The sequence below is a fragment of the Oncorhynchus tshawytscha genome, linkage group LG06 (genome assembly GCF_018296145.1).
Source record: "Oncorhynchus tshawytscha isolate Ot180627B linkage group LG06, Otsh_v2.0, whole genome shotgun sequence".
Lineage (NCBI taxonomy): Eukaryota > Metazoa > Chordata > Actinopteri > Salmoniformes > Salmonidae > Oncorhynchus > Oncorhynchus tshawytscha.
This window is the reverse complement of record NC_056434.1, coordinates 47,622,788-47,693,581: the sequence shown is the minus strand read 5'-3', so window position 1 is coordinate 47,693,581 and position 70,794 is coordinate 47,622,788. Positions and strand designations below refer to the sequence as shown.

Sequence of the window (70,794 nt, the reverse complement as noted above, 5' to 3'; positions counted from 1 at the left end):
AACATTGTGCACTCTGTCCGTAACGGATTCTAGTTTTGGGAACAGAAAACTGTTTTGAGATTGGGCTTTTCTTCTGTGAGAAAATGAGCAGAATGTCCGCTCAATTCCATCTCGTTCAATATTCTCCCACTATCAGCCACTGGGCTTCCTCTCCTCCCCGTATTTGATGATGCTTATACATCCGGTGAAACATTTGGCACCTGCTTTTATCCGTGTCTGTAGTGTGCACAGGAGTTTGTTCTAGCCAAGCAACATCTCAACATCTTCTTAGTCTTGCAATACTTGCAACCAAACAGTGTACAGTATAGCGCCACCTACTGGTTCGGATGCTCTTGTGGATGGGCAGGCTGTAGGCAGGGCTCCCATCCTCACCAACACCACCAACAGCCCCACTGACAGTACGCAGGCTGAAGTTGTACAAGCGTCCGGGGTACAGGCCCTTAAGGATGCGGCTGCCGGAGGTCCGGGTGTGGTAGGGGTTGAACACAGACAGGTGGTCCCGCGGTTCCCACTGCAGGTCAAAGTCGTCATAGTCGCTGCCTGCAGGACCACTCCAGGTCAGTTCCAGGGAAGTGTTGGTGACCCCGCCGAATGACACAGAGGTTGGGGGTCTGGGGGCTGAAGAGAAGAGAAGATAACAACGCAAAGATAAGCAATTTGATGACCATCCAAGCAAATACTGTACAATAAAAACAGATTTTAGTGAGGAATATATGGTTAATTGTGTTGTTAAACATCAAGACATATCAGGACAGCCCTCAAGAAAGCTGCTCTTTCTACTGTACATCCATATGTTCTCTTTACTGACGCAACTAATTCCCCCTCAACACCATGTCAACACTCATTGACAATCATCTAGTAAGAGAGGACTCACCGGTCCTGCCCTGAGTGGTGGCCCTGTTTGTGAGCTCTCCACTGCGGGTGAGGATGACAGCATGGTAGAGGCGCCCGGGGATCAGCATGGGGACGGCATACTCCGTGGCGTCGGGCCCTAGAGCCTCCTCTGCCTGCTGGGAGCCATCTGGGTTGTAGACAGACAGCAGGTAGCCGCTCAGCTCCCCCTCTGCACGCTCCCACGACACCCGGAGCTCCTCCGCCTGGGGATGACTTCGGGCCTGCAGAGACATCACTGCAGCTGGGACTGAGGAGGACGAGGAGGAGTGGAAAAAAATCAGATGTCAAGTCATGATGTAATGTCAGTGAGCGTGACGGATACAGTTAGCACTTAGTTGTTTGTTTACCACATAGTTTATGTGAAAGAAACACCTTACGTATGTGCCATCACTTATCTCAAGTAAGAATTTGTCTTTATCATACCCTAGACCGACAGTACCCCTCCTCAGCACTAGAGAGCACAGATGTTAGATTTTAATTTGATCACCCTGTCATTGCTGAGATTTTTCCTGTGCTGCAGGATTTACAAAAAATCACTGAAAACCCACACTAACACACAGTTATATTAACAGGATTCCACTTTTCATGCAGCCTAATTTTGGCCAGCTAATAGACTAACCACCGATCAAGCAACATAAAATTGTTGGAAAAGTGTGAATGGACTAAACGTTCAAATACGGTTGCTGCAGGATTATTTTGCTGCGACAATACTGGTTAAATTAAGATCCTACATCTGTAGCTCTCTCACCAGTCCTGGCCCAGATAGCTGAGTCATTGGTCTGCTCTCCGCTGCGTGTTAACACCACCATCCTGTAGGGGGCACCAGGCCTCAGGCCCTGGAAGGAGACCTGCAGCGTGTTAGGCTGGCCGCTGCGCCGGTCGTACAGGGTGTCGTCTCCATTGTACAGGTAGAGGTCGTAACCTTCCAACTCTCCCTCTGGGGGAGACCAGTGGAAGGACAGGCTGCTGCTGCTGTTGGCCTGGATGGAGAGGTTGCTAACCGCCGCCGGACCTGGGGATGAATTATTCAATCAAATTTAAATCACATTTATCAAAACCCTCTCTCATCATCAGTTGTTACAATGTGCTTTACCAGAACCTGACCTAGACCCCGAAGAGCAAGTGAGAAGGAAGCACAGTGAGAAGGAACAACTTCCTAGAAAATAACATATGGCTCTCCAGGATTAGGGTTGAGCACTTCTGTACTGCACATAATACCACTGGACATTGTTTTCAAGGGACTTGGTGAATAAATCCATGCTGTCTTACGCGTGCGTGCTTCAGCGGTGACCCCCTCACTGTGGACCCCTCCGCTGGTGGTGTGGACCAGGACGTGGTACCTCTTCCCCGGGGTGAGGCCGTCGAAGTGGTGCTGGAGCGGAGTGGACCCAGAGGAGGCCTGGGAGCTGTACAATTTAATTCAATTCAATTCTATTCCATTCCACTCAATTCAATACAATTGGAGTGGTTCATAGAATAAATACAAGAATGCCAATAGAATACACAAATAATAATACCTGTTGGTGACCAGGTGTCCCCTGTCGTCCAGCAGCTGCAGGCTGTAGCCGTCCGCCACTCCCCGGGCCTCCTGCCAGCTCACCTGAATACTGCAGGTGGTGTGTCTGTTGTCAGCCTGCAGGCCTGTCACTGCAGAGGGGACTGAGGAGAGAGGGGACAGTTTCGATTTGATTGTTTCTGACCTTTATTTAACCAGGTAGTCCCATTGAGGTCAGATGACTTATTTCCTAAGGGATACAAATTGCACATAGGCATCACTGTTGACCAATCAACAGCCAATTAGGGGGTAAAAAAAAAAGAAGCAGAACCAATCAGTTCAGTCAAATGGACTGATTTCAAATTGTAGATAGCCAAGAACCAGTGAGAGAGATCACTATTCCTTCCCAGTCCACCACCAAAACACCCAAATATACAGTGTGAAATGCTAATGCACTGCTTATTGAATGCAGTGTACGAGTAAAGAATGTGTTATGAGTCCTTATGTAGCCTCCTCACCGGTGCGTCCGCTGGCCGTGTTGTTGTTCAACAGTATACCACTGATAGACCTTACAGTCACACTGTACAGCTGCCCAGGCTGCAGGGAGTTGAATCCCAGCTGATTTGGGTGTTTGGGTACGGGTCGCGTCTCCAGCATGCGTCCCTCTGGCCCGTCCAGTGACAACGACACAGAGTAGCTGTCCACGTCACCCTGCCCCGGGGTCCAGCTGATCTTCAGGCTGTTGCTCTGCCCATTGTTGCTCACGTGGATGTTCTTGACCTTGCTGGGAACTGCAAGCAGAGGGAGAAAAGTAAAGAAGGAGACAGAAGAACCAGGAGAGGGAGAAAGGGGGTGGAAATGGAACAGAAATTAATACTGTTGTCAGTTTATCTTTTGCTTGTGTTCGATTTGTTTTTCGATTCTGTGACATTTTGCTGTGTCCCGTTTTGCTAACTCAACTCAACCAATGCAGTAGTCCCAAACGTGCTAACAAATCAAACACAAGCATTTTGAAAGAAAACAAAGGTTTCACCTGTCCTGCCCTCTATGAACTGGGCCCTCTGGTTGGGTCCGCTGAAGGTGGAAACGTGGATCTTATAGAGGCGTCCCGGGGTGAGGGAGGACAGGACACACGCCCCCGCGCTGCTGCCCAGGGTGATGGGCGGGAACACCTTCATAATAATAATACATAATACATTCATTGTTAATACATTTTGCAATATTAAATGACTGTACTTTTTTTTAGAAACACCCAAAGTCACTTTACATAATTAAAATCACTAAGATAAATAGAAATAAAGCAGGGAGAAAATATAAGAACAGAATGAAGGTCCTAAAAGTCCTCTAAACATGAAGACAGACTAACTAGGTACTTCTGTAGACCGGACCAGGAGGACTAACCTTCATGTCGTTGAAGAGGAGCTGCACCTCGTAGTGATCCACATCCCCCAGAGCAGCCAGCCAGGCGACACGAAGGTCCTCCGTGCCCCGCCCAGCCAGAGCTAGTGATCTCACCGCCGCAGGGACTGTCACAGACAGATTCGAGATCGAAATAGATCAACTGTGATGTTCTCAGAGGCCATGCATTTTGCAGCATACAAACTTAACGTACAACACATACAAAGGGACAGAGGGTGGCGAGAGGCAGGTTTCAAATAAGCATGCTCAAGGAAACTGTTTCACCAAAATTAGACAGTTATGAGTGTAACTAGCTTAATTATTATTACAAACATCACTATGCTATGCACATATTATATATTCAAAATAAAAAGAGAGATATAACATATTATACTATTCGTATCACTCACAGGTCCTTCCGTCCGTGGACACGCTGGTCTCATACTTCCCGCTCCAGGTGCTGACGATGACAGTGTAGAGTCTCCCGGGCACCAGGCCGTTGAACACACACTCGTTCTGGCTCTTCATAACCGTCTTGTTCTGGTGGAAGATGTTGTTGTGCTTGATGACCACCTGGTAGTAGTCAAAGTCCCCTGCCGCATGGCGCCAGTACACCTTCAGGTAGTCATCCCTGGCCGAGTGGATCGCTGTGGGGTTCTGGACACTAGAGGGCTCTGGGAAAGAGGAAAAGAATAGAATAGAATTGAAGAACACTTGAATTGAATAGAACAGCAAAGCAAGCAGACGAGACGTATTTCAGACAGACAAATAGGTAGACCTACGTGTGCGTTCCTGCACGATGGTGTGGTTTTCGTAGACTCCACTGCGGGAGACGATGGAGATGTTATAGAGCCGTCCAGACACCAGGGACTTGAACACACACTCAGGGCTGGACTTGGACACGACCAGGGTGTGGACGGTCCTCTCGCGGTCCTTCAGGGTGACCAGGTAACTATCCACGTCGCCTTGGGCTGGTCGCCACGACACACTGAGGAAGTCCATACGACCGTTGTTACTGACTGTCACCTCGCCTACGGCAGCAGGGACTGGAAGGGGGGATGGGGAGAGAGAGAGACTGATTCAGTCATTCTGTGAATCACTGTCTGTTCATATTTGCAGCTGTGAAGGCTGTATGAATAAAAATATATAGTTAAACAAATAAAAATAAAAACTTGTTTTGTAACGTTTTGTATTGTAAGGACTTAAAAACAACTATTTTTTATTGAATTCTTGTTTTGTTTTTTTCTCAATAATAATGTGGGATATGTAAGAACATCTCTTACAAGCAACATCAAAACAGTAACTTGGTTGTGTGTTCAATTTTTTATTTAACCTTTATTTAACTAGGCAAGTCAGTTGAGAACAATTTCTTATTTACAATGAAGGCCTACCAAAAGACAAAAGGCCTCCTGCGGGGACGGGGTCTGGGATTAAAAATGTTAAAATGTAAAATATATAAATATGGGACAAACACACATCACAAAAAGAGAGACAACACTACATAAAGAGAGACACCAGACAATAACATAGCAAGGCAGCAACACATGACAACACAGCATGGTAGCAACACAACATGACAACAACATGGTAGCAACACAACATGGTGTCACACCCTGATCTGTTTCACCTGTCTTTGTGATTGGCTTCACCCCCCGCCAGGTGTCGCCCATCTTCCCCATTATCCCCCGTGTATTTATACCTGTGATCTCTGTTTGTCTGTTGCCAGCTTGTCAAGTCAAACAGCGTGTTTGTGTCTCAGCTCTTGCTTTTCCCAGTCTCTCTTTTTCTCACCCTCCTGGTTTTGAACCTTACCTGTCCTGTCTCTGAACCCACCTGCCTGACCACTCTGCCTGCCTGCCGACCTGTACCTTTGCCCCACCTCTGGATTGTTGACCTCTGCCTACCCTGAGCCTGCCTGCCGTCCGGTACCGTTGCCCCACCTCTGGTTTACTGACCCCTGCCTGCCTTGACCTGTCTATTGCCTGCCCCTGTTGGACTATTAAACCATTGTTATTTCGACGTTGTCTGCATCTGGGTTTTACCTTCATACCTGATACATGGTAGCAGCACAAAACATGGTACAAACATTATTGGGCACAGACAACAGCACAAAGGGCAAGAAGGTAGAGCCAACAATACATCACGCAAAGCAGCCACAACTGTCAGTAAGAGCGTCCATGATTGATCTTTGAATGAAGAGATTGAGATAAAACTGTCAATGCATAGTTGACCCCAACAAGCTTGAGCCATTTATGAGCCAATCATACGAAAGTTATTCAATAAATAAATGGCGAAGAAAGAGAGAGTGTCTTGAATGGAATGTGACTGCACTAATAGGCTACAGATAATTTTTTTAAATGATTTTAATATTGAACCATTATTTTATCAGGGAGTCATACTGAGACCCAGGTCTCTTTTACAGATAATCCCTGAATTACAGAAAGTATTCAGGCCCCTTGACTTTTTACACATTTTGTCACGTTACAAACCTTATTCTAAAATAGATTAAATATTTGTTTTGCCTCATCAATCTACACACAATACCCCATAATGACAAAGTGAAAACAAGTAAAAAAATAATTAAATTAAAAAAGTATTCAGACACTTTGCTATGAGAATCGAAATTGAGCTCAGGTGCATCCTTTTTCCATTGATCATCCTTGAGATGTTTCTACAACTTGATTAGAGTAAACCTGTACTAAATCCACTTGATTGGACACCTGTCTTTAAAAGGTCCCACAGTAGGCAGTGCATGTCAGAGCAAAATCCAGGCCATGAGGTCGAGACAGGATTGTGTCGAGGCACAGACCTGGGGAAGGGTATCAAAACATTTCTGCAGCTTTGAAGGTCCCCAAGAACACAGTGGCCTTTCCGAATGCACTGTACATTACAGAAAATACACACATCAATATAAATACAAAATACAAGTGGAAAGAAAAAGTATTATTACATTATTGTGAGGTGTAGGCCTATATCATTGTTCAGGCCTAGCCTACATCTATGTGGACCGACAGTACAGGAGGGCATAATCTGGCCATTATAATATTATTGTATGTGAAACTCACATACTATTGGTCTAAATTGGGTGCCATTTTATTGATTATGGCATGATGCTGCCTATTAATTGCTGTGATGCCATAATGAGGTATGTACATAGAATTATAATGAACATTCTAATTCTAAGGGGGATGCGTTTTCATTAAACTATCGCTTTCAAAACCCCGTATTCAGCATCATAATAAAATGATGTCATAATTGCATTCCAATTCTCGTCGTATGTTCTAACCTTTGTGTTGGAGTGCAAACCGATAAGGCTACTCATTAAGAAAGGACTTGAAGCTAACGGATGATCCAAAATTAACTGTGAAATGTGTGAATTATTGGCCATTTCATCTCTCGAATAAGTATGTACCGTCTCTCGTATAAGATATATACCAATTTAATATGTCTAATAATTGTCAAGTCTAAGCTAAGAAAATATCCTGAATGATTTAGGCTATATTGCATTGATTGCTTTGTTTCATTCCATCAAGTTGTCCACATACAAGACAGTCATCATGGACTGTTTCTGTTTGCCTGGTCCAAAGAGAGTACAACTCCTTACTGTAAGTAGGAGCTTCCTTTTTCATGTAACTTATTTGATGTTCAATTAATTGCTATTTCTCAATTTTATAAGTTAAAATTACATAGCAATGAAAAAGTTTGATGTTAAAATATTTGGTACTAAAACATGCTTTTTGTCTTTTATTTTTGAACACGGTCATCTCCTTTCATACATTCATCTTGTTCAGAGGCAGCCCACCAAGTCTCAGAAAGTGGGTCTCCTCAGAGAGAAGGTGACTCTGATTGGGGAGGCCATCAAAGTCATGAAGAGTGACCGGGAAGCCATGATGGCTCAGCTGAAAAAGAGCCAGAAGAAACAACAGAAGCATGAGGAGATGCTGCAGTACAGCAAATGGAAGCAGGCTAAGGACAACCAGGAACTCTGTGTGGTCGTCAGAAGGCTGGAGGAGAAGGTAGACGTGGAGACCAAGGCACTCTGGGCAGAGATGAGGAGACTGGGAGAGTTGCTTGAGGAGGTGAGAGGACATGACTTCAGACATAAGAGCACTCCGTTTGAGCAACTAGTGGCCTGGTATGAGGGTCTAAATTAAGTTTGACATTGAGAAAGTTCAATGGAGCCGGAAGAAAAGCCCTGCAGATATTTGTCTTAATTCCACGATATTATAGCTGCAGTATATATCCTGTCTTGTTTAATTGGTTGAATGTATGTAATGTAGCTTGAACAAGTATACGGTTAATTCTATGCCATTTAACAAAGATGCACATGCTATAACTACCTAATATTGCTCTGTTTCTTATGCGACAGAACATGAATGGTGTGGGTGACTCCTCAACCTACATGAAACCTTCTTGGGAATTCCCCATTCCAGTGCCCCCCGCTGGCCAGCCTACGTCAGGACGGCATCAGTACTACCAGAGTGTGTCTCTGACAGGCAGCTCAGGTGTCCTCCCAGCTGGACAGAGACTCCGTGGACGCTCTCCTGTCCTACCCCCACTGGTTGATCCTCCCATGCCTATAACACATTGGTTTCCTGATCTCTCTCCTCCCAAACGCCCTCTGCCGTTGCCACCTGCTATTCTCGAGGGGCTATACACAGACGCATCCTCAGACCCAGCTTTGAGACAGGAGAAGGAGATTGAGGAGATGATGAAGACAATGGAAGAGGAGAGGGAGAAGGATCGGGCGGAGATACTTGTGGTGGTGGAAAAAGAGATGGAGAGAAAATGGAAGAAGTTGCAGAGGAAGTCTCCAGCAAATATAATACAGAAGACGGAGCAGGACATGATAGAGATGATGAAGGCAATAGAAAATGAGAGGGAGTTGGATCGGATTGAGATACTTGAAGCTGTGGAAAAAGAGATGGAGAGAAAATGGATGAAGATGCAGAATGTAGGTCAGAAAGAGAAAGCAGGTAACGGTGAGGAGCAATTGACGAAGAAGGAACAGTGTATTGGGGATCAGGAAAAGAGGGTAGAACAGGAGGAGAACAAGCTGATAGGACAGATGAAAGAGAGCCAGGAATGTCTAGATGAAATTAAAAAAGAAAAGGCTGAGAGGGACTTAAGATTGGCAGAGACATTTGATGAAGAGCTAAAGAAAGGAAAAGAGAGGATTAAGACCCTGGAGAAGTTGAGGAAGGAAAAAGACAAGGAGGATAAACTCTGGTTGGAGGAAGAAAAAAAGAAAGAGAAAGAGAGGATTAAGAACCTGGAGAAGGAGATGAAAGAAAAAGAAAAGGAGGAAAAGGTCAGGTTGGAGGAAGAAAAAAAGAAAGAGAAAGAGAGGATTAAGAACCTGGAGAAGGAGATGAAAGAAAAAGAAAAGGAGGAAAAGGTCAGGTTGGAGGAAGAAAAAAAGAAAGAGAAAGAGAGGATTAAGAACCTGGAAAAGGAGATGAAAGAAAAAGAAAAGGAGGAGAAATTTAAATGGGAAGAAGAGAAACAGAAAGAAAAAGAGAGGCTGAAGATCCTTGCGAATGAGATGAAGGCACAAGAACTGGAAGAGAATCTTAGGTTTGAGGAAGAAAAGAAGAGAATAAAGAACCAGAAGAAGGAGAAAAAGGAAAACGAAACAGAGGAGAAACTGAGATTGGAAGCAGAGAAAAAGAAAGAAAAAGAGATGGCAAGAATTTGGGAGAAGGAGAGGAAGGAAAAAGAAAAGGTGGAGAAACCTAGACTTGAGGAAGAGAAAAAGAAAGAACAGGAGAGGATAAATAACCTGGAGATGGAGAAGAAGGAAGAAGAAAAGGGGGAAAAGAGGTTGGCTGAAGCTGAGAAAAAAAGAGAACAAGATGAGAAGAAGCGCCTGAAAAAAGAGGAGAAGGATAACGAAAAAGTGGAGAAAAAGTTAGCTGAAGCTGAGAAAAAAAGAGAACAAGATGAGAAGAAGCGCCTGAAAAAAGAGGAGAAGGATAACGAAAAAGTGGAGAAAAAGTTAGCTGAATCTGAGAAAAAAAGAGAACAAGATGAGAAGAAGCGCCTGAAAAAAGAGGAGAAAAGGATAAGCTGAGAAAAAAGAGAACAAGATGAGAAGAAGCGCCTGAAAAAAGAGGAGAAGGATAACGAAAAAGCGGAGAAAAAGTTAGCTGAAGCTGAGAAAAAAAGAGAACAAGATGAGAAGAAGCGCCTGAAAAAAGAGGAGAAGGATAACGAAAAAGCTGAGAAAAGGTTAGCTGAAGCTGAGAAAAAAAGAGAACAAGATGAGAAGAATCGCCTGAAAAAAGAGGAGAAGGATAACGAAAAAGCGGAGAAAAGGTTAGCTGAAGCTGAGAAAAAAAGAGAACAAGATGAGAAGAAGCGCCTGAAAAAAGAGGAGAAGGATAACGAAAAAGCGGAGAAAAAGTTAGCTGAAGCTGAGAAAAAGAAAGAAAAAGTTGAGAAAAAGGTACAAAAGCAGGAGGAGAAAAATAGAGAGCTTAAACTAAAACTGAAAGAAAAAGAAGAGAATATAAAAAATAAGCAGGAGAGAAAAGAAAAAGAGAAGCAAGAAAAAATGAGAAAGGAGCAAGAGAAGAAAGAAAGAGAGAAGCGAGTGCAAATGAAATGGACAGAGAAGAGAATAGGAGAGAGTGAGGCAATGAGGAGGGTGAGACAACAGACAGAGGATTCAGACTCCGAGGAGTGGGCAGATACAGAGAGTACTGATGAGTCTGTCACTGATTGGTGAGTGTTGAATCAGGCTTCATGGAGTCATTTCACCATGAACCTGATCTGTTGAATATCTCTTAGGTTTGATAGATATGATATAGCCTCACTAACCAGGCTCATAGCATTAGATTGGCTTAGATTGTGTCCTAGAACTGATCCCGTGTGACTCAGTAGGTAGCGCATGGCGCTTGCAACACCAGGGTTGTGGGTTTGATTCCCACGGGGGCCCAGTATGAACATTTATGCACTCACTACTGTACGTAGCTCTGTATTAGAGCATCTGCTAAATTACTCAAATGTAACTCAAGTGAACTGCTGTGTTTGTGTTACAGGGATTGTGGCAGCAAACGGTACATATAGGGACAAACATAATACTGTCAAGCAAAGATGTACATCAGACCACAGGAGAAGAGAGAGAGACACATAGTCTACTAGACACATAGTTTACTAGCCCTAAAAAGGACAGACATGCCAAAGAACACACCAGGCTAAACATAAGGGGCCCATAGCATAAGATGGGCATGTATTATTTTTAGGACATGAAGATGCTGAAGGAATGTCAGAAGATACACATAGTCTATGAGTCCTAATAAGGACAGACATACCAAAGAACACACCAAGCTAAACATAAGGGGCCCATAGCATAAGATGGGCATGTATTATTTTTGGGACATGAAGACGTCCTGCCACTATTATAACTTAACTGAAAGCAGATATGGGCGTTATTGGGCGTGAACAAGCAGGATGCACAGATTGGGATATAATGCTGGCAGATGGACTGAGGGAAGTAACTTCATTTGCATGTGGGATGGACTCATATGTTGTATGTGCATAAATACAGAGCCAGAGCTTAGGGAGGGGAGTTGTTCCGCGGACCAGCTCGGCTTCTGATATTTTGCATTAAAAGCCTTTATTGAATTCACAAGTTCTTGTAAGTGTTAAATTTTGTTACAATTCTCCATGACAGGATTTGAACTGAATTACCCAGAAGAAGGAGAAAACATAACACATTAGAGATGACACGCAAGAGTATCAGGAAAGGAGAGAAGAAATTAAAGGAATATGGTAAAGCTGAAATAAGTTTCAAGATCTACAAGTAAGATCCACTAAAAGAGATCTATGAGGGATACAAGATCTAGAAGACAGATATCCTAGCAGCCTACCAAGGGAAGCCATTTAAAAAAATGCAACAATGAAAAAAATAAAAAAAAGTCTAATCTCTCTGTGTTTTCATAATTGTACTTCAAATCGCAAGAGGCTGAATGTATCTCACCTCTGTATGTGTAGGCCATTTATCTGATGCTGTCTGGTCATAAAGAGTATGACATTGTTGCCGCTCTTAGGATTGAAGGCAAGGGAAACCAGCGAGCATTTAGCCTCCCTTGATAAAAAAGAAAGTATAAAATAATAGCCAATTATAGCTCAACTGAGTGAGCTCAACTGTGAATGGTCCTGGAGCACCAAAACAAAAGTGTCAAGGGAAAGCAGTGTGGATTTGGCACATCGCATCAAGAGATGGCAGAAACAACCTGAATTGTTGCATCTCGTGTTGTTTGTGTCATCCGGTGGCTAGCTAGCTAGCTAGATACAATTTCCCCTTTCTTAAATTAGCCTTGGATGGAGACAGGGATTTGTACTTGTGGTCAACATGAAAGAGGTGGATCGCATTGGTGTTTCTCTACAAGTATGGTGAGTCAAAAAAAAATTCTACTTGCACACACACACAAATCAGAACCGTGAACAGCCACATCATTTTTAGCTTACTTTGATTGGACTAAATAGTTGTTGGTATTGTTGTCACTGTATTAGACTAAGCATATGTGATTTAATGATGTTGGAATAGTGGAGGGAGTTTTTGTTGTCTTCGCGACTTGTGGTAAATAAATCCATAGTTGTTTAGTAGCCCGAAAATGTCAGGAAACATTAACTTGCTTGTCCATGCTGTAGGTCATGTAACTGTTTGTTACATGTAATATTCTTAATGAACTTCACCGGACAGGTTGCGCTCAGGTTTTGTGATGGAACAAAGTTGTGGCTGAATTTATATAGGCCTCATATTCCATTGTATATTATTTTTATTTAGAGCTGGAATCCTTAATGGTGAAACACACGTCTGTTTGCGATAGTACAAATAAAGAGCAGCTCCACGAGCTCTTTTCGCGATTGGTGAAAACATCATCTTTGAAGGAAGTTTTAAGGTTTAGCATCGGGTTTAGGTTTCGTGAACAACTTTTCTGAAAGTTGAGTCACTGTGTAAGTTAACGTCAGACATTTGGCTCCATTAACAGACAGTTAATCAGATAAGAGAGATCGGTTCCCAATTCAGCCTAACATTATGTTTACATATGTGCTAGTAATACACGCATATACAGTGCAGTGTCGTAAGTTACAGTATACACATGTTTAGCTAATGTGGGGTAACTAGTAGGCTACAGCTGTCAGTGTTCAGCAAGTTAACATTCATCAATTTGAAATCCATTAACTCAGTTAGATTTTCGTACTTGAACTCAAAACAAACAATTGTTATTATCTGTTAACGTTACTCAAAACATTACCACAATTTGCAGATAGCCTGTTTGCAATCGTAAAGGTGTAAGGAATTATAGCTAGCTAAGTTACTTACTGCAGTGTAGGGCTAGCCATGATCTAACTAGTAACTTAGACTGGTAGTTGATTTAAGGTACAGTTATGATAATGGGGATTTGTAATTAAGATTGAGATTGGACTAAAATGTGGGTAATTGGATGCTTGTATGTAACCATAGACGGTCTTATTTTTGCATAGGGTCAGTTAAACATGAAAAGAAAGGGAGAGACATCAGACTTCTGTTCCAAAAGGACACAATGGGAGGCCAGGCCAATACTTTAAAATACACATTTTAGTTAGCTTAATTACTACACATTTTAGTTAGCTTAATTATACATTTCCATAGAGATATGACACATTATTTTACCTGTATTTCAGACATTTCAAGATCCAGAGAAGATGGTCCTGTACAGCTGTGTTTGAAAACATTTCCCAGAACTCAGCATGGTTCTAGGAAAAGGGCTTTCAACAGTTCCTGGTATAAGGACAATTCATGGCTTGAAAATTCTGTAAGTCAAGATTCAACTTATTGTTTCGCCTGTAGGCATTTTTCTTAATCTGCCTTCACATCACAGTCAGGGTTTTGTAACTGGAAAATGGCGCCATTTAAAGATTCTGGTTTGAACCTCCATTCAAAGGCAGAGCATCATATCAATGCTATTCATGCTTGGAATCAGCATCAAAGGGCTATTGACAGCAACACATCAATGTTAGATGTCATAAATGAGAGTGGAGAAAAACTGTACTTACATTAAAAACAATTGCACATGTGCTCCTATTAACTGCCACTCAAAATATAGCGCAGAGAGGTCATCGGGAATCGGATGACTCTCACAAGGGAAATATTTTGACAATCATAGAAAAAATAGCAAAGCTTGACCCTCTCATAGAGAAAAGGATGAATGCATGTGGCAATGGTAAGTACACAAGCCACCAAATCCAAAATGAAGTTCTTGAGAGCTTAGCTGAGATGGTACAAAGTGAAATAATGAGAGACGTAAAAGAAAGTTAAGTTTTTAGTGTAATTGCAGATGAAACCAAAGATTTAAAGAAAAAATAACAAATGTCTTTAGTTGTGAGGTACTATTACAATGGGGCCATCCACAAAAGCTTTTTACACTTTCAGTCAGCTGAAAGCTTAGATGCAGCAGGTCTCACAAAAATGATCATTGATTGCCTTGAAAAAAACAGTCTGGACTACAGAAATAATCGTGTGGGGCAAGGCTATGACAGTGCATCCGTCATGAGCGGAAAGCATTCTGGTGTGTCTGCACAGATTAAAAACAGTGTAAGATTTGCATTTTATGTGCACTGTAATGCACATTGTTTGAATTTGGTTCTTGTCGATGCTGTAAAATCAGTGCCTGAGGCAGTTAATTTTTTTGCTCTCCTGCAGAAGCTTTATAACTTTGTATCTGGCTCGTATGTTCATCTCAAGTAGCTGGCAGTTCAGAAAGAGCTGTATCCACAGCAACAGCCCAGGGAACTACAGAGACTGTTCTGCCTGCGGCTAAGGAACCCTGACCTGTTCACCGGACGTGCTGCCTTGTCCCGGACCTGCTGTTTTCGGCACTCTCTCTCTACCGCACCCATTGTCTCAAACTCTGAATGATCGGCTATGAAAAGCAAGTAACATTTACTCCTGAGGTGCTGACCTGTTGCACCCTCTACAACCCCTGTGATTATTATTATTTGACCCTGCTGGTCATCTATGAACATTTGAACATCTTGGCCATGTACTGTTATAATCTCCACCCGGCTCGGCCAGAAGAGGACTGGCCATCTCTCAGAGCCTGGTTCCTCTCTAGGTTTCTTCCTAGTTTTCTGCCTTTCTAGGGAGTTTTTCCTAGCCACCGTGCTTCTACACCCTCATTGCTTGCCGTTTGAGGTTTTAGGCTGAGTTTCTGTATTGCACTTTGTGACATCGGCCGACGTAAAAAGGGCTTTATAAATACATTTGATTGATTGATTGAGGAGACACTGCAAAAACTCTGTTTTTTCCCCTCGGACGCGCAATAGAAGAGCACAATATGTACTGCATATTTTACCATGCTGGCCAGTGGGGCTGTTTCCCCCGCCATCTGTTAATGAAAACGTTCTCAGATTTAAGATAGCTGGGATTCAACCATACAAAATACTGTAGACCCCAATCCTTTTCCCTCCATGAAGGGAAGTCTTTGAAAGGAAAACCTTGACATGTTTGTTGCATAGTCGGATATCCTGGAAATTCCAGGAAAATTCCTGTCGCATCAGATAAGAGCTCAGAAAGTTCTGAATAATATCCTGGCAATCCCCGAATAGTAGACATTATCTGACATTATTTTGCATAAACTAGTACGGGTGTTTGTCACACAAAGACAGTTAAAACTGTGAGCGCTTTTATCGTAATTCATATCCATGTGTGCTAGCTGAACATTGTCTTCTAATTGATCTATTTTAACATTATACATTTAATGTAGGCTACATCATTCAGTGATCATAGTGTTGTCTACCTGTGCTTCCCTCTGCCACGCTCTGTCTGGAGGCTTGTCCGGCCCTGACAGTGGTGACCACCACCCTGTAGAGGGCTCCAGGCTTCAGCGCCAGGAAGCTGTAGGCCGTGGTGTGGGCCGGGGTGCTCTCGTTCTTGATCACACTGCTGTCGTGGATAAGCAGCACACGGTACGAGTCCAGCTCTCCGGCCGCCCGCTCCCACTGGGTTTGGAGGCTGTCTGTGCTGCCACCGTTGATCACACGCAGACTGGTCACCTGCGCCGGGGCTGAGAGGAGACGGAGAGAGAGGAACTTCAAAGGTGTGAGACATTAACAGAGACCATAGAGAGAAATGTAGACCATAGTTGAGACCATAGGGCAGAGATCATCAACTACACTGAACAAAAATATAAACAGTTACAGGTCATATAAGGAAATCAGTCAATTGAAGTACATTCACTAGGCCCTAATCAGTTGGTCACGGATACCTTAAAACAAAACATAGGTAGGGGCGTGGATCAGAAAACCAGTCAGTATCTGGTGTGATCATTTACCTCATGTAGCATGAAACATCTCCTTTGCATAGAGTTGATCAGGCTGTTGATTGTGGCCTTTGGAATGTTGTCCCATTCCTCTTCAATGGCTATGCAAAGTTTCTGGATATTTGAAGGAGCTGGAACATGCTGTTGTACACGTCGATCCAGAGCATCCCAAACATGAGGTGATGGCGGCGGATGAATGACACAACAATGGCCCTGAGGATCTCGTCCGGCTATCTCTGTGCATTCAAATTGCCATCGATAAAATGTAATTGTGTTAGTTTTCCGTAGCTTATGCCTGCCCATACCATAACCCCACCATGGGGCACTTTGTTCTCAACGTTGACATCAGCAAACCGCTCGCCTACACAATGCCATACACGCTGTCTGCCATCTGCCCGGTACAGTTGAAACTGGGATTCATAAGAGCAGACTTCTCCAGCGTGCCAATGGTCATCAAAGGTGAGCATTTGCCCACTGAAGTAGTTTACGACACCAAACAGGAGTCAGGTCAAGAAACTGGTGAGGACAACAAGCACGTAGGTGAGCTTCCCTGAGAAGGTATCTGGCAATTTGCGGAGAAATTCATTGGTTGTGCAAACCCAGAGTTTCATCAGCTGTCCGGGTGGCTGGTCTCAGACGATCCCACAGGTGAAGGAGCCAGATGTCTTGGCCTGACATGGCTACATGTGGTCTGCAGTTGTAAGGCTTGTTGGACGTACTGCCTAATTCTCTAAAACAATGTTGGAGGCGGCTTATGGTCAAAAAACCTACATGCAATTATCTGGCAACAGCTCTTTGCACGCTCCCTCAAAACATGAGACATCTGTGGCATCGTGTGACAAAACTGCAGATTTTAGAGTGGCCTTTTATTGTCCCCAGCACTGTGTAATGATCATGCAGTTTAATCCGCTTCTTGAAATGCCACACCTGTCAGGTGGATGGATTATCTTGACAAAGGAGAAATGCTCACTAAAGGAGATGGAACATTGCGTTTATATTTTTGATCAGTGATGATTCAGCAGCGGGACAATTTTTTTTCTTGAGCGGTGCTCAGGGTGCCAGAACATTTACCTTTATTTAACTAGGCAAGTCAGTTAAAAACAAATTCTTATTTTCAATGACGGCCTAGGAAAGGTGGGTTAACTGCCTGTTCAGGGGCAGAACGACAGATTTGTACCTTGTCAGCTCAGCAATTTGAACTTGCAACCTTTCGGTTACTAGTCCAATGCTCTACCCACTAGGCTACCCTGCCGCCCCAAACATAACATAACATAATAACTTAACATAATTACAAAGAATTTGTAGACTGCAAATTGACCGCAAGAAGCCCAAACAGATATAATATTTGACCAAAACAGAATAATTTCAAACCTTGCTGACATTTGTATACAATCACATTAACAGTATCTCTCTCTTATGCGTGGGAATACTTTGGAAAAGATTTTCAAAATTAAAATCACTTGGAGCTGATTTGCTGGTGTTTTTAGTATTTTATGTCCAAAAAATAACAACTTTTTTTTTTTTTTTAATCATAGTGAGATCATAAAGAAGCAGTTCTGCCAATGTCTCTTGACCCCTCCTGTCTCAGCCTCCAGTATTTATGCTGCAGTAGTTTACGTGTCGGGGGGCTAGGGTCAGTTTGTTATATCTGGAGTACTTCTCCTGTCCTATCCGGTGTCCTGTGTGAATTTAAGTATGCTCTCTCTAATTCTCTCTTTCTCTCTTTCTTTCTTTCTCTCTCTCGGAGGACCTGAGCCCTAGGACCATGCCTCGGGACTACCTGACATGATGACTCCTTGCTGTCCCCAGTCCACCTGGCCGTGCTGCTGCTCCAGTTTCAACTGTTCTGCCTGTAATTATTATTATTTGACCATGCTGGTCATTTATGAACATTTGAACATCTTGGCCACGTTCTGTTATAATCTCCACCCGGCACAGCCAGAAGAGGACTGGCCACCCCACATAGCCTGGTTCCTCTCTAGGTTTCTTCCTAGGTTTTGGCCTTTCTAGGGAGTTTTTCCAGCCACCGTGCTTCTACACCTGCATTGCTTGCTGTTTTGGGGTTTTAGGCTGGGTTTCTGGACAGCACTTTGAGATATCAGCTGATGTAAGAAGGGCTATAAAAATACATTTGATTTGATTTGGAGAGAAGCTCATTATTATATGACAACAACAACAATTCTGTTATATGACTACAAAACCTGTGAGGAACAATGTTCTAGTGTCGTGTCTAGAACAAACACATTGGGAAAAGAAAGGTGAAATCCATCTCCCTTTGGAACCGTGACTCACTGGTTCGTCCAATCACTGAAGCCGAGCTGTTTAGGCCCCCACTGTTGGTCGTGACGGCAATGGCGTACTGGCGTCCGGGCATGAGGACGTTGAATGTGCACTCCCTGGCGTCACGGGACAGTGTCCTCTGTGACACAACAGTATCCCCCTGTCTCAAGACCACGGTGTACCCGTCCCACACCCCCGCGGGGCGAGACCACAGCACGCTCAGAGACGTCTCATCACCGTGACGGACCATCAGCTGCTGGACAGGCTGAGGGGCTGAGAGAAAGGGGGAGAAGGGGTAATTGAGTAAAGAGAGAGGAGGGGGACGGGGGGGGGCAGAGGAATATTATGTGAATGAATAAAGAGAGAGAGGGCAAAGGAGGAGGGGTAATCAAAACAAAAATGAAAACTTCAGAAGCCATGGCAATTTAAATAGACATCTTAAATGCTCTTGACAACATATAACCCATAACAACATTGGGTAAACACCCAGCAGGGGACCCAGCAAGATTGGCGCTGCTTTGGAAAGCAGACGTTTTAAGGGCTCCTGACCAATTGTGCTTTTTTTGTGTATTTTTTGGTGCTAATCTTAACTTTCCGCCATCGTTTCCTATGTCCAAAAAGAGCTTCTGGACAAAAGTATGTGGACACCTGCTCGTCGAACAACTCATTCCAACATCATGAGCATTAATGTGGAGTTGGTCATCCCTTAGCTGCTATAACAGCCTCCACTCTTCTGGAAAGGCCATCCACTAGATGTCCTGGGAAGTCTTTCGCCTTCTACTTCAATGAGTCGAAGGCGAAAGACATTGATTATCCCGGACCAGGCCCAAATCCCCGACACTCCCCGAAACATGAGAAAACGACGCTATAGAGGCCGGCGCGCAGGTGCCTTGAGGAGACTACGGCAGCGAGTGAATAAATAAATTGCCTTTACCATCTGTTCTATTGGTGAATGTGCAATCACTGGAGAATAAACTGGATGAGCTCCGTTCAAGACTATCCTATCAATGGGACATTAAGAACTGTTATCTATGCTTCTCGTGGTGATGGCTGAACAAGGACATGGATAACATACATCAAGCTGTTTTTATATGCATCGGCAGGACAGAACGGCAGAGTCCGGTAAGATCCGGGGGGGGGGGTGTGTGTGTCTCTTTGTCAATCTCTAATGTTAAAGAAGTCTTGAGGTTCTGCTCGCCTGAGTTAGAATACCTCATGATAAGCTGTAGACTATACTAGTTACCAAGAGAGTTTTCATCTGTATTTTTCATAGCTGTCTATTTATCACCACAAACCGATGCTGGCAGTAAGGCCGCATTCAACGAGCTGTATAAGGCCATAGACAAACAAGAAAATGTTAATCCAGAGGCGGCGCTTAGGGTGGCTGGTGATTTTAATGCAGGAAAACTGACATCTGTTTTACCTCATTACTACCAGCATGTCAATGTGCAACTAGAGGGGGAAAAAACTGTAGATCCTTTACTCCACACACAGGAATGCATACAAAACATTCCCTCTCAAAGGGAAACCCGGCCAAGAGCTTCCCAGTGACGCGAGCCAACCAGACGAGCTAAATGCCTTACATGCTCGCTTCGAGGGAAGCAACACTGAACCATGCGTGAGAGCACCACTGCTCTTTCCCACCTGGACAAAAGGAACACGTACGTGAGAATACTGTTCATTGACTACAGCTCAGAGTTCAACACCATAGTGCCCTCCAAGCTCATCACTAAGCCAAGGACCCTGGGACTGAACACCTCCCTCTGCAACTGGATCCTGGACTTCCTGATAGGCCGCCCCCAGGTGGTGAGGGTAGGCAACAACACATCCGCCACGAGGGTCGACAGATTCAAGTTCCTCAGTGTTCACATCACTAAGGACCTATTATGGTCCAAACACACCAACACAGTCGGGAAGAGGGCACAATAATGTGTCTTCCCCCTCAGGAGGCTGAAAAGATTTGAGATGGGCCCTCAGATCCTCACAAAGTTCTACAGCTCCAACACTGAGAGAATCTTGACTGGCTGCATCACTGCTTGGTATGGCAACTGCTCAACATCCAACCACAAGACGCTACAAAGGGTAGTGAGTACCACCCAGTACCCCTGCACATTGACTTGTTACTGGCACCTCGTTATTACTTTTATTGTGTTACTATAAACATTTTATGTAGCTAATATATATATATATATATATTTTTTTTTTTTTAACGGGCTGGTCAGTAAGCATTTCACTGTGAAGTCTACATGTGTTGTTTTTTGGCACATGTGAGCAATAAAATTTGATTTGATTTGAAATACAGTGTAGTAAAAATGTTTAATGTAACGTACCTAGCCTCCCCTGACATTGAGCGGTGTTGCCAAACAGACCGCTCCCCACCATGACCTGAGCTGTGTAGAGCCTGCCAGGCACCAGCCCCAAGGAAGCTACAGAGAAGGAGTACTGTCTAACCAGCCTGCTCACTGTCTCATTGACTAGAGCCACCGTGCCGTTCAGTAGCAGGACACGATAGTTCTCCCAGTCCCCTCTTGGGGGCAACCATGTACTCTTCAGAGTGCTGCCATCAATGACGCCCACCATGGACAGCTGAGACACCTTGGCTGGCACTGCGGGATGGTGAGAGAGAGAAAGTGAGAGATTCACATTGTCCTTTCCAGCACGGTTCCAGCAACTATGGTGGATCCGTGACCAGGCAGTACAGCTCGGCTCAACTTGGCTTAACTCTGCTCAATCATGTGAAAAGGCTAGTTGATTGACACTCCAGAATGACTTACCTGTTCTGCCTGTGGCCACTGCCTCAGCTGTCTGCTCTCCGACCTTTGACCTCACAGTCACCTGATAGGGCCGTCCAGGGGTCAGGCCGCTGAAGACCACTTCAGTGGCGTTGGGGGAAAGCTTCCTATCCTGGTTGGCTGAGCCTAGGGTTGCCAGGGAGACCAGGTATGCATCCACGCCGCCCCTAGCATTGACCCAGGAGGCCCTCAGGGTGTCCAGACTGCCGTGGTTCTCCAAGAAGAGCTCTGTTACCGCCACAGGAACTGTGAGAAGGAGAAAATATCAGTATTGATTTAAACATGTGGGGAGAAGGATTTAGATCAAGGAAAACAACACAATAACTAAAGATAAGAAAGGATCATCATGTCACGCCCTGACCATAGAGAGCCTTTTATTCTCTATGTTGGTTTGGTCGGGGTGTGACTAGGGTGGGTACTCTAGTTTTTGTATTTCTATGTTGGCCTGGTATGGTTCCCAATCATCTATCGTTGTCTCTGATTTAGGCAGCCTTTTCCCACTGGATTTTTGTGGGATCTTGTTTGTGCATAGTGGCCTGTGAGCACTCCATGACTTCACGTTTCGTTTAGCTCTTTATTGTTTTTGTGAGTTTCATTTCAACTAAACATGTGGAACTCTACGTACGCCGCGCCTTGGTCCATTTATTCCAACGATCGTGACACATCAGTGTCCTTGAGACAGAGAGGAAGCAAATGAGGTAAAAGAGGAGACTCCATTACTGAACAAACCAGAAATGGACCATAAAAAATAAGACATCGGGCTGAAGGGAGTTGTAGTTTCATTAAAAAAAAATATCCAACCTACAGTGCCTTGCGAAAGTATTCGGCCCCCTTGAACTTTGCGACCTTTTGCCACATTTCAGGCATCAAACATAAAGATATAAAACTGTATTTTTTTGTGAAGAATCAACAACAAGTGGGACACAATCATGAAGTGGAACGACATTTATTGGATATTTCAAACTTTTTTAACAAATCAAAAACTGAAAAATTGGGCGTGCAAAATTATTCAGCCCCTTTACTTTCAGTGCAGCAAACTCTCTCCAGAAGTTCAGTGAGGATCTCTGAATGATCCAATGTTGACCTAAATGACTAATGATGATAAATACAATCCACCTGTGTGTAATCAAGTCTCCGTATAAATGCACCTGCACTGTGATAGTCTCAGAGGTCCGTTAAAAGCGCAGAGAGCATCATGAAGAACAAGGAACACACCAGGCAGGTCCGAGATACTGTTGTGAAGCCGGATTTGGATACAAAAAGATTTCCCAAGCTTTAAACATCCCAAGGAGCACTGTGCAAGCGATAATATTGAAATGGAAGGAGTATCAGACCACTGCAAATCTACCAAGACCTGGCCGTCCCTCTAAACTTTCAGCTCATACAAGGAGAAGACTGATCAGAGATGCAGCCAAGAGGCCCATGATCACTCTGAATGAACTGCAGAGATCTACAGCTGAGGTGGGAGACTCTGTCCATAGGACAACAATCAGTCGTATATTGCACAAATCTGGCCTTTATGGAAGAGTGGCAAGAAGAAAGCCATTTCTTAAAGATATCCATAAAAAGTGTCGTTTAAAGTTTGCCACAAGCCACCTGGGAGACACACCAAACATGTGGAAGAAGGTGCTCTGGTCAGATGAAACCAAAATTGAACTGTTTGGCAACAATGCAAAACGTTATGTTTGGCGTAAAAGCAACACAGCTCATCACCCTGAACACACCATCCCCACTGTCAAACATGGTGGTGGCAGCATCATGGTTTGGGCCTGCTTTTCTTCAGCAGGGACAGGGAAGATGGTTAAAATTGATGGGAAGATGGATGGAGCCAAATACAGGACCATTTTGGAAGAAAACCAGATCGAGTCTGCAAAAGACCTGAGACTGGGACGGAGATTTGTCTTCCAACAAGACAATGATCCAAAACATAAAGCAAAATCTACAATGGAATGGTTCAAAAATAAACATATCCAGGTGTTAGAATGGCCAAGTCAAAGTCCAGACCTGAATCCAATCGAGAATCTGTGGAAAGAACTGAAAACTGCTGTTCACAAATGCTCTCCATCCAACCTCACTGAGCTCGAGCTGTTTTGCAAGGAGGAATGGGAAAAAATGTCACTCTCTCAATGTGCAAAACTGATAGAGACATACCCCAAGCGACTTACAGCTGTAATCGCAGCAAAAGGTGACGCTACAAAGTATTAACTTAAGGGGGCTGAATAATTTTGCACGCCCAATTTTTCAGTTTTTGATTTGTTAAAAAAGTTTGAAATATCCAATAAATGTCGTTCCACTTCATGATTGTGTCCCACTTGTTGTTGATTCTTCACAAAAAAATACAGTTTTATATCTTTATGTTTGAAGCCTGAAATGTGGCAAAAGGTCGCAAAGTTCAAGGGGGCCGAATACTTTCGCAAGGCACTGTAGTTCAGCACAGAAATGAGTTAATTACCTCCAATGACCATCATCCATTGTGCCTATTCTTTCCGGCCCGGACAGAGATGGATACACTTTTACGCTTGCTACTATAGATTAGACACACACCGACCGCATAGAATGCATGAGAGAAGAATGTACACACAATGATAGGAGAGCGGGATAGAGACCGTTAGTGAAAGTATGCCTTATCTATAACCTTTTTAAGAACTAATCAAATTAATTTGTCAGACAGCACTGCAGCATACTTAGGCAAGGCTAGCCGCCTAGCTAGACGCCTAGCTAAATAGGGTGACTAAAGAGAGCACAGTATGGGGAGCACAGAGATAACATTGTCTGGCTGGCTTTCTGCTACTGTCTGAGCAGAGATGAGATGATTAATTTAATCAAATAAAAACTAAGCAATACACAGAACTGAAATATTTTATTATTTCATAGTAATTTCCTATTTTTCTATTGATGTCTAGGGGGGTTGGGAGGGGAAGGGAGCGCTCTGGGAGGCCTTGATGGGCCAGCCAGCTGCAGAAAGAGGAAGGGAAGGGTGGGATCGAGAAGCCTAAAATATCCTGGAAACAACGACAGAGAGAAAGCATGGTCGTGATGGTGGTAGGGTGCAGTGTTGGATAGTAAAACAAAGCTCTACAAACTAAGTTAGATAAATATGTGAGAGACATTTCACCATATCTTGCACCTGTATTGAAGCTACCGAGACATTGAAGCCCTAGATCGCTCTGTTGGCAAACAATGGGACTAAGTGATTTGATGGCAGACGACTTGAAAAATAAGAGACAATGCAAAAATAACCTTTAACAAACAAATTTTTTATCAGACACATTGAATAGGGCTAGGGTTAAAGACTTGAACTTGAGTTTTGCATGTCAGTCTTACTATTTTAACATGTAAACTTAGATTCATCACTGCTACACCAATGAGGACTGTCACCACCCAAACAGAGTTACCATGCCATGGTTCGTAGGTGTTTTACTCGCCATACCTGTGACTGCTTGTTTGGAGATGGCGTTCTGGAGGCCTTCAGCCTCAGTCACCACGGTGACAGTGTACAGGGTCCCAGGCAACAGGTCGTCAAGGGTGTGGGAGGTGACACTACTCTTAAGGGTGACGTTCCTGACTAGGGCGCCCTGCTGCTCCCTCAGTAGCACCCTGAAACTCTCTCTCCTGCCTGGACCGGGCTGCCAGGAAACACTCAGGCTGCTGGAGGAGGGTGAGAGCTGGAGGCCGCTGACAGCTGAGGGAGCTGGGTAACCAAGACAGAGTAGTCAGTGTCAGTGAGTAATGATGTCTAACAAGACAAGGTAGATCAGGGATTTCTATGCTATCTACAGTATCATAAATAGATGGTGTGCAGCACAGTAGTTGTGGAAGACCAGGCAAATCATGTGTGATCAGAGGACCAGTCAAACCATACTAGAGCTTCAAGATGACCCCTCACCTGTGGCTGCAGTGGCCAGCACTGGCAGGGCTGTTTTATTCCCAGCCGTTGCCACCAGGCTTAGGGCATAGAGGGTTCCAGGGGTAAGGGCGGTGAAGCGAGACTGAGTGGCGGCAGTTCCCATGATGCGGGTACTGCGGCTCGTCCCTGTTTTGGTGTCCTGTAGTGTGACTTCATACCAGTCGACCTGCCCACGAGATCGAGGCCAGGATATGTGCAGGCTATGGGAGCCACCCTGACCCTGAATAGGACTCTTATACTGGGTTGCTTGGATCTGGTCTGGTAGTACATCCAACCTGGATGGACCCACTGGGTCTAAGAGAGAGAGAGAGTGAAATAAAAGAGAGAAAAGAGAGGACAGAGGAAGGAGAGCGAGAAAGATGGAGATAATGTGTTGGCAATTTTGCTATAGAAAACAAAGATATCCCATAAACCAGCAACCAAGGGGAAGCACCTTGGCAATATTATCTACACCTCAATTAAACATCTATGATATTACATAACTAGGAGAAAAGTGCATGAAGAGTCTCTGCATCCTGCCTTTGTACTTCAGCTGAAGGCCAGTGGTGACTGCCTGCGATGGAGGGGAGAGATAATATTGTTTTGGTTCTTTAAAGAATGTCGTGTTGGATTCACTGGGAAACCTGCATGCGTCTTAGAGTGAGAGCGAGACGTTACAGGAAACAACAAAAACAAAGAGGGAGAGAGGAGCAGGACGGGGCGAGAGGCCAGTGCCTCCCGTAGCTCAATGCTGAACTTTGACCCTTTCTTCATAATGGCTTCCTCTCTTCATAGCAACCCCAGGAATCACATTGGCCAATCAGCAGAACCCTAAGGACATTGTCCGTCCAATCCTAAAACCAAACTGGCAAGACCACTACTGTATTACACAATAACTACATTGTATCTGTGATTTCTACCGTGTTCAAAATATATTGGATAATGTCAAGTCCAAGTGATTTGGCAATTCCTGAACTGTTATTCTTGAGGATTTCATCCTTTGTAAGCTACTGTCAAAAATGGAAACGTTGTGGTCCACTCACAAGGACCAAAGAAAAAAACTTGGGCACACTTTCAACGCAAAGATGTGAAGTGTACTCTCAGTGTAATCTATCTGTGCCATGAAAAGAAAACATGGAGGCCTCCTGTATCCGTTAGTACAAAGAAACAATGCTTGACGGGATGTGGCTCTGGGGAGAGGGAGATATGTCTGGAAACAAACACGATGCTCTGCGTTGTTACTGACCTCTGCCTCAACAACTTTAGATGATTGGAGCTGTGTTCCAGAACTTACTGAGTTCTAGTCTAGAGCTTTGAGACCACTGACCAGAGTGGTTCTTGACAGGACATTCTAAGGTTGTGGCCTTGACAATGTGCAAAGGATTGTACTAAGGTACAGTGGGATAAAGTGTACCTACTGGACTTCAGGAGGTGTCGGCACAAGAGTTATCTATTCTCTATGTTCTTCAAAGTGGTGCACAGAATCTATTCACAATCAGTGCGATGCTGTGCACAAAAAAATAATCAATACTGTAACCATAAATCGAATAATGAAAAAGGATATGATATCCCGAATAAACATATACTATTTGAAGCCCTTTCCCTATAGGTCAAATATTACTGCAAAATTGTAAAATGATACATATGCAAAATTCCAAATGTTTTTAACAAGATTAAGTATCAACTTTTGTGCTTTTATCCTTTGTGGAATAAAACGCCAACAGAGAGAGAGAGAGAGCCTTCATGAGCCCTCAGAGATTCAAAGATATATTCAATAAATGATAGAACTCTTTCTGTCACAATGTGACATCATACGTGTTAGATCTATTCAATGATAACACGTTTTTGCCATCAGAGGAGTCATTCACCTAATCTTCTGAAGGGGTTATGATATTTTTTACGAAAAATAATCAATCGAATGTCATGGTTCAAAATATAAATATAATAAACAGAAAAACATATATTGTCTGATACTGGAAAATATTTTTACATCAGATATCGGTAGCACGTTTGATATGGATTAAAGTCAATATAACAGTCTAATACTTTTGGAATATAATATTATTGATTAGGTTAAAATAGATTAGAATAGAAACGAATTTAGGTTTGAAACGCTTACCTGTACGCACTGATACGTTGCCCCTCTCTCCATCATTCTTCGATATAACTTCAAATTGGTGTAATGTTCCTGGTTCCAAATCCCTTATATCGCAGATATACACGTTAGTGTACTCCCCATGTTGATAACAATCCGTTATGTCGGACCGACTAGGCTCATAAAACACGGTGAAGTTACACGCTTCTCCTGTTGTTATCAATTCCAGTGCAATAGAATCCGTATTGGCGCTGGTTTCAGTCAGGTTAAATGAACACTTTACTGCCTCAGTGGTCTCGACCTGAAAGGAACAAAAAGAGGCAACGGGTATGCTACAGGTGGAAACGAATGAACCATTTTAAATGTACTTTAACCATGACTCACCTTGACACAACTCCACCGTAAACAAAGTATCAAAATAACAGTCGAACATCTAAACATTGCGGACGCTGATTTAGATATGTTAGGTCAATAAATGATAGAAGAAATATTAAATGTATTTCAACATTGGTTGTCATAATCGGTCCATAAAATAACAATGTATAATTATATTCAGAATATCACAATGGCATGTTGGAGGCGTTACAGTAGTTGTACGCGCCTAACAAAGCTTGGCATCTCTTTCGACGACGCAGTCTCTTCCCATGCTACCATCTCGTCCATTTCAGTCTCTAGGCTGACTCTAGGTTGACTTGCCTAGTTAAATAAAGGTTAAATAAATGAAATAAATCTCTAGGCTAAATACTTTTCCTACACCATTCCTGGCGTCAGGTAGACAGAGTGCTCAGGAAATGTATTCCATATCAAAGCATCCACTTCAGCCCTCTGTCTATAAACTGTCTATAAATTCATAAGTAGCCTAAGTTCTAATCAAATAGCCTACTGTATTTCTCACAGCCCTAACTTTCACTTGAGTCTGGACAACAGCACCTTGAGCAGTCTCCCCTCCTCTTGCCCCACCACACCCTTCTTTCCTTCCTGCTGGCCTTGGACTTTCTCTTTCTGAAGACCTTATGGCCCACTTAAACTAACACCCATAGGATACAGCAGGCTAAAAGTTGGCATGGCATGGGTGTATTTCATAGCCTACTTTTGTGTTTGTTGAATGTTCTCTCTTTAAATACTTTTTGAATATGTCTATATTCTATATTACTGTTATCCATTACCATAGCCCTTCTTTCAGGTTTGTGCAAAGCTTCACAGCCTTTTAATGTCCTCCGTCCAAATCTGTATGCAAATATGATCTTGAACATTCTTTATGGAATTTCACAAATGCTAAATCAATTTAAATGTTCATTTCAAGTGACTGTCATCATCACTCACCTGTGGGGTGGTGGTCAACTCTGTGGTTGTAGTCAGTACTGTAGTAGTTGTTGTTGGAGCTGGAGCTGTTGTGGGTGGGGCTGTGGTAGTTGTGGTAGTAGTGGGTGTGGTTGTGGTAGAAGTGGGTGTGGTAGTTGTGGGTGTAGTTGTGGTTGTAGTAGTTGTGGGTGTGGCTGTGGTAGTTGGGGGTGTGGTTGTGGTGAGTGGGGGTGTGGTTGTGGTAGTTGGGGTTGTGGTTGTGGTAGTTGGGGTTGTGGTAGTTGTGAGTGGAGCTATGGTTGTAGTGGGTGTGGTTGTGGTAGAAGTGGTTGTGGTAGTTGTGGGTGTGGTAGTTGGTGGTGTGGTTGTGGTTGTTGTTGTGGTAGAAGTAGGTGTGGTAGTGGTGGGTGTGGTTGTGGTTGTAGTGGTTGTGGTAGTTGTGGGTGTGGTTTTGGTAGTTGTGGGTGTGGTTTTGGTTTTGGTAGTTGGGGGTGTAGTAGTTGTGAGTGGAGCTATGGTTGTGGTGGGTGTGGTTGTGGTGGTAGTAGTAGGTGTGGTTGTAGTAGAAGTGGGTGTGGTTTTGGTAGTTGTGGGTGTGGCTGTGGTAGTTGGGTGTGTGGTTGTGGTAGGTGTGGTTGTGGTGAGTGGGGGTGTGGTTGTGGTAGTTGTGAGTGGAGCTATGGTTGTTGTGGGTGTGGTTGTGGTAGAAGTGGTTTTGGTAGTTGTGGATGTGGTTGTGGTAGTAGTGGGTGTGGTTGTTGTTGTGGTAGAAGTGGGTGTGGTAGTTGTGGGTGTGGTTTTGGTAGTTGGGGGTGTGGTTGTGGTAGTAGTGGGTGTGGTTGTTGTTGTGGTAGAAGTGGGTGTGGTAGTTGTGGGTGTGGTTTTGGTAGTTGGGGGTGTGGTTGTAGTAGTTGGGAGTGGAGCTATGGTTGTGGTGGGTGTGGTTGTGGTGGTAGTAGTAGAAGTGGGTGTGGTTTTGGTAGTTGTGGGTGTGGTTTTGGTAGTTGTGAGTGGAGCTATGGTTGTGGTGGGAGTGGTTGTGGTAGAAGTGGATGTGGTAGTTGTGGTTTTGGTAGTTGTGGGTGTGGTTGTAGTAGTTGTGGGTGTGGTAGTTAGGGGTGTGGCTGTAGTAGTTGTGGGTGTGGTAGTTGGGAGTGTGGTTGTAGTAGTTGTGGGTGTGGTAGTTGTGGGTGTGGATACAGTAGTTGTGTGTGTGGTTGCAGTAGTTGTGGTTACGATAGTTGTGGTTTTGGTAGTTGTGGGTGTGGTTGTAGTAGTTGTGGGTGTGGTAGTTGTGGGTGTGGGTGTGGTTGTGGTTGTAGTAGTTGTGGGTGTGGTTGGTGTGGTTGCTGGAGTTGTGCGTGTGGTTGCGGTAGGTGTGGTTGCGGTAGTTGTGGATGTGGTTGCAGTAGTTGTGGTTACGGTAGTTGTGGCCAAAGTCTTGGTAGTTGTGGGCAGGTTTGTTGTAGTTGTGGGAGGCATTGTAGTGGTCATGGGTGGGGCATTTGTAGATGTGATTGGAGGGGTTGTGGGTGAAGTTGAAGAGATTATGGGCAAAGTTGAATATGTTGTTGGTGGAGCTGAGGAGGTTGTGGGCATAGTTGAAGTTATTGTGGGTGGGGCTGTGGAGGTTGTGGGTGGGGCTATTTTCTTCGTGGTTTTAGCTGTAATCTTTATTGTTGAAGATGTTATGGGCGAAGTTGAAGATGTTGGTGGAGCTGAGGAGGTTGTGGGCAGAGTGGAAGTTATTGTGGGTGAGGCTATGGCGGTTGTGGGTGAGGCTACTTTTATAATGGGATTTGCTGTTGTCATAGTGGTTTGGCCGACAGCAGAAGTAGTAGGAGTAGGAGGAGCAGCGGTTGTTGTAGTCTGCATTGTTGTGGTTTTGGTTGTAGATGGAACCACAGTCTTTCTGGGGGGTACTTTCCTAGTTGTGGACAATGTTGTGGTATCGGTAGGTGTGGTGGTAGCAGAAGAATTAGAGATGGAATCAGGGGTAGGGGTAGTTAAAGCAACAGAAGTTGGGACTTTAGCATCAGAGGTAACGACTACGGATGCAGAAGTGGATGGTGAATCAGTCCTAGCACTTGAGTTGGGCACTGAGGAAATTGTAGAGGAAACCACAGTAGTGGTAGAGGCAGTTGACACCAGCTCATCTACATTAGGGGGTGTGGAACTGGAAGTTGCTTGGTTTACTGATGGAATCTTGGCTCCGTTCCTCGAGTCGAGGAGGGCATTTTCGGTTGCAGCGTTCACCTTTTCGTCCATGGCAGAGTCAGTTGTGGACAAAGCAGGACTGGACCAGATAAAATCATGGCTGTCGTTGAGAGCTGTCCCAGATGCCGTGATGACCATTGAGACGGACCTGGGAATGAAACCCATCGTCTGAGTCTTGACGAGGTCATAAGTGTGCGTTGCCACCATAGACTCATAGGTCACCGCATTGTTGGACATTGTGATGGGAACTCTTAACGTAGAGATCTGACGGGTGGTCCTCCTATGGGTGTTCATAGCGTTTGATGAAGAGTGAGTGTTTATGGCTGTTACAGGGGCCGTTCGGATGGCGTGGACAGTGCTGGTGTATGCCACCGGTTTGTGCGTGGATGAATACATTCTGGTGGTTGAGATGGTGGTGGACCCTAGAAGAAAGAGGGGTTATTGTGACTAGAGGTAGACACAGATGGTTGTAATAATATCAGAAAATAGCATTGAAATAAATTCAAGATACTGTATGCATTGCATATGTAATAACTCTCACCCAGCCCAGGTGTTCTTGAAAGGGTCATTAAAGAATTTCCCCCTCAGTTCCTGACACCTGTGCTTTGATGTGGGTGTTGCTTCCTGAGTGAAATGCTAAATGCTCTTTAAATAACGTGGTAATAGATGGTTTATTATCATGTTATTCATCTTTTAACATAGAAGGTACTTGAAATAAATAGATGGGTAGGAGAGAGTGTGATAAGTTGAGCCACCCTTGTTTCTAGGAAACCATACACAAAATTAATAATTTGACCAATATTTCGGATCAGGTCATCATTTCATGGAGTCTGTGAAGGTAGAAACCACATGGAAAAAGTGGTAATTTAGTCAACAAAAAAAAGGATTTTCACAAAGTCAAATTAATATATTGTGTTAAGAGGTTTCATGATGCTTGTATCTAAACCAAAGTAGATAATTTTAAGATTGTTCTATACATTAGTTGGGGTCTCTATAAGCTTCAAAATGAGGTGGAGCATGAAAGTGCATCCTTGCAGCTGTGTTAGCTAATATAGTCAAAATGTTTACCTTGCGGCAAGTTGAGCAAATTTAAGTGTTTTCTTCCCAGGCGTTTATCGCTGGGATATGAGGTAACAACAGGGCCTGGCCTATTTTAAAAGTGTAAAACAAAAGTACAAAGTGTTTGTTAGGTTTTAAGACTGTTAAATTATGCTTAAATTATTAAAATACAAAAAAGTGATTGTGATTGTGTTGACTTGTGTTTGGGAAATAAAGATAGACATCATTTTAAAAAGGTAGTGGTAAATCAATTGACTGGCTTTCTTGATGTCTATAGTATTCTCTCTGGTATGCAATCTGGTTTCTGCTCAGGTTATAGATGTGTCACTGCAACCTTAAAGGTCCTCAATGATGTCACCATTGCCCTTGAGTCTAAGCAATGTTGTGCTGCTATTTTTATTGACTTGGCCAAAGCATTTGATATGGTAGACCATTCCATTCTTGTGGGCCGGCTAAGCAGTACCCTGTTTTATGCTGCTACCATGTTGTGCTGCTGCCATGTTGTGTTGCTACCATGTTGTTGTCATGTTGTATTGCAACCATGTTGTGCTGTCATGTGTTGCTGCTATGTTGTTGTTTTAGGTCTCTCTTTATGTAGTGTTGTGTTGTCTCTCTTGTCATGATGTGTGTTATGTCCTATATTTATTTATTTTTGAATCCCCGTCACCGCAGGAGGCCTTTTGCCTTTTGGTAGGCCGTCATTGTAAATAAGAATTTGTTCTTAAACTGACTTGCCTATTTAGATAAAGGTTAAATAAAATTTAAAAAATTCATTCAGTACAGACACTTGTAGGTGGCTTAACTTACCCTGTCCCGTGGCTCAACTTACCTGGTACCGACCCTAAAATATCACAGACCTGTTTGTTAAATGTAACATGCACCTTGTATCATTGCCTGGTTTTGGAGCTCAGTACTGCGCTATAGCTCTGAGATTACCTCTACCCCAATACCAGTGATCCCAACATTTTGAAATAAAGAAAAACCCTGGAATGGTTGAAAAACAGCCAAACAGCCAAGCCCTACTTGGAACTAATAAATAAGTGTTAAAAAAAATTACCCATGCTAAGTTGTGCCAAGAGACTGCTTTTTTTTGGACAAGCTATGTTTTCAAAACTGTAATATTTACATAAATTCTGATTTATTTCCAGGCATACACAACATCCTGAAATATATGTAGATATCTTTGTGAGAGAGAATACTACACCCCACTCTCCCCTATTGGTTTCATGCATAGTTGTAAAAACAGGTGGCCTGAATAAACATTGTCTAAATAAACATTAAACAATACCAGTTACATTGTGGCATGTATTTTTCATCAAATGTGACATTCAGAGACACTCATATTTCCCCCAAATGGCCATATTGTCACAGGAAGAACATTGACGTTCTTCCTGACTGAGTGGGCTGATAGAACTTGACAACCATGTGCAGGGGAAGTCAGTATCAAGAGTGTCATCCTCTGCCTTCCCTCATGCACTCACACCAGACCAATGTCAGACGAGTCCAAAATTGACATGGTGTGGAGTAATTTGGAGTAATTTAGCTACAGATTTGGTCTGTGTGATTATTCTCTATTCCCTGGTTTAAAATGACCATCGGTTACATTACTGTAAAGAAAAACTAGGTCATTTAAGTCATAATGGGTTTGTTGGGCCCATAGAGATAGGATACTATTCTGTGGTCGGGCCTTATCATTTTACATGATTATGTTTTCTTATCAAACATTAAATAGCCATAAAGTTCAAGGCTACTATTACTGATAATGTATGTAAGGTAGTTGAATACACATAAATCAATGTGACTATGAGGCTATAAACATTTCAAATAGCCGAAATAAATACATAAATAATTCGCTGAATGCAAACGAAGGGATAGCCCAAAGCCATATACACAAATATATTTAAACAGTGTAGGCCTATATGACTGGTAAACCTAATTTCATCAGTGGAACGTAAGCTAAACACAGAGGGCCTAGCCCGGTAATTCCTCAATAGACCACTCACCTTTACGCGAGCATAAATGTGTCATCACCTGTCCTCCTCCAGAGTCGACTTCTTCGTGCTTGGTCCAGTTGGAATACCTCGGATCTCCTCTAATCACAACACGTGTACCTTGTTTCTTCAGGTACATGGGCTCCTCCGCTAAGCCGAAAGTCCCCTGTTTGTCGTAACATTTCCAGGCATGTGCGCTGTCACAGTTGATGATTGAGGCCAGGCGAGCGTGCAGAGGTATCGCACTGCTCGTGTTGGCCCAGAGACACTTCGACGACTGCGTGTGATGCAACTTCATATCGTTCGTCCATTCCCATTGTTGATAAGGACTGGCGACATTGCATTTTCCAAGGATAACGGTCGTTTTGTGGGTAGACAGGCATAGTTTCTTTGGGGTGTGCACAATAAGGAAACTGTCTAAATGGAAGATGCAAATTGAAGGTGAATTAATGGTGTGGAGACAAACAATCATTGAAAGACTGAAGGTCTAATGTTCCAAAAACGAATTAAGAGCCACATTATTATTATTTTGAAAGCAGGTTAGTAATGTCGTTTTTTTAAATGCATAAATCCAAACATTTCTCAAATAGCTACGGCCTAAAAAAGGCTACATATTTACGCTCTGAATTTTCTTTAGGTGTTGCTAAATAAATCAGGTGAAAGTAATTTGTGATTGACATAATTTATTATTCATTAATTATCCACATCTCAAACCTACAGGGTGAATTTAAATTGTATTTATTTTATTAGGCTACCAGTAAAATAGTATACGATGGTCAATATAAAATGAAATACGTATTTTCTTTGCCAAAAAATGAACTATTTGTTACAGTGAGAGACTACTTTGATCATAATATTTGAAATAACCTCAAACATTCTTTCACTGCCTGGCTTCCCTGTGTAGATAAGGATAACTAAAGTTTCCGTTAAATATCTTCAGGCCTACGCACAATAAAGTTATTGCTCTAATAAGCAAGTAAATTAACCGACATCTTCACACTTTAAAAGTTAGTCTACTTACTTGACGAAGTACATCGAAAAAGTATAAATATAAGGAAAAACAAAGTATCCATTTTAGTCTACAACTCGTAATGGTTTGACTCGTCCGGTAGATTCAGATGAGCTGAGGCGTCAAAGGGAAGTGTCCTTCTAGGGAGGAAAAAGTCAGTGACTTGCGTTTCCTTCTATTCAATTGTTTCATAGTAAAGTAACCGTCAGCACTGGACATTGACAGGGAAATGCTGTTTTATCGGAAATTCCAAAGAACATCACAGATGTTCAAGTGTTCAGATAGAAGGCAAACAAACGCAATGAGGGGACACCGGTTTATCAAATCAATTCACATTTTATTGGTTGCATAGAGATACAGGGCTTTCAGAAAGTATTTACACGCTTTGACGTTTTCCATATTCTGTTGTGTTACAAAGTAGGATTAAAATTGATTTAATTCGCACTTTTTGTCAACAATCTACACAAAATACTGTACATTGTCAAAGGGGAAGAAAAATTCAAATGTTTGTAATTTTTTTTAAATTAAAAAATTAACACTAATATATCTTGATGAGATAAGTATTCAAACAAGAGTCAATATACAGTGGGGAGAACAAGTATTTGATAACCTGCTAAATCGGCAGTGTTTCCTACTTACAAAGCATATAGAGGTCTGTCATTTTTTTTAATCATAGGTACACTTCAACTGTGAGAGACGGAATCTAAAACAAAAATCCAGAAAATCACATTGTATGATTTTTAAGTAATTCATTTGCATTTTATTGCAATTCATAAGTATTTGATACATCAGAAAAGCAGAACTTAATATTTGGTACAGAAACCTTTGTTTGCAATTACAGAGATCATACGTTTCCTGTAGTTCTTGACCAGGTTTGCACACACTGCAGCAGGGATTTTGGCCCACTCCTCCATACAGACCTTCTCCAGATCCTTCAGGTTTCGGGGCTGTCGCTTGGCAATATGGACTTTCAGCTCCCTCCAATGATTTTCTATTGGGTTCAGGTCTGGAGACTGGCTAGGCCATTCCAGGACCTTGAGATGCTTCTTACCGAGCCACTCCTTAGTTGCCCTGGCTGTGCGTTTCTGGTCGTTGTCATGCTGGAAGACCCAGCCACGACCCATATTCAATGCTCTTACTAAGGGAATGAGGTTGTTGGCCAAGATTTTGCGATACATGGCCCCATCCATCCTCCCCTCAATACGGTGCAGCCGTCCTGTCCCCTTTGCAGAAAAGCATCCCCAGAGAATGATGTTTCCACCTCCATGCTTCACGGTTGGGATGGTGTTCTTGGGGTTGTACTCATCCTTCTTCCTCCAAACACGGCAAGTGGAGTTTAGACCAGAAAGCTCTATTTTTGTCTCATCAGACCAGATGACCTTCTCCCTTTCCTCCTCTGGAATCCTCTGGATCATCCAGATGGTCATTGGCAAACTTCAGACAGGCCTGGACATGCGCTGGCTTGAACAGGGGGACCTTGCGTGCGCTGCAGGATATTAATCCATGACGTTGTAGTGTGTTACTAATGGTTTTCTTTGAGACTGTGGTCCCAGCTCTCTTCAGGTCATTGACCAGGTCCTGCCGTGTAGTACTGGGCTGATCCCTCACCTTCCTCATGATCATTGATGCCCCACGAGGTGAGATCTTTCTTGGAGCCCCAGACAGAGGATGATTGACCGTCATCTTGAACTTCTTCCATTTTCTAATAATTGCGCCAACAGTTGTTGCCTTCTCACCAAGCTGCTTGCCTATTGTCCTGTAGCCCATCCCAGCCTTGTGCAGGTCTACAATTTTATCCCTGATGTCCTTACACAGCTCTCTGGTCTTGGCCATTGTGGAGAGGTTGGAGTCTGTTTTATTGATTGTGTGGACAGGTGTCTTTTATACAGGTAACGAGTTCAAACAGGTGCAGTTAATATAGGTAATGAGTGGAGAACAGGACGGCTTCTTAAAGAAAAACTAACAGGTCTGTGAGAGCTGAAATTCTTACTGGTTGGTAGGTGATCAAATACTTGTGTCATGCAATAAAATGCAAATGAATTACTTAAAAATCATACAATGTGATTTTCTGAATTTTTGTTTTAGATTCCATCTCTCACAGTTGAAGTGTACCTATGATGAAATTTACAGACATCTACATGCTTTGTAAGTAGGAAAACCTGCAAAATTGGCAGTGTATCAAATACTTGTTCTCCCCACTGTATGTTAGAATCACTTTTGGCAGCGATTACAGCTGCAAGTCTTCCTGAGTAAATCTCTAAGACCTTTCCGAACCTGGATTGTGAAACATTTGCCCACTTTTCAGAATTGTTCAAGCTCTGTCAAATTGGTTGTTGATCATTCCTAGACAACCATTTTCAGATTTAAGTCAAAACTGTAACTTGGCCGCTAAGGAACATTCACTGTCATCTTGGTAAGCAACTTGAATGTAGATTTGGCCTTGTGTTTTAGGTTATTGTCTTGCTGAAAGGTTAATTCATCTCCCAGTGTTTGGTGGAAAGCACTGAACCAGGTTTAAAGCTAGGATTTTGCCTGAGCTTAGCTCTATCCTGTTTATTTCTATCCTGAAAACCCCCCAGTCTTTAACGATTACAAGCATACCCATAAATGTCACACCCTGATCTGTTTCACCTGTCTTTATGATTGTCTCCACCCCCTCCAGGTGTCGCTTATTTTCCCTGGTGTATTTGTCCCTGTGTTTCCTGTCTCTCTGTGCCAGTTCGTCTTGTCAAGTCAACCAGTGTGTTTTTTCCTGTGCTCCTGCTTTTTCTTATCTCTCTTTTCCTAGTCCTCCCGGTTTTGACCCTTGCCTCCCCTGACTCTGAACCCTTTCTGCCTGACCATACAGCCTGCCCTTACCTCAAGCCTGCCTGCCACTCTGTACCTCCTGGACTCTGACCGTGTTATGATCTTTTGTCTGTCCACGACCGTTCTCTTGCCTGCCCCTTGGATACCCGAACCATCTGCATCTGGGTCTCGCCCTGTGCCCTTATAATAACATGATGCAGCCACCACTATGCTTGAAAATATGGAGAGTGGTACAGTAATGTGTTTTATTGGGTTTGCCAACATAACACTTTGTATTCAGGACCAAAAGTACATTTCTTTGCATTTGAAATATTTTTATTTTGTACAGGCGTCCTTCTTTTCACTCTGTCAGTTAGTTTTGTGGAGTAACTACAATGTTGTTGATCCATCCTCAGTTTTCTCCTATCACCGCCATTCATCTATGTAACTGTTTTAAAGTCACCATTGGCCTCATGGTGAAGTCCCTCAGCGGTTTCCTTCCTCTCCGGCAACTGAGTTAAGAAATATGTCTGTTTCTTTATGTAATGTCAGGAGAGTGATGGGTGTAGAGTCAGGTGCAGAGAGCAGAAGTTTCACGGGGAAAAAAACGCTTCATCTACAAAAATGTAACTGTTTACATAAACCGGACAGCGAAAACCCAAAATGAACAAAACACCTCCAACGTACAATGACAACAAGCCCGCACAAACACAAGCGGGCTAAACAAACTTAAACCCCAAAACCCCAACAAGGAACAGGTGAAAACGCCAAAACCCGAACAGGAAGGGGAGCCACCTTCGGTGATATTCGTGACACTTTGTAGTGACTAAATCCAAAGTGTAATAACTTCACCATGCTCAAAGGGATAGTCAGTGTCTGCTTTTTACTTTATTTTTACCCATCTACCAATAGGTGTCCTTGTGAGGCATTGGAAAACTTCCCTGGTCTTTGTGGTTGAGTCTGTGTTTAAAAGAGATCAGAGATGAGGTGGTAATTCAATAATCATGTTAAACACTATTGCACACAGAGTGAGTTTCTACAACATATTTTTACTCCTGAACTTATTTAGGCTTGCCATAAAAGGGGTTGAATACTTATTGACTTAAGACACTTTGAAAAACATAATTCCACTTTGACATTGTGTATAGACCATTTACAAAAAATTTTTGCTGTCAACAATTTTAAATTCAGTCTAACACAACAAAATGTGGAAAACGTCAAGAAGTGTGCAGGTGCAGCGAATTGCTTATGTTTTTAGCTCCAACGGTGCATTAATACCTAAATATCAGTGGCAATTTTAGCATGTAAATCTTGGTGGGGCACACTAAAAAAATAATAAAAAAATGGGATGCATGTCAGCAAAGCCATTACACAACACTACACTAAACAATCCATTAATTGCACTATAATGGTGACAAACGGTGACCACAAACTGCTAGGGCCTACATGAAGCTGTCCCAACAGCAGAGTCCCAACAGCAGTTCCAACACCTGACTAAAGCTACACCTGGCTATCAGCGGAGCCTTGTCTGGCAGCGGAACAGTTCATTCAGCCTCATGTACTGCCTTTAAAAAAAGCATAGCTGATATGGCTGACTTGCTTAAAAAATGTAGTTTCTAATGACAATTTGAGATGTACAAACTATGGCATAAGGGGACGACGAGTGGATAAGAGGCAAACCATAATTTCGATTAAGACCGTAATGAGCGAGCTAGAATGGATGTAGTCAATAACTATTTGTTCAGTACTTTTGAAATGTACAGCGACAGAATTCAGAACGTGGGCCGTTCTTACAGTATTCTCCCTGTACACCAAGTCAGAACTGTAGGATAAATAAAGTGGGCATATAAGCAGATAATGAAAGCTCTTACAATATTCAACGATTACATTTCTCTAAAACAGACTATAGGCTACATGTGCACCAACAAGTCAGAACAGTAGGCGAAATTAGGAGGGGTAAATGGACCAAATAATTAGGGTGCGGCACATGGGTTACTAATAGCTTACTACACAACATACACTTAGTATTACTTTCTTAGGTACAGTATACATGTAACGAGTGCACTGAGAGTCAGGAAGCAAGTTCAGGGAGTGAGTGTTTTAATAAATAAATTAAACAAACATGTAACACAAACAACGCACAGACGTGAAAACAGAGTCAATAACACCTGAGGAAAGAACCAAGAAAGTGACAGATATAGGGAAGATAATCAAGGAGATGATGGAGTCCAGGTGAGTGTCATGAGGCGCAGGTGCGCAAGACGATGGTGACAGGTGTGTGGGACAATCAGCAGCCTGATGACCTAGAGGCTGGAGAGGGAGTATACGTAACAATATATATCTCCCTGGCATATTACATAATTTATGCAGCAGCATACAAGACATGTTTGGGCTCACCTTGTTGTGCTGTGCTGACTTGAACAGGAAGGTGGTGCGGCGGTCCTTTGTGGGAAAATTTTGTCATCAAATCTGTCATTCTCTGGATTTATGGAGCATTCAAGACAACTGAGAACTGAAAAAAACAAGGTTTAATCATTAGAGTCCGGAATATAAACATACTGAACAAAAAAATAAACGCAACATGTAAAGTGTTGGTCCCATGTTTCAAGAGCTGAAATTAAAGATCCCAGAAAGCTTCCATATGCACAAAAAGCTTATTTCTCTAAAATGTTGTGCCCAAATTTGTTTGCATCACTGTTAGTGAGCATTTCTCCTTTACCAAGATAATCGATCCACATTTTAAGAAGCTCTTTAAACAGCATGATCATTACATAGGGGCACCTTGAGCTAGGGACAATAAAATAACACTCTAAAATGTGCAGTTTTGTCACACAACACAATGCCACAGATGTCCGAAGTTTTGAGGGAGTGTGCAATTGACATGCTAACTGTAGGAATGTCCACCAGTGCTTCTGCCAGAGAATTGAATTGAATCATAAATCGCCACTGATATTTTAGAGAATTTGGCAGTACACCCAACTGGCATCACAACCGCAGACCACGTGTAACCACACCAGCCCAGGACCTCCATGTAACGTATACGCAGGGAGTCAGGAAACAGGTGCAGTAGGTGAGTTTAATAATCATCATCATCATCATCATGAAGCTAATACAAGACAGGAGAAGCGTACTTAACGTAACCAAAACCAATACTGCCTGATGACTGAGGCTTACTGAGGGATATATGAAGGGAGAGTAATCAGGGTGGTGATGAAGTCCAGGTGTGCTTAACGATGGGGAGCAGGTGTGCCCATATGATGGCTGCCAAGTGTAATGTGGGTTAGTAGACCGACGACGTCGAGCGCCGGAGTGGGGGAGTGGGAGCAGACTTGACACTCCACAGCTGGCTTCTTCACTTGCGGGATCGTCTGAAACCAGCCACCCAGACATCTGATGAATTTCACCTGCTCTTTCCACATTTAAATGCCTTTGAACGGCGTATGGTAGAAAGTGCCAGGCGCACTGGTTTGTGTCAAAAACTGTAACGCTGCTGGGTATGGTCCAAGGATTGTAGGCCAGCATCCCTGATGAATTGAGGCTGTTCTGAGGTCAAAAAAAGGAGGTGCAACTCAATATTAGGAATGTGATCCTAAGGTTTGGTATACTCAGTGTATAAACTCAGCAAAAAAAGAAACGTCCTTTCACTGTCAACTGCGTTTATTTTCAGCAAACTTAATGTGTGTAAATATTTGTATGAACATAACAAGATTCAACAACTGAGACATAAACTGAACAAGTTCCACAGACACGTGACTAACATAAATTGAATAATGTGTCCCTGAACAAAGGGAGGGTCAAAATCAAAAGCAACAGTCAGTATCTGGTGTGGTCATCAGCTGCATTAAGTACTGCAGTGCATCTCCTCCTCATGGAATGCACCAGATTTACCAGTTCTTGCTGTGAGATGTTACCCCACTCTTCCACCAAGGCACCTGCAAGTTCCCAGACATTTCTGGGGGGAATGGCCCAAGCCCTCACCCTCCAATCCAACAGGTCCCAGACGTGCTCAATGGGATTGAGATCCGGGCTCTTCGCTGGCCATGGCAGAACACTGACATGTAATTCCTGTCTTGCAGGAAATCACGCACAGCACAAGCAATATGGCTGGTGGCATTGTCATGCTGGAGCGTCACGTCAGGTTGAGCCTGCAGGAAGGGTACCACATGAGGGAGGAGGATGTCTTCCCTGTAACGCACAGTGTTGAGATTGCCTGAATGACAACAAGCTCAGTCCAATGATGCTGTGACACACTGCCCCAAACCATTACGGACCCTCCACCTCCAAATCGATCCCGCTCCAGAGTACAGGCCTCGGTGTAACGCTCATTCCTTCGACGATAAACATGAATCCAACCATCACCCCTGGAGAGACAAAACCGCGACTCGTCAGAGAAGAGCACTTTTTGCCAGTCCTGTCTGGTCCAGCAACGGTGGGTTTGTGCCCATAGGCAACGTTGTTGCCGATGATGTCTGGTGAGGACCTGCCTTACAACAGGCCTACAAGCCCTCAGTCCAGCGTCTCTCAGCCTATTGCGGACAGTCTGAGCACTGATGGAGGGATTGTGCATTCCTGGTGTAACTCGGGCAGTTGTTGTTGCCATCCTGTACCTGTCCCGCAGGTGTGATGTTCAGATGTACCGATCCTGTGCAGGTGTTGTTACATGTGGTCTGCCACAGCGAGGACAATCAGCTGTCCGTCCTGCCTCCCTGTAGCACTGTCTTAGGCATCTCGCAGTCCGGACATTTATTGCAATTTATTGCCCTGGCCACATCTGCAGTCCTAATGCCTCCTTGCAGCATGCCTAAGGCACGTTCACGCAGATGAGCAGGGACCCTGGACATCTTTCCTTTGGAGTTTTTCAGAGTCAGTAGAAAGGCCTCTTTAGTGTCTTAAGTTTTCATAACTGTGACCTTAATTGCCTACCTTCTGTAAGCTGTTAGTGTCTTAACGACTGCTCCACAGGTGCATGTTCATTAATTGTTAAAGGTTCATTGAACAAGCATGGGAAACAGTGTTTAAACCCTTTACAATGAAGATCTGTGAAGTTCTTTGGATTTTTACGAATTATCTTTGAAAGACAGGGTCCTGAAAAAGGGACGTTTCTTTTTTTTCCTGAGTTTATTCTCCAAACACCGGCTTCGAGGGCATTATCACTTTTATACAAAGGGTTACCAACATATTCAAATAATGATTGACATATTTTCATTAAAAACATTATTTAGATTAATATATTCATACTATTTCATCCTTGCACAAATCTAAGGTTGCTAGAGACGCGACCCAGTCATTGTCTTTTTGTTCTGTATCTATGGACGCGACCCAGTCGTTCAATCTTTTAGTTCTGTATCTATGGATGCGACCCAGTCGTTCAGTCCTTTTGTTCTGTATCTATGGATGCGACCCAGTCGTTCAGTCCTTTTGTTATGTATCTATGGACGCGACCCAGTTGTTCGTTCTAAATGTTAAATCGCGATAATGGCTGACTACGTTCTTATCCCTTGCCAGCCAACTACGGCTAATTTACAGTCACGTCAAAAATTGCAGCCAGAATAACAGAAAAGTAGCTGCGTTTGCATTCGTTTAAGCTGTGTTCTAGTGACAATTATTTGGATACATTCATTTCAATGAGCTAATTAGGCACGATTTCGCCTGGTATAGAAAATGTGCTCACTCGTCAGGACCCTGTTGTTCAGAGGATCTAGTTAACAACACAGCTACAGTAACACAATCACTTCAAACTGAAGATGGAAAGACTGCAAATTAGCTGCGTTTCATTGTACATTTTTAAAATATATATATTTTTTGTATGTATCCATAAAAATGATGCCAGCTGATTCATGATTTCGACTCACTGAGAAATGCTGCCTGCCTGCCTGTCTGCCTGTCTAGTCCCGACTCTCGAACACGTTCATTACTATGGGACCGCAGGAGATCGAATTTCAATATTGAAAAAATGTTGCGAACGTCGGAGAGACAGATAAGGTTTATACAAATCTCAGCTGTTGAAAATGAAATGTTAGTCTAAAAGAAATGTGAGATAGATGCTTTTTTATAGTGGAGATCAAGTTTATAAATTGCCTGGTTGTGCTGATGAGACAGTGGATTGCTCAGTCAGATGGAACAGATTAAATACATTTTTTAATGTCATAGATTTAACGGATGGTAACTTGTGGAATAGACACCGGCTGGAATGCGGTGTTAACCAATCCGCATTCAGGATTCGACCCACCCGTTGTATATTTTTAGTTAAACCCTGGGTTGAATTGAAATAATACCTGTTAATGACTTCACAAATGCTATATAAGCCTAAATAGTATCATTAATGATATACTGTATGACTTACATTTCATTTGCTCTGTTAAACCTACCCTTTGGAATGACTTCGATAGCAACAGTGAATCTATTTGCTTATTAAGTGGAGATCTCTCAATAATCATTCTCACGTTAACACATTGGTAGTAGTCAGTGACAAATGTCAAAGCTAACTAGGGCTGGGCTTGGTTTAAACCCTGGAAGGGAGACGAAAGGGATAGCTGTAGCTAGATCAACGCTCCAGTAAGGAGGTGCTGCCCAACCTATAGTTTTTTTCTGCTAGTGGATATAACATTGAAAATCTCACGTTGTTTCAAAGGTGCAAATTCAACATATTTTATACAAGGTTTGACTAGGTTGAAAATTGGTTACCATGACATAATCCTGTGGTTGAACGTTCACCCTCAAAACAACACTTGATGACCTTTTTCAAATCCAATGTATTTTCCAATCACATTTTCCAATCCAATTTGACAAATTACATTGAAACAATGTTGATTCAACCAGTTTGTGCCCAGTGAGTCATGGCTTCACAGACTTGAATCATGCCAGCCCTCCACACAAACACATATTACCATTGGCCTTGAGCCTCAAAATACAAGGCAGTTGCAACATTGGCAAGGTATCTGTATGAGTGAGAACACCAATCTGCATAAAGATGATGGCACTCATGATTTTAGGGCCATCGGAAGGCATAAGTTAGTAAGTCAAATGCTGCCATATTTTGTTGACATGCATGTCATGACATAATTGATGGTGAAAAGGTAATAGAGGACGGAATGGATTGGCGAGTGGTAGAGAGAGTGAAAGAGAGAGAGAGAGAAGCTCAGAATAAGGGCTACAACACTCCAGGGTCAACAGATCCCACGAAGGACCCTATCTCCAGCAGGAGTGGGTCCTTCGTGGGATAGGGGCCCTACACTAACCCTGTCTCTCCTGACCTCCCGCCTCATCCCTTCCCCCTGTGGAACACTCTACCCCCTCCCTAACATCCTGTGCTAGTCTGGGGATAGTGGAGGGGAGGAGGAGAAGGATGAGGAGTGGGTTGAGCTCTCGCTCTCTGAGCAGGACATCTCCTCCACCCTTCTTCCACATCCTCCTGTCAGCCTCCACCCACAGTACTTTCAACCTTCACATGTCGTTGACACACGAAGCCCTAACCTGTCCTGGACCTTTGCTCATTGACACAGCAACAAATGTTGTTAGAAAGCCCACAGTTGTTGAGTTTTTTGTATCTAATTTGAAGAGAACTTATAAGTGAACAGTTAGTTTGTTGCCAATGCTAAATGAATATAGGAGAAACACTGACACTGCTCTATCTGAACTAAACAACAATAACCCACAGACACCCAGCACTGCGCAAGGTGAGCTGTGTCTCATCTGCTTTTACACTCTTTAAAAATAAAACTAAGGCTGTCACTCCACTACAAAAATCTCCACAAACCAACCACACAACAAAAACAGCATACAAAGAGACCCTCTGGGTATTGTACACAAAGACAGCTTCTAGAACTATGGTCAGTCATAATTTCAAACTGAAAATCTTTACCATTACCATCTCACTCACATTCTGGACCTGCATTGCATTTTCTGTCTGTCTGTCTGTCTGTCTCTGATTTTGTCATCTAAATGTGTGTCCTCTCCTCCCGTTTCTGGTATGTCCTGGTTGGGTCCTTAAAGTTCCCTTATGGTTTCATGCTCATCCCTGTGTCTCATCTCTGCGTCCAGCCAGACACCACATCACCCCCCTGGCATGTGTGCAGCTCAGTTTTGTCCAGTGTTCCCAACCTGGTCCTCAAGTACCCCCAACATTATACATTTTAGTTGTTGCCCTGGACAAACATGTTGAAAAACATAATTCCACTTTGACATTATGGGGTATTGTGTGTAGGCCAGTGACAACAACAAAAAACTCAATTTAATCCATTTGATATTCAATCTGTAACTCAACAAAATGTGGAACAAGTCAATCAGGGCATAAAATTAACTTTTTGGTACACGATCCACTGCTAGTTAGGAGACAGCGGAGGGGAGGGGGAGAGCTCTCTCTCGCTCTCTCTCTCTCTGAGTAGGACATCTCTTCCTTCCTTCTTCCACATCCTCCCGTCAGCCTCAACCCACCGTACCTTCAACCTTCACATGTAATTGACAGATGAAGGACTGACCTGTCCTGGACCTTCAATTGTTGACGCAGTAACAACTGTTGTTAGAAAGCCCACAGTTGTTGAGTGTTTTTTGTATATCATTTCAAGAAAACATATAAGTGAACAGTTAGTCTGTGAGAGTTTGTTGCCACTGCTACAGTAAATTAATATAGGGGAAACACTGATTACTGCTCTTAAATATCTGAACTAAACAGCAGCAACAACCCACAGACACCCAGTGCTGCGGTGGTGACTTCTGCATTGATATTGTCTTCTAGCCTGGCTGACGCGACCCATGTGACTCACAGCACAGGGAGAGCTGTGACACACTATTCTGGGAAGGAGGCTGTTTGTTAATGCAATATTCACTCAGAAATGTGAGAGACGGGTTTGATTGGTTCTCTCAAATGAGACCTCTCATTGTTTGGATTTGAAAATCCAACCATTGTAATGGAAGGGGTCAGCGCTCAGGGACTGTGTGTGGGTTGAGTGTGAAAGACACAGAGGAGAGCCAACCAGTAAAAGCACAGCCCCCTTCGTTATCAACGTTTTGTGCCAACAATATCAAAAGAGCCATTTCAGACTCTGAAGTCAGGGGGACTTCAAGAATTAGGTGTTAGCCAGACTAACTGTCCTCTGCTTTACAAACGGAAATCATCTGCTTTTGACACCATTTTTCTTTTAAAGAAACTGTGGCTGTCACTCCACTACAACAACCTCCACAAACCAACCACACAACAAAAACAGCATACAATGAGACCCTCTGGCTGTTGTACACAAAGACAGCTTCTATTGTTTCAGAGAACTATGGTTGGTCATAATTTCAAACTGAAAATCTTTACCGTTACCATCTCACTCACACTCTGGACCTGCATTGCATTGCCCGTCTATTTGTTTGTCTGTGATTTTGTTACGTTACAGCCTCATTCTATAATGGATTAAATAATAACACAATACACCATGATGACAAGCAAAAACTGGTTTTTAGAAATGTTTTTAAAAAAAATAATTAAATCACATTTACATAAGTATTCAGACCCTTTACTCAGTACTTTGTTGAAGCACCTTTGGCAGTGATTACAGCCTTGAGTCTTCTTGGGTATGACGCTACAAGCTTGGCACCCCTGTATTTGGGGAGTTTCTCCCATTCTTCTCTGCAGATCCTCTCAAGCTTTGTCAGTTTGGATGGGGTGGTCACTGCACAGCTATTTTTAGGTCTCTCCAGAGATGTTCGATCGGGTTCAAGTCCGGGCTCTGGCTGGGCCACTCAAGGACAATCAGAGATTTGTTCCGAAGCCACTCATGTGTTGTCTTGAGGTCCTGAGCCCTCTGCAGCAGGTTTTCATCAAGGATCTCTTTGTACTTCGCTCCGTTCATCTTTCCCTCGATCCTGAATAGTTTCCCAATTCCTGCTGCTGAAAAACATCCCCACAGCATAAGGATGGTGCCAGGTTTCCTCCAGATGTGATGTCTGGCATTCAGACCAAAGAGTTCAATCTTTGTTTCATCAGACCAGAGAATCTTGTTTCTCATGGTCTGAGTCTTTAGGTGTCTTCTTTTGGCAAACACCAAGCAGGCTGTCATGTGCCTTTTACTGTGGAGTGGTTTCCATCTGACCACTCTACCAAAAAGGCCTGATAGGTGTAGTGCTGCAGAGATGGTTGTCCTTCTGGAAGGTTCTCCCATCTCCACAGAGGAACTCTGGAGCTCTGTCAGTGTGACCATTGGGTCACTTCCCTGACCAAGGCCCTTCTCCACCGATTGCTTAGATTGTCCAAACTTCTTCCATTTAAGAATGATGAAGGCCACTGTATTCTTGGGGACCTTCAATGCTGCAGACATTTTTTAGTACCCTTCCCCAGACCTGTGCCTCGACACAATCCTGTCTCTACGGACAATTACCTCGACCTGATGGCTTGGTTTTTGCTCTGACATGCACTGTCAACTGTGGGACCTTATATAGACAGGTGTGTGCCTTTCCAAATCATGCCCAATCAATTGAATTTACCACAGGTGGACTCCAATCAAGGTGTAGAAACATCTCAAAGATGATCAATGGAAACAGGATGCACCTGAGCTCAATTTCAAGACTGAATACCTATGTAAATAAGGTATTTCTGTTTTTTTTTTTTTTTTTGTTATACATTGGCAAAGTAAAAAAAAAAAGTTTTTGCTTTGTTATGACCTGGTATTATGTGTAGAAAAAAAACATTGAATCCATTTTAGAATAAAGCTGTAATGTAACAAAATGTGGAAAAAGTCAAGGGGTCTGAATACTTTGCGAATGCACTGTAAATGTGTGTCCTCTCCTCCCCTTTCCAGTATGTCCTGGTTGGGTCCCTAAAGTCCCCTTATGGTTTCTTGCTCATCCCTGTGTCTCATCTCTTTGTCCAGACCGACACCACAACACTAACCTGGCAGGTATTCAGCTCAGTTTAGTCCAGTGTTTCCCAACCCTGGTCCTCCAGTACCCCCAACAGAACACATTTTCATTGTAGCCCTGGACAAACGCACCTCATTCAACCTATTTGAGGGCTTGATGATTAGTTCACAAGTTGAATCAGGTGTGCTTGTCCAGGGTGCCAATAAAAATGTGTACCGTTGGGGGTACTCGAGGACCAGGGTTGGAAAGCACAGGTTTAGTCGACCACGACGTACTGTTAATGGACAGTGATTTAGGCTACAGTACAAGTTTCAATAGACGGATGACAGTACAGAAACAGAGAGAATGCTGTATGATAGCAAACGTTGACTCACGATGGTGATGCGTCTGTAAGATCCTCTATCCACAACATACTGCAAAGGGAGAAGCCCCCCCCCCCAGAAACAAATCAGACTTACAGACTCAATTCCTTTGTAAAATATATTTTCAAATGATTTCCAAAAGTCAGATAAAGCAACATACCTACTTTTTGAAGTGTGTCTTGATACAGTGGCTAGGGTGAGGTATATGCTGGTCTCTCCAGGTCTTCTCCCTGTTGACCCATTGTGTTCCATCTGGGAGCTGAGAGGTCAGAGAGAGACTGTGGCAGACCCTGTCCCACAGGGCCAGATAAATGGAAGGAGAGGGTGGAGGGTGTTGGTGCACTCCCATGCTTAGCCAGGGAGGTCCCTGGATGCCCCCCTCCTCTCTCTCTCTCTCTCTCTCTCTCTCTCTCAGCCCCCCTTCTCCTTCCCTCTCGCTTTCTCTTTTTCCTACCCCCCTTTCCCTCTATCTTTTGTACCCAGCCTTGCCAGTCTGTTCCTGCCCCTCTAGTGCCAAGGTCTAGAGATAAGGCTGGACAATAGCATGCCGTTCCAGTGCCCAGAATGGTGCAAAATATTTTAAAATCATTTGGATTAATATGGTATTCTTAGGCTTTTATACTGGTCAGGGTTGAAGCGTGAGTAAAACTACTACTCGTCTTACCTCGTGCCCTTCACGACACACTCTCTGCACAAAATGGATGGATGGGAAGATTTAGTACCATTTCGTGCAGAGAGTGAGCTTGTATACTTAACCCCACTAAAAACAAGCCTGCTGCTAATTGGTGAAGAGGAAGTTCCACCCTCTACAGGAAGATATGCTGTGTAACCCTGGTCTGTCTACATAGACCCCAGAGCTCTGGTCTCTGGACACATGAACCCCCTGATCTCTAGCCCCAAGCACAGAGAAAAAAAGAGACCCCAGACCGACAGAGAACCCAGACTACACTGTTCAAGTTGTGTCTACAGTCTCCCAACAAGGTCCTCGTGCCCCATGTGTTGCACGTGTTAGGTACCAGCACTGGGCTAGTGAGGGAAGCTTTAATACTCAGTCGACTTGTTAAACAAGGTTTCACCAGGTGTGCTAGTATCATTTTGTTCTATTCACCCAGTGATACCTGGTGATATACACAAAGTGGATGTCCCTAAGGATTGGGATGGGAAACAATGGAACCACTATCCACATACAATGTTATGGCAGTCCAAAAAGAAAACTGTCTGCAGCCGCCTAATTACATAAATTCTTCAGGCCAAACAGGGCCCTGTGGTTGGACAAACCGTCTCTTATCACTCCATGTTATTTCAACGAGTCCTCCTGAACTTGTGGAAAAGACAACTCATCATGTACCTTGCATTAACCTTGACTTCTACCGTGACACACACACACACACACACACACACACACACACACACACACACACTTGCTTTAATGGGAGAGTCATAGAGCATTTCCTACTTTCAGTCTTTCAGTCCGGTCCAGGCAGGGTTTGGCTGCTAACGCTAGCAGCTCAGGAAGTCTCCAGTTCCTCTGCAATTTGCCATTTCCTGGTTCAATCAGAGCCTGGTGACCTTGAGCACATGCCCACACCCTGACCTGTGACCCCTTAGAAGGGTTGGAGAGAGACGGATGAGCCAAACAAATTGTGCCTTAGTTCTAATGATATTTTGTGTACATTGTGAAGTACTTAACATGTTGTCACTGCTGAGGAGCCGTTGAGGTGTACAGCATTAGTAGAGATCTGGGAATACAACTTGATTACTTGTCGATAAAATGTTCCAGGCATTCTCTGGTGGTAGAAGGAAGAGCGAGGGGACTAGGAAAGAGGAGGTGACGTAGCTCCTCTGACCATCTAGAGTGCTGACTGAGTCTTAAGCACACCTTATATCCTGGTATCCTGGTCAGGAAACAAGCTGACACGAACTCCTTTCACAGCCTTTCTCCTCCAGCCTTTTATAATCAGGCAGAGTTGCCCTAGCATATCTAGGGGTCCTGATAACATCTTTGTTAGTCTGCAGGACATCCCTGGGTCCATCCCAACAGGCCAAAGTGGCTTCCACATCGTCACCTTGTGCAGATGAAGGAAAAGAGGGGGACGAGGGGAAGGAATTCAGTTTAAATAATTGATGGGCCCATCATATCAGTAGGACCTGGTCTCTCATTTCAGCGATAAGGGTCAAAAATCAAAGTTTGAGGTTCAGTTCAAGGGGCTCTTAGCATGCAAAGACAGAGAGGTGAACCACAGACAATTTATTGGAAAGAAATGTTATTGCATGCAACAATAATCAGGAAGACAATAGTTATACTGTAACTCGATAAACATTCTCTCTACTCTACTCTCAGATTGATAACATCTCTAATGTTATAACCTGTTATAAGGCGTTACACCAGGATAAGGGCCGTACAGGAAAATGGGCCAGCCCAGCTTTAGTGTTTGTTGCTCAAAAGTCATCCCTGACTGGACACAGAGTTACAAGGACATACAACCATTTATGGACATCACTCGTCCAACTATTCAGGAAACTCATCACCCTCTGAGGTAGGGAAGGAATGTAATTGGCATTTCATGAGTGTAATGAAGGATGAAACTCCCTTTACAGTAAATTGGGCAACAACCGTTCCTCCCAACGTTCAGGTATTACACAATACCACCCCATCGACAGCTTTAGTGGAATACAACTGCAGTGACAGAAATTACCACAAGGTGTCCCATTTTTACAATGTACAGTAAAATGTGTCCGTTATTTGTTCATTGCAATTGAGAGGACATCCAGAGAAACTGTGAGGTTTAAGTGTGGTGGGTGGCATTAGCTGCCGTAACATCACTTGACCATGAAACAGACGAAGACTAGCTTCTGAAGCCACCAACAGGCTGTTGCTCTTGTCCTCATTAATGTTCCAGAAAACTGACCACAGACAGCGTTTTTTCCTCTTTCCGTCTAATGTCTACTTCCCATGCTCTTAGGTTTAGATTTGACTTAGGACTGTTTCACGAGCTTGCTTGGAGGGAGCTTCAGACATAAAGCCTCGTGTCAAACATTTTACCTGACACTCAGCCTTCTATAGTGTGAAGTCAAGGAGGAAACTGTATCAACAACTGGAATGAATGATATGTATAGCCATGGGAGCATGGTGCATTGAGGAGTCACTCTTTTAAGGGTGTTGCTTTGCTAGTGCACTACTTGCCCCGTTGATATACTGGACCTTGGTAAGAACTACCCTAGGTGCTGAAGAGTATGCAATCTCACCTCCAAGTAGCGCTGCCTCTATCAGTATTAGAGATGTCTCTCGCCATCCACTTCTTTGAGAAAAACGGCCTGCAATAAGAGTGGAGGGTTTTAATACACCACAAGATGGCAGTAATCTGCATGACACAGTAGCCCACAATTACACATAGTGATATTTTGGTAATAACAATACAACGTGCGCTTTTTGCCCACATATGTCTATTGAATGGACTTCGTCGTGACGCCTAGTGGTACGAATGTCGCTCTATTCTAGCCAGCCATGACATCGCGAAGTAACCAAACGAGGATACGTCAAAAACTAGTTTTACAACTGCAAGGTGGTCTTTGAAGAAGATTTCTGGTTATGGATATTATGTTTTTTTTCTTGTAGTTATGTTGACCTTTCTGCTTGGAATGCCCGTCCCTTTGTATTTGTGAAGATGATGGCATGCTTCTGTGGGTGTACTGTGTTGATCTCGGTCTTGCGGAGTTGCCCTCAAATCTGAGTGTACTTACTGCCTACCTGTAAATGTTATTTATATTCATTATAGAACTTGTTTGGGTGCTGGCAACTGTTGCAAGTGTACATGTACTGTGTTATGGAAGCTCTCCATACAAGTTTGCACTTGTCTTTTCAGCAAGAGATAAAACACTGAATAAAAAAGCTAAAACAAACGTTATACAGTACATTTACAATTTTGTATTCCTTATCCTCAACCTTATTTTTTCAGTTTACCCCATTTGCCTATATGCCTCTCTCTCAATTCAATGGGCTTTATTGGCATGGGAAACATATGTTTACAATGCCAAAGCCAGTGTCGGCCAGTCATTCAGGGCAGGTGGGGAAGAGCCCCACCTGCCCTGAATGTTTTTTTTTTGGGGGGGGGGCTTGTCTGTTTTGCATGTTATTTTTGCATTAATACATGTCACATATCAGTTTGCAAACCATGTAAAATATATATATATATCATTGAGTTAATAAAGCCGCATACAAACATGGTCTTCTTGAGTAAGACAGCTCCAAAATGCAGGTGTTTCAGCCTAGCTCAGTGCTTTCTGTGGTGGTGGGACAAGGCAGCAGAAAATATGGAGCATTGCGCAGTTATTGGCTCAGTGTTCTGTCAATCATGGGGACACTATGTCACCCACCGCCAAGTATAAGGGTAGACATCGAAAATTCTAGCCACTTGGGTGCTGCCGTAGAGTTACATTAGATGTGCCCATCCAAGAAGGCTCTAGGTCATTGGCCACAGATACAATGACGTCAAATCATGTTATATGTACAGTAGCATTGATTGGATTAATCATATCAACATCATACTTTCAAAATTGTGGCTAGCAGACATCATCATGAATCAAGTAGACAATCTACTGGCAAATCCTTTATAATCCTTGTCATATGAAGAGAAATTATAGATAAAACATATCCGTGCTCATCGGCCATTGGACATAAACATTACACAACAAGTTGGAAATCGCAAATTCAACAATGAGTGGTTTGGAAGGAATCAGTGGCAGTGGCTGTGTGGTCCCAAATCTGGGATTAAGGGGCTCTTTTCCATGTTTAAAATTGTAAATATTCATCATTGGCCATGCTGTCAATGAAGCATGATTTGTGCTGCGCTCAAAACAACTGTTAATTCGGAACTGCGAAAACCTGACTTCAGTTAGTTCAAGACAACTGGGAATTCCTGAAAAAAATTGCTCTGACTGCGAAAATACGTTTTGGACGGTCATCCAACTCGGAATTGTAAATCGTGAACTCGGACCTCTTTCTAGAGCTATGACATGAAGATCAATGACGTCATCATGATTCGACTTTGTTTTTTCAGAGTTCCCAATTGTCTTGAAAGCACCATAAATTCAGAGAATGCAAGACTTTGATGATAGCATTTGTCCACGAAAGACTGCCGCTCCACCTTTCTGTTCAAGTGAGCACAGCACAATAAGGTGAGTCCAAAAATGTATTGTATGCTGCTGCATAAATTATGTAATATGCCAGGGAGATATGTATACTGTAGCTAAGAAAGTGATACTAAGTCTATGTTGTGTAGTAAGCTATTAGCCTCCCATGTGCCTCACACTAATATTTTGGTCTATTAGTGGTGCACATGTAGCCTATAGCCTGTTTTAGAGAAATGTAATCATTGAATTTTGTAAGAGCTTTCGTTGTCTGCTTATATGCTCCCATTATTTATCCTACAGTTCTGACTTGGTGTACAGGGAGAACACTGTACGAACGGCCCATGTTCTGAATTCTGTCACTGTACATTTCAAAAGTGCTAAACAAATTTGACTACGTCTGTCCTAGCTCTCTCATTAATGTCTTAATTGAAATTACGGTTTGCCTCTTATCCACTTGTCTCCTTATGTCATAGTTTGTACATCTCAATTGTCATTAGAAACCACATTTGATTAAGGATTTCAGCCTTATCAACTATGTTTTTTTTAAAGGCAGTAAATTCACTGCCAGACAAGGCTCCGCTGATAGTCAGGTGTAGCAGTGGTAAGATGTTGGGACATCTTTATCTAGGCCCTAACAGTTTGTGGGCACCGTTTGAGTACAATTAATATATTGTTTAGTGTTGTGTTGTGGCTTTGCTGGCATGCATCTCTGTAACGTGTGTGCTGAGTGTCGGGAAGCAAGTTCAGGGAATGAGAGTTTTAATAAATAAGCGCAACTAAATACAAACCAATAAATACAAACAACACACAGACATGACACTGGAACATAAACAATGATGCCCGCGGAAGGAACCGAAGGGAGTGATATATATAGGGCAGGTAATCAAGGAGGTGATGGAGTCCAGGTGAGTGTCATTATGCGCTGACACGCATAACATTGGTGACAGGTGTGCGCCATAACGAGCAGCCTGGTGACCTAGAGGCCGGAGAGGGAGCACACGTGACAATCCAACTTTTTTTTGTGTTGCCCCACCATGATTTACATGCTAAAATCACCACTGGCCAAAGCAACTGGAATAGACAATAAACAAAATAAATAATCAGTAAACATTACTCACAGAAGTTTTAAAAGAATATAGACATTTCAAATGTTATTATTGGCTATGTATGGTGTTGTAATAATGTGCAAATAGTTGAAGTATGAAAGGGAAAATAAATAAACACATAAATATAAATTGAATTAAATTTTATTGGTCACATACACATGTTTAGCAGATGTTATTGCGGGTGTAGCGAAATGTTTGTGTTTCTAGTTCCGACAGTGCAGTAATATCTAACAATTTCACAACATATCTAAATAAAATAAATGGAATTAAGAACATATAAATATATGGATGAGCAATGTCAGAGCGGCATAGACTAAGATACAGTAGAATAGAATAGAATAGAATACAGTATATACATATGAGATGTGTAATGCAAGATATGTAAACACTATTAAAGTGACCAGTGTTACATTCATTAAAGTGTTCCGTGATTTCAAGTCTATGTATATAGGCAGCAGCCTCTAATGTGCTAGTGATGGCTATTTAACCGTCTGATGGCCTTGAGATAGAAGCTGTTTTTCAGTCTCTTGTTCCCAGCTTTGATGCAACTGCACTGCCTGGTGCAGTTGCCGTACCAGGCGGTGATACAGCCTGGCAGGATGCTCTCAATAAGTTGTATTTACAATGTTGTTTGTGCTCCTACGGTTTCCCGTTTCCCATGGCAAAAGGCCACACATCTTGCTCACTACGGTATTTTGTCTAGCAGATATGGGAGTTTTTTTGTTGAATTTCTTTTTGGGTCTGTGTGATATGTGGGAAATATGTTTCTCTAATGTGATCATACATTTGGCAGCAAGTTAGGAAGTGTAGCTCAGTTTCCATCTAATTTTCTGGGCAGTGGGCACATAGCCTGTCTTTTCTTGAGAGCCAGGCCTGCCTCTCAATAGCCAGGTCTACCTCTCAATAGCAAGGCTATGCTCAGAGTCTCTACATAGTCAAGGATTTGGGGCCTGTCACAGTGGTCAGTTATTCTGCCAATGTGTACTCTCTGTTGAGGGCCACATAGCATTCCAATGTGCTCTGTTCTTTTGGGTTGATTCTTTCTAGTGTGTCAAGTGGTTATCCTTTTGCTTTATCATCATTTGGTTGGGTCTAAATGCGTTTCTGTCCTGTGGCTGTGTGGGGTCTGTTTGTGCTTGTGAACAGATCCCCAGAACCAGCTGGCTGAGGGGGTCACTTCTCTAGGTTCATCTTTCTGTAGGTGAGGGCTTTGTGGTGGAATGTGTGGGCATCGCATCCTTTTAGGTGGTTGTAGAATTTAACAGATCTTTTCGGGATATTGATAACTAGCAGGTATAGTCCTAATTCTGCTCTGCATGCATTGTTTGGGTTTTGCATTGTACACCAAGCATATTTTTGCAGAATTCTGAATGCAGAGTCTCGATTGGGTGTTAAATCCCATGTTGTGAATTCTTGGTTGGTGAGTAGATCCCAGACCTCACAACCATAGAGGGCAATTGGTTCGATAACCGATTTAAGTATTTTTAGCCAAATCCTATTTGGGATGTTGAGTTTTAGAAGGCCCTTCTTGCCTTGTCTCTTTGATCGTTCACAGCCTTGTCGAAGTTACCTGTGGTGTTGATGTTTAGGCCAAGGTAGGTATAATTCTTTGTTTGCTCGAGGAAAACAGTGTCTAGATAGAATTTGTATTTGTTTTCTTGGACCTTTTTTGGAACACCATTATTTCTGTCTTACTGAGATTCACTGTCAGGGCCCAAGTCTGACAGAATCTGTGCAGAAGATCTAGGTGCTGCTGTAGGCCCTCCCCGGTTGGGTACAGAAGCACCAGATCATCTGCCAACAGTAGACATTTGATTTCTGAGTCCAACAGGGTGAGGCAGTGTGCTGCAGACTGTTCTAGTGCCCTCGCCAGTTCATTGACGTATACACTACATGACCAAAAGTATGTGGACACATGTTCGTGGAACATTTCATTCCAACATCATGGGGATTACAATGGAGTTGGTCCCCCCTTTGCTGCCACAACAGCCTCCACTGTTCTGGGAAGGCTTTCCAGTAGATGTTGGAACATTGCTGCGGGGACTTGCTTCTATTCAGCCACAAGAGCATTAAGTGAGGTTGGGAACTGATGCCCCAGACCATTATTCCTCTTCCACCAAACTTTACAATTGGCACCATACATTCAGGCAGGTAGCGTTCTCCTAGCATCCGCCAAACCCATATTCGTCCGTTGGACTGCCAGATGGCGAAGCGTGATTCATCACTCCAGAGAATGCATTTCCACTGCTCTAGAGTCCAATGGCGGGGAGCTTTATACCACTCCAGCCAACGCTTGGCATTGCGTATGGTGATCTTAGGCTTGTGTGCGGCTGCTCAGCCATGGAAACCCATTTCATGAAGCTCCTGACAAACAGTTCTTGTGCTGACATTGCTTCCTGAGGGAGTTTGGAACTTGTTGGAAAGGTGGCATCCTATGACGATGAAAGTCACTGAGCTCTTGGTTTATCTATGGAGTTTGCATGGCTGTGTGCTCGATTTTATACTACTATCAGCAACGTGTGTGGCTGAAATAGCCGAATACACTAATTTGAAGGGGTGTCCACATACTTTTGTATATATAGTGTACACTACCGGTCAAAAGTTTTAGAACACCTACTCATTCAAGGGTTTTTCTTTATTTTTACTATTTCCTACATTGTAGAATAATAGTGAAGACATCACAACTATGAAATAACACATATGGAATCATGTAGTAACCACAGTGTTAAACAAATCTAAATATATTTTGAATTTGAGATTCCTCAAATAGCCAGCACTCCATCACTCTCCTTCTTGGTAAAATAGCCCTTACAAAGCCTGGAGGTGTGTTTTGGGTCATTGTCCTGCTGAAAAACAAATGATAGTCCCACTAAGCACAAGCCAGATGGGATGGTGTGTTGCTGCATAATGCTGTGGTAGCCATGCTGGTTAAGTGTGCCTTGAATTCTAAATATATCACAGACAGTGTCACCAGCAAAGCACCCCCACACCATAACACCTCCTCCTCCCCCATGCTTTACGGTGGGAAATGCAGAGATCATCCATTCACCCCCACCGCGTCTCACAAAGACATGGTGGTTGGAACCAAAAATCGCAAATTTGGACTCATCAGATCAAAGAACAAATTTCCACAGGTCTAATGTCCATTACTCGTGTTTCTTGGCCCAAGCAAGTCTCTTTTTATTATTGGTGTCCTTTAGTAGTGGTTTCTTTGAAGCAATTCAACCATGAAGGCCTGATTCACGCAGTCTCCTCTGAACAGTTGATGTTGAGATTTGTCTGTTACTTGAACTCTGAAGCATTTATTTGGACTGCAATTTCTGAGGCTGGTAAACTCTAATGAACGTATCCTCTGCAGCAGAGGTAACTCTGGGTCTTCCATTCCTGTCGCAGTCCTCATGAGAGCCAGATTCATCATAGCGCTTGATGGTTTTTGCGACTGCACTTGAAGAAACTTTCAAAGTTCTTGAAATGTTCCCTATTGACTGATCTTCATGTTTTAAAGTAATGATGGACTGTCATTTCTCTTTGCTTATTTGAGCTGTTCTTGTCATAATATGGACTTGGTATTTTCCCAAATAGGACTATCTTCTGTATACCAACCCTACCTCATCACAACATAACTGATTGCCTCAAACAAATTAAAAGGGAAAGAAATTCCACAAATTAACTTTTAAGAAGACACACGTGTTAATAGAAATGCATTCCAGGTGACTACCTCATGAAGCAGGTTGAGAGAATGCAAGAGTGTGCAAAGCTGTGATCAAGGCAATGGGTGGCTATTTGAACAATCTCAAATATAAATAATATTTTGATTTGTTTAACACTTTCTTTGGTTACTACATGATTCCATATGTGTTATTTCATAGTGTTGATGTCTTCACTATTATTTACAATGTAGAAAATAAAAATAAAGAAAAACACTTGAATGAGTAGGTATTCTAAAACTTTTGACCGGTAGTGTATGTTGAAGAGGGTGTGGCTCAAGCTGCATCCCTGTTTATTGCCAATTTTAACTGCACACTTGTTGTGTGCAGTTTGACATTTGCTCAGGACATTGTTTTCACTGAGGAAATTATGGAGTCTGCTGTTGATGACAATGCAGAGTATTTTTCAGAGATTGCTGCTGATGCAAATTCCACTGTAATTATTGGGGTCAAATTTGTCTCCACTGTTGTGGATTGGGGTGATTAGACCTTAGTTCCAAATATTAGGGAAGATGCCAGAGCTGATGATAATGTTGAAGAGTTTAAGAATAGCCTATTTGAATGTGTGGTCTGTATATTTTAACATTTTGTTTAGTACACCATCAACACCAGAGGACTTTTTGGGTTGCAGGATTTGTATTTTGTCCTGTAGCTCATCCAACGTAATTTGAGAATCCAGTCTGTTCTGGTAGTCTTTAATAGCTGATTATAAGTTTAGTAAATTATCATCTATATGTTTTTGCCCTTGGTTCTTTGTTATATGGCCGAAAATGTTGGAGAAGTGGTTTATCCATACATCTCATTTTGAATAGATAGCTCTTCATGTTGTTGTTTGTTTAGTGTGTTCCAATTATCCCAGAAGGGATGTGATTCTTCAATCACAATGAGTTGTTTTCGGTCACGCTGTTCCTTCTTTTGCTTATTGTATTTCTTTATTGTATTAGCCTTTCACGCTAGTGAAGGCGTAGGCTCAGGTATTCTGGTTCTCTGTGTTTTTGTTTGGATAGGATTCTCAATTTCTTTCTTAGGTTTTTGCATTCTTCATCAAACCATTTCTCATTGTTGTTAGTTATCCTAGGTTGATATGTTAGGTAATAGGTCAAATATATTGTTCAGGCTTCCTACTGCTAAGTTTACACCATCACTATTGCAGGAAAACATTTTGTCCAGGAAGTTGTCTAGGAGGAATTGGATTTGTTGTTGGCCAATTGTTTTTTTGGTAGGTTTCTACACTACCCTCCTTCCATCTATAGCATTTCTTAATAATGTGCAGTTTGTTCGGCTTATATGCTGTTGATTATTTCTCCGCTCAAGTAGATGGTGAATTAGCTGTGATCTGATTGGGGTGTCAGTGGGCTGACTGTGAATGCTCTGAGAGACTCTGGGTTGAGGTTGGTGATAAAGTAGTCTACAAGTCCTACTGCAAAGAGATGAGCTATAGGTGTACCTCCCGAAGCCTAACATTGAGTCCCCTCGATGCCTACGATTGACTATCTATATACCCAGTGAGAGAAAGAGCTGCAGGAGTTGTGAACAGTTTTTGTTGGTTATGTTGCTGTAGTTGTGTCTAGGGGGGCATATGAGGTAGGGAATGCTAACTCCAGGTAGGTGTTTGTCCCCCTGTGTGCTGAGGGTGTCAGGTTCTTGTCCAGTTCTGACATTTAGGTCACCACATAATAGTACATGTCCCTGGAAATGATTGATCTCCCCCTCGAGGATGGAGAAGCGGTCTTCATTAAAGTATGTGGATTCTAGTGGGGGGGATATTGGTATCACACAGGAGGAAATTTTTCTCTGCTGATATAATTTCCTTTAAATGTAAAATGTTACTGTTTGGATTCATTTAATAGAGTTAAGGTCTGCTCTATACCGTATTAGCATACCCCCTGAGTCCCTTCCATGTTTCACACCCGGTAGTTTATTGGATGGACTACCAACTACCAACTTGGACTACCAACTCTCTGTAACCTAGAGGGCAACCACTGAGTCCATCTCCTCTATACCATGTTTCTGTTGGATGACAATGTCTGTATTTCTAATTTCTTTGGTGAAGTCCAGGGTCCTGCTCTTTAGGCCAAATGCAGATTACCTCAGGCCTTGGATATGCCAGGATGAGATGGTGAAGGTTCTGTGTTCCATAAAGTGTCCAATGTTGTTAGTCGTGTGGTTTGGCCTCAGACCAGTAAGTGTGAGCCAACCCTAACCCTACCCACTCGTGAGTTGGGGAAAGTGGAAGACGCGTTTTCAATCTCTCTCGCTCTCTGAGTTGAAAGACCTACAGACTGACCTCTTACTGAGCCAGGTCCTATACTTGACATTGTTCCAAATATAAGAACATTCACCACATACTTTTGGTTGCGGGTGTGTGTGTGCATTTACTTGTAAAGACAAACACTGATCTGTACGTGCTGCTGCATATGTACTTGTCCATAATAAAGTGATCTCTAAGATGAAAAAGGACAGATGGGGGAAAAAAGGGGGGGGGAAAGGCAGGAACTAAGGGATTTTCATAGGAAATGCTATGGATTCCTGACATGCATACAATGTAGCAAAATGAATGGTTAACTGAAGGTTGAAGGCAAAGGGGTCTTTGCTAGGGACCGGAGGGACTAGGAGAAAGAGAGAAGAAAGACATCATCTGCCCCATGCCTCTCTGTCAACGCTACAAGCCTGCAAGCAGAATGATTTTTATCAGTCAGTCCTAAGGCCTGCTTCTCACATGTCACCCTCAGCAGCACCAATGCGATGTTCCTCCAGCGCACGTTAAATCCTTTTCTGATGTACAGGAGTTTACCTGACGCAAACATTACGCCATGAAGTTTAAGATTGAAGAATGATGTTCTTTCAGTTCAGACCTGTATTCTTGGTATTAGCCTATGACGTACAATGTTTGGCCTCCTAACGTTGCACATTCCAACTTTACATGTATGGTGTTGCATTAAGCAGACAGCCTGTCACAGACAGTGATTCTTTATCTAAAGGAAATGAACGAGGTACAAACAAGAGGCACTCCTAGTTCCTTCGCCCTCTAAGTCAGATTGTATCCCTGAACTGTACTGGCTCATTGCGTTGGCTTTTGTTTTTTTTTGTGTGCGTGATATTACAATTAAAGAATGTTCTGAGTTTATGTGTTTTAGACCTGAGACTATTTGAAAGACAGAGTGAAAGGAGATTAACGGAAGTTTTAGAAGTTCTGAAGTTCCCTTTTGAAGATTTGAGAAGTGTGAAAGGTCACAACTGTTCAGGGAAGAAGGAGTTAACGCTGACACGGTTGTACTGTTGTAGCATGCTGTGCATCATGACACCCTTGCTAATGTCAGAGGGGCTTCTTCCACATTTTTTTTAAAGCTGCGAAATGTTAAGGACTACACTCAGAATCAAAGCCTTTGATCAACTCATCCCCCCTTTCAATTCAATTCAATTTCAATTTAAGGGCTTTATTGGCATGGGAAACATGTGTTAACATTGCCAAAGCAAGTGAGGTAGATAATATATAAAGTGAAATAAACAATAAACCATCATCCATCCTTTATCTAGAACAGGGGGACAAATCGCCCCTTACATTTTTACACAGATACTGTCAGCCCTCGTCCCCGTGTACAAATCTGTAGATAGTATAGGCCTGCTGCACAGTTACTTCCAAAGCCCACTGGTGTTTTACTACAACACATTATAATACATTGAATTGAACGGAGAACATTTGGTTCTTGCTAGATTGCTGACTTGAACACTCCTCTGCAGTATCGACAGTGTTCCTAAGTGAAGTCCATAGAGCCCAAGGGAAGTTTCTAGTGCTTGTTCCTGAAATATGCCAAATGTAGGCCACAATGACCTGACCTTCTGTTAGCTGATGACTGAGTGAACATTAAGATGAATTTGACCACATATTGACTAGGTTATGAAAGAGGACACTGTGCACATTGTCTTCAGAGGTCAGGTCGGGGATCATATCTGGGCTTGGAAGGTCACAATGCTGCATGGCTTATCCAATAACCTATGGATAAAAAAAGAAAAATCAATTCCACATTTCATGAACGGTGTTGAATTTCAGATCACAAATCCTCAATCAAGACTGGTTTTAGGTTGTTAGCACATGGTGTGGTAATGTTCCCTTCAGCCCTACTGTATCAAATCAGGAAGTATGATGACTTTTACAATGTGTGGAATGGACTGCTAAAGAGCCCAGTTGCATGGCCGTACTACCACATCTAGGGCCTTTGGCATCTACCTCCAGGGCGCCTCCCTACACCGAAATATTATCATTATTATTTTGTGGGCAACTTTTTTTTTGTGTGGAAAACTTCCTGCAATTCTACACATTTTGCGATGGTGCAGGGAGATAACTGTTCAGTTTAAAGCTAATTTCCAGCAATTCTACATATTTTGTGATGGTGCAGGGAGATAACTGTTGAGTTTCATAGCTAATTTCCTGCAATTCTACACATTTTGCCATGGCATTTCCAGTTTTATAGCTAATTTCCTGCAATTCTAAATATTTTGCCATGGCATTTCCAGTTTTATAGCTAATTTCCTGCAATTCTACATATTTTCCCATGGCATTTCCAGTTTTATAGCTAATTTCATGCAATTCTACACATTTTGACATTGCATATGAGCTTGTCATAAGCCATCTGGGGGGGGCCCAACCGTATGTTCATATCAAATCCAATCAAATGTTTGGTAATCCGGCCCTTCCCAGTTGTGGTGTGGGGCTATCCCAAATGTCATACGAACACACTGCCACTGTAACACACAGCCTCTGTTCTGCTTTCTCCTCCCAACAGAGATCTGAGCATTAACAACCTCACCCTGCTGCCCAACGGGGCCTTCTCCAACCTATACGTCCTCCAAGAGCTGTGAGTAATGGTTTAGTACGGCACCCTTCTTCAAACAATGGGACTGATTATACTTGCGGTTGCTCTTACATTCGTTTTGATACCGAATTGACCCCAACCCTGGTGGTTACCAATCAGTTTGACTGAGGTCCATAAACAGTCTGCAATGAAGCCCCAAGTAAAAACCCCAGGGATAGCGTCTGATCAGTGCTGACTGTTCAAAAACCCCTCAAGTCTACATGTACTATTAGCCAGCCATTAAAATACGTATTAAGGAAAACTCCCAAGCCAGGAGAGGCAAACACAACACAGAAAGATCATTGTGGCTTAATAGATGAAGTAACAGAATGGGCCGGGAGCACTAAGCATGTTAAAAGTAGACCCTTCTCTTTACTTTCCCCTCACTCAAACAGATAGTGTAGCCTTTTGTGTGAGCTGTTAAAAGGGAGTAAGGATATTGATATTCAGTAACAACAGGCTCAGGTTTCAGTTTATGAGGCAGAGTTGCAAAGAAAAAGCCATATCTCAGACTGGCCAATAAAAAGAAAAGATTAAGACGGGCAAAAGAACACAAACACTGGACAGAGGAACTCTGCCTAGAAGGCCAGCATCCCGGAGTCACCTCTTCACTGTTGACGTTGAGACTGGTGTTTTGTGGGTACTCTTTTGCGGGTAGGTTTCTTCTATTTAATGAAGCTGACAGTTGAGGACTTGTGAGGTGTCTCTTTCTCAAACTAGACACTAATTCACTTGTCCTCTTGCTCAGTTATGCATCGAGGCCTCCCACTCTTAATCAAATCAAATCAAATGTATTTATATAGCCCTTCGTACATCAGCTGATATCTCAAAGTGCTGTACAGAAACCCAGCCTAAAACCCTAAAACAGCAAGCAATGCAGGTGTTGAAGCACGTTGGCTAGGAAAAGCTCCCTAGAAAGGCCAAAACCTAGGAAGAAACCTAGAGAGGAACCAGGCTATGAGGGGTGGCCAGTCCTCTTCTGGCTGTGCCGGGTGGAGATTATAACAGAACATGGCCAAGATGATCAAAAGTTCATAAAAGACCAGCATGGTCAAATAATAGGTCTGGGACAGGTAGCATGTCCGGTGAACAGGTCAGGATTCCATAGCCGCAGGCAGAACAGTTGAAACTGGAGCAGCAGCACGGCCAGGTGGACAGGGGACAGCAAGGAGTCATCATGCCAGGTAGTCCTGAGGCATGGTCCTAGGGCTCAGGTCCTCCAAGAGAGAGAAAGAAAGATAGAATTAGAGAGAGCATACTTAAATTCACACAGGACACCGGACAAGACAGGAGAAGTACTCCAGATATAACAAACTGAACCTAGCCCCCCGACCAATAAACTACTGCTGCATAAATACTGGAGTTTGAGTGAGGAGGGGTCAGGAGACACTGTGGCCCCATCCGAGGATACCCCCGGACAGGGCCAAACAGGAAGGATACAACCTCACCCACTTTGCCAAAGCACAGCCCCCACACCACTAGAGGGATATCTTCAGCCACCAACTTACCATCCTGAGACAAGGCCGAGTATAGCCCACAAAGATCTCCGCCACGGCACAACCCAAGGGGGGACGCCAACCCAGACAGGAAGATCACATCAGTGACTCAACCCACTCAAGTGACGCAGCCCTCCTAGGGACGGCATGAAAGACACCAGTACTCTTCTGGTTAGAGCCAGTTTGCGCTGTTCTGTGAAGGGAGTAGTACACAGCATTGTACGAGATCTTCAGTTTCTTGGCAATTTCTCACATGGATTAGCCTTCATTTCTCAGAACAACAATAGACTGATGAGTTTCAGAAGAAAGGCCATTTTGAGCCTGTAATTGAACCCAAAAATGCTGATGCTCCAGATACTCAACTAGTCTAAAGAAAGACAGTTTTATTGCTTCTTTATTCAGAACAACAGTTTTCAGCTGTGCTAACATAATTGCAAAAGGGTTTCTAACTAGCCTTTCAAAATGATAAACTTGGATTAGCTAACACAACGTGCTATTGGAACACAGGAGTGAGGGTTGTTGATAATGGGCCTCTGTACGCCCATGTAGATATTCCATTAGGTGGCTAGCGGAACTCCTTCCGGTGAAACTGGAGGGCGCGCAATTCAAATAAATAATCATCAAAATTGTGGATATTAAACATCTAGGTACATACAAGTGTCTTATAACGGTTGAAAGCTTAAATTCTTCAACTGCACTGTCTGATATACAGTAGCTATTACAGTGAAAGCATACCATGAAATTGTTTGAGGACGGTGCCCCACATCAAAATATTTTTCCACCGGCACAGGTTTCATAAATAGCGATTAAGTATTCACTTTTTGAAAATTTCTCTGATTTGTCATCCAAAGAGTCCCAGCGATACCATGTAGTGTCGTTTTGTTAAGATTAAATACTTCTTTATATCCCAAAAAGTCTGTTTAGTTGGCCCCATCGATTTGAGTAATCCACTCGTTCAACATGCAGAAAAAGGAATCCGAATATCTTCCCCTAAACTTTGTTTCAACAAGTCAAAATACATTTATATTTACTTCTCAGATACCCTCAAATGTAATCAAACTATAATATTTATTACAGAAAGAAGTATGTTCAATAGGAAACCGATTTTAGCAGGTGTGACTTGTCTTCCTGGTGTGCACAAACACAAATTTCCAAGACGGTGTCCCTGTACTAAAACTGATATTTATTTAGTTAAGTTACAAGCCTGAAACCCTTGAAAAGACTGCTGACAACTTGTGGAAGAATTGCATTCTGGGAGTTATGATTGAGTATGCCCTTATACTTGACATTGTAAGAGCATGGTCTCTATAAAAAAAAAAATCTGGTTGGTTTATCCTTGGATTTTCTCCTACCATATCTATTGTGTTACATTCTCCTACATTATTTTAACATTTCTACAAACTTCAAAGTGTTTTCTTGTGGTACCAATTATATGCATATCCTGGCTTCAGGGCCTGAGCAACAGGCAGTTTACTTTGGGCACGTCATTCAGGCAGGAAGTGGAGAAAAAAGGGGCCTAGCCCTAAGAGGTTTTTAAAAATCAGCTGTTTCCAGCTACAATAGTCATTTACAACATTAACAATGTCTACACTGTACTTCTGATCAATTTGATGTCATTTTAAATGGACAAAAATGTGCTTTTCTTTCAAAAACGAGGACATTTCTAGGTGACACCAAACTTTTGAACGGTAGTGCCACAGTGTGTTATATGTGCAAAAGTACTATCTCACAACTCAATGAAACCTTCACTCTTGCGTGGACATTTAAAAAACGTAACATCCCAATTTGAAAAATAAGCCACAGGAGTTTGAGCGAGAATTAAGACAACTTTCGAGTAGTGAGACATGTATAAAAGCAACAGATACCATTAATAAGAAGGGGCTAGAAGTGTCATATATGGTGAGCTACCGAGTGGCTAGGAGAGGCAAGCCCCATACTATTGTGGAGGACTTAATTATTCCTGCTGCCGCGGATATGGCTGGGGGAATGCTGGGGGAAAAGGACAAAAAAACGATGCAGACAATGCCTTCATCAAATCACACTGTTTGTGTGTTATTAGTTTAAGCAGACTGTTTGTTTGTTGTTGTGACTTAAATGAAGATCCAATCTAATTTTATGAGCAATCTATGCAGAAATCCAGATAATTCCAAAGGCTTAACATACTTTTTCTTGCCACTGTATGTGAGAGGGGATTCTCGCACCTCACTAACATGACAACTAAATACAGGCACAGACTGTGTGTGGAAAATGATTTAAGACTGAGACTCTCTCCAATACAACCCAACATTGCAGAGTTATGTGCATCCTTTCAAGCACACCATTCGCATTAACCTGTGTGGTGGTTCATTTCTTTACTATCAAATGAGGAGAGACAAACTTACCACACAAGTCAGAGTTATACTTAAACTTAATCTTTAATCACTTAAGGGAGCAGTTCAATACAACACACACACATAAAGTGAATCGATTTGAGTGCTCTACGATAATGATGGCTGGTCGACAATTCACCCTCAGATGATTTGTTGAGAGCCCCGAGACAAAAGGTACAAAGGTCTTTTATTGCCAAGATACAACCCCTTCATTCTGCATGACAAACAACATATGTATAGAATGGGTCACAAGGTTAAGATTTGTATGAAAGATACTTATGGGTCCGCGGTAAAACGACCTCATCACTGTCAAACGCTCACTAAAACACTTCTTCAGCGAGCAGGCCTTTCTAATCGACCTGGCCCGGGTATCCTGGAAGGGTATTGACCTCATCCCATCAGTGGAGGATGCTGGTTGCTCTTTAAAAGTGATTTCCTCACCATCTTAAATAAGCATGCGTCATTCAAAAAATGTTGAACTAAGCACAGATATAGCCCTTGGTTCACCCCAGACTTGACTGCCCTTGACCAGCACAAAAACATCCTGTGGCATTCTGCATTAGCGTCGAATAGCCCCCGCGATATGCAACTTTTCAGGGAAGTCAGGAACCAATTTACTCATTCAGTTAAGAAAGCTAAGGCTAGCTTTTTCAAACAGAAATTTGCATCCTGTAGCACAAATTACAAAAAGTTTTGGGACACTGTAAAGTCCATGGAGAATAAGAGCACCTCCTCCCAGCTGCCCACTGCACTGAGGAAAGGAAACACTGTCACCACTGATAAATCTACAATCACTTCTATAAGCATTTTTCTAAGGCTGGCCATGCATTCCACCTGGCTACCCATACCCTGGCCAACATCTCAGCACCCCCTGCAGCAACTTGCCCAAGCCCCCCCCCCTGCTTCTCCTTCACCCAAATCTCCTTCACTCAAACTGATGTTCTGAAAGAGCTGCAAAATCTGGACCCCTACAAATCAGCAATCTGGACCCTCTCTTTCTAAAATGATCCGCTGAAATTGTTGCAAACCATTACTAGCCTATTCAACCTCTCTTTCGTATCGTCTCTGATCCCCCCAACGATTGGAAAGCTTCCATGGTCATCCCCCTCTTCATAGGGGGAGACACTCTAGACCCAAACTGTTATAGAGCTACAGTATATCCATCCTGCCCTGCCTTTCTAAAATCTTCAAAAGCCAAGTTAACAAACAGATCACCGACCATTTCGAATCCCACCGTACCTTCTCCACTATGCAATCTGGTTTCCGAGCTGGGCATGGGTGCACCTCAGCCACGCTCAAGGTCCTAAACGATATCATAACCACCATCGATAAAAGACAGTACTGTGCAGCCGTCTTCATCAAACTGGCCAAGGCTTTTGACTCTGTCAATCACCGCATTCTTATCGGCAGATTCAATAGCCTTGGCTTCTCAAATGATTGCCTCGCCTGGTTCACCAACTACTTCTCAGATAGAGTTCAGTGTGTCGAATCGGAGGGCCTGTTGTCTGGACCTCTGGCAATCTCTATGGGGGTGCCACAGGGTTCAAAACTCAGGGCGACTCTTTTCTCTGTATATATCAATGATGTCGCTCTTGCTGCTGGTGATTCTGTGATCCGCCTCTATGCAGACGACACCATTCTGTATACATCTGGACCTTCTTTGGACACTGTGCTAACAAACCTCCAAACAAGCTTCAATGCCATACAACACTCCTTCCGTGGCCTCCAACTGCTCTTAAATGCTAGTAAAACTAAGTGCATGCTCTTCAACCGATTGCTGCCCGCACCCTCCCGCCCGACTAGCATCACTACTCTGAACGGTTCTGACTTAGAATATGTGGACAACTACAAATACCTAGGTGTCTAGTTAGACTGTAAACTCTCCTTCCAGACTCACATTAAGCATCTCCAATCCAAAATTAAATCTAGAACCGGCTTCCTATTTCGCAGCAAAGCATCCATCACTCATGCTGCCAAACGTACCCTAGTAAAACTGACTATCCTACCGATCCTTGACTTTGGGCGATGTCATTTACAAAATAGCCTCCAACACTCTACTCAGCAAACTGGATGTAATCTATCACAGTGCCATCTGTATTGTCACCAAAGCCCCATATACTACCCACCACTGCGACCTGTTTGCTCTCGTTGGCTGGCCCTCACTACATATTCGTCGCCAAACCCACTGGCTCCAGGTCATCTATAAGTCTTTGCTAGATAAAGCCCTGCCTTATCTCAGATCACTGGTCACCATAGCAACACCCAACCATAGCACGCACTCTAGAAGGTATATTTCACTGGTCATTCCCAAAGCCTCTCTGCTGACAATGACTGGAACGAATTGCAAAAATCACAGAAGCTGGAGTCATATCTCCCTCTCTAACTTTAAGCATCAGCTGTCAGAGCAGCTTACCGATCACTGTACACAGCCCATCTGTAAATAGAACACCCAACTACCGCATCCCCACATTGTTACTTATCCTCTTGCTCTTCTGCACCCCAGTATCTCTACTTGCACATCATCATCTGCACATCTATCACTCCAGTGTTAATTCTAAATTGTAATTATTTTGCCTCTATGGCCTATTTTCTATTGTGTGCTGACCCTGGTGACAGAGGGGGTACACGCAGCTGGAGGTTGAATGTTTTAAGGGGTACGGGACTCATCAACATCTGGGAGACCGAGAACATCAGTAAAGACCTTGTCACTGGAAAGGAAATACACATCGTAGTCAACCAAGGTGGAAACATTACTTGAAAAAAACATCCCTAAGATATGATTCTGTTTGGGTTTGTGTATTAAGTGAAAATAATGATTACTTACCATTTGCTTATAGAGGACGATAGAGACCAGGAGAACTTCCTTGTGGAGAGTGAGGCAGATGCCAGACCCCAGCACTCTGTCCCGTGTTCCCCAGCTACAGGTAAACAAATAAATACAATTAAATGGGAAGATTGATTGGTTGAATAAGCCGGGAACAAAAGCCTGCAAACTCTGTACCTCTATAGGATCAAGGTAGATGCCTTGCCCATACAGAACTCATTTGACACGGTTTAAATCTAATACTCTGGTTGTTGACCAACATTTCTGTTTGTCCCCAGGTCCCTTCCCGCCATGTCAAAGCCTTTTTTGGGAGCTGCCCGGTACGACTAGGTGTGTGTATCATCGTCATCCTCTCCTTTGCCTGTAAGTCATTGGTCCTAGTCTCCCATCCTCAGCGACCCACTACTCCTCTACCCAGCACTTACTGGCTGTCCTGGCATGGGTAGACCTCACTGGCCTCTCTAGCACCGCCCAGGCTGTACTGGACGCCATTACTTTTGACCACCTTTCTGATTATGGTGCGTGGTGTGAGGGTGGACCAGGTTGCAGGGTCTTTGACTTCCTGTCTGTCTTCTTCTCGGAGTCCAGTGTC

General features: G+C 43.0%; 1 protein-coding gene and 1 long non-coding RNA gene across 2 annotated transcripts; both read right to left on the bottom strand.

Annotated features, from left to right (window-relative positions):
- Positions 1-15,704: 15,704 nt before the first annotated feature.
- LOC112252641 (receptor-type tyrosine-protein phosphatase beta-like) lies at positions 15,705-28,079 on the bottom strand. Its single transcript, XM_042323329.1, has 7 exons — positions 27,536-28,079; positions 27,176-27,452; positions 25,057-25,371; positions 24,601-24,861; positions 21,214-21,416; positions 18,391-18,651; positions 15,705-15,843 (listed from the first exon to the last, which is right to left on the bottom strand). The coding sequence occupies exons 1-6, from the start codon at positions 27,590-27,592 to the stop codon at positions 18,628-18,630; spliced, it is 1,137 nt and encodes a 378-aa protein (XP_042179263.1). The 5' UTR covers positions 27,593-28,079; the 3' UTR covers positions 15,705-15,843; positions 18,391-18,627.
- Positions 28,080-39,970: 11,891 nt separating this feature from the next.
- Positions 39,971-49,126, bottom strand: LOC112253387. Its single transcript, XR_002954000.2, has 3 exons — positions 48,882-49,126; positions 48,730-48,768; positions 39,971-40,028 (listed from the first exon to the last, which is right to left on the bottom strand). It is a non-coding gene; the product is annotated as an uncharacterized LOC112253387 (long non-coding RNA).
- Positions 49,127-70,794: the final 21,668 nt, after the last annotated feature.

Bases quoted from the DNA above. Each gene is read 5' to 3' on its own strand.
- LOC112252641 (XM_042323329.1), bottom strand. From the start codon at position 27,592: ATGTTTAGATGTTCGACTGTTATTTTGATACTTTGTTTACGGTGGAGT. The intron at 27,453-27,535 runs GTGAGTCATGGT...TGTTCCTTTCAG, and splicing joins TACGGTGGAGTTGTGTCAAG to GTCGAGACCACTGAGGCAGT. The intron at 24,862-25,056 runs GTGAGGGGTCAT...TTGGTTACCCAG, and splicing joins GCTGGCCACTGCAGCCACAG to CTCCCTCAGCTGTCAGCGGC.